Source organism: Oncorhynchus nerka, linkage group LG7 (assembly GCF_034236695.1).
Source record: "Oncorhynchus nerka isolate Pitt River linkage group LG7, Oner_Uvic_2.0, whole genome shotgun sequence".
Lineage (NCBI taxonomy): Eukaryota > Metazoa > Chordata > Actinopteri > Salmoniformes > Salmonidae > Oncorhynchus > Oncorhynchus nerka.
The window spans coordinates 27865488-27929065 of NC_088402.1; the positions used below are offsets into that span (position 1 = coordinate 27865488).

Sequence of the window (63578 nt, forward strand, 5' to 3'; positions counted from 1 at the left end):
CAGGCTTCAAATGACTGGTAATAGTGATAGAAATACCATAATACAGAGATTATTCTGGTAATACCTGTCCATCTCCTCAACCACAGGAAGCCATCAGATCAGACTCATCTGTTGGTGGACTACACAAAAAGCCTATCTGTTAACTTGAACATAAAAGTGCTAATTTTGAGTGAGTGGACTATTCTGGTTAAATAAATACAAATGCCATGAAATGAAATGAGGAAGTAAAGGGTGGACATGGTGACTGGGACTTCATGGGGGTGTGAGTTTGGTACAGTACAGTAAAACATCTGGTGCAGATGAAAGCATTTACAGTCCAGATCTGGCTCGCCATTACATTCCTCCACGGAAACACTTAATGACCATGTGCAGAGTGTTTTTTTATGGCTTCGAGCTGCTCTTTTATGACCATAGTGTAGGCCTTGTTCAGTGTCACGCAGGAGGACTGGAGGGTGTGGGGGGAGTGGGTCAGGGAGGGGGTGTGACTGGAACAGGGTTTGACATATAGCTTCTGAATCAGCTTGTTCTGAGGGCAGGAAGAAAGCCCATGACGCAGGGACCTGGTCAGCAGGTGCGCTTGATTTATCTCAGAGTCTGCACTTTTAGGACTAATCCATTGGTTCCGACCACAAGGCACTACAGATGGTAGTGCGTACGGCCCTGTACGCACTACCATCTGCCATCCACAACCTCTATATCAGGCGGGGTCAGAGGAAGGCCCTAAAAATTGTCAAAGACTCCAGCCACCCTGTCATAGATTGTTCTCTCTGCTACCACACGACAAGCAGTACCAGAGCGCCAAGTCCAGGTCCAGGGCTTCATAACAGCTTCTAACCCCACCCCTCTTTTATGCTGCTGCTACTCTCTGTTTATTATCTATGCTAGTAACTTTACCTACATGTACATATTACTTCACTACAACGATAGACAGCTGCCTCTGATTGGGAACCACACACACGGCCAAACACAAAGAAATAGAAAACATAGACTTTCCCATCCGAGTCACACCCTGACCTAACCAAACATAGAGAATAATAAGGATCTCTACGGTCAGGGCGTGACACCACCTGCCTTGCCCCACCTCTGGATTTGTCACGCCCTGATCTGTTTCACCTGTCCCTGTGATTGTCTCCACCTTCTTCAGGTGTCCCTGTGTTTCCTGTCTCTCTGTGCCAGTTCATCTTGTATGTTTAGTCAAGTCAACTAGTGTATTTTTCCCCGTACTCCTTTTTCTATTGTCTTTTGCTAGTCTTCTCGGTTTTGACCACTGCCTGACTCTGGACTACTTTCCCACCTGCCTGATCATCCTGCTTGCCCTGACCTTGAATCTACCTGCCTGTAAAGGATTTCCTCCTCTTCTTCTGAAGAGGAGAGGCGAGAAGGATCGGAGGACCAAAATGCAGCGTGGTTATTTATAAACATCTTTAATGAAAGATGAAAATATACAAAATAAGAAACCGTGGAAAAACCGAAACAGTCCTAACTGGTGCAAAACACAGAGACAGGAACAATCACCCACAAGATACCTAAAGAATATGGCTGCCTAAATATGGTTCCCAATCAGAGACGACGATAAACACCTGCCTCTGATTGAGAACCACTCCAGGCAACCATAGACTTACCTAGAACACTCAACTGAACAGAACCCCATAGACTACAAAACCCCTAGACAAAACAAGACACATAAATCACCCATGTCACACCCTGGCCTAACCAACATAATAAAGAAAACACAGAATACTAAGACCAGGGCGTGACACTGCCCTTCGGTACTTATTGGACTGGTTTTGACCTTTTGCCTGTACACGACCATTCTCTTGCCTACGCCTTTTTGGAATAATAAACATTGTATGACTCCAACCACCTGCCTCCTGTGTCTGCATCTGGGTCTCGCCTTGTGCCTTGATAGGATTGTTGATCTCTGCCTATCCTGAGCCTGCCTGCAGTCCGGTACCGTTGCCCCACCTCTGGTTTACTGACCCCTGCCTGCCTTGACCTGTCTATTGCCTGCCACTGACCCTGAGCCTGCCTGCAGTCCGGTACCGTTGCCCCACCTCTGGTTTACTGACCCATGCCTGCCTTGACCTGTCTATTGCCTGCCACTGACCCTGAGCCTGCCTGCAGTCCGGTACCGTTGCCCCACCTCTGGTTTACTGACCCATGCCTGCCTTGACCTGTCTATTGCCTGCCACTGACCCTGAGCCTGCCTGCAGTCCGGTACCGTTGCCCCACCTCTGGTTTACTGACCCCTGCCTGCCTTGACCTGTCTATTGCCTGCCACTGTTGGAATATGAAACCATTGTCAATTCGACATATTCGACGCATCTGGGTCTTACCTTGATTCCTGATAGACCCAATACACCGCCAGGCTGTGTAAGGGCTATTTTACCAAGAAGGAGAGTGATGGAGTGGAGCATCGGATGACTTGGCCTCCACAATCACCCCACCTTGACCAAATTGCGATGGTTTGGGATGAGTCGGGCCGCAGGGAGAAGGAAAAGCAGACAACAAGTGCTCAGCATATGTGGGAATTCCTCCAAGACTGTTAGAAAAGCATTCCAGATGAAGCTGGATGAGAGAATGCCAAGAGTGTACAAAGCTGTCATCAAGGCAAAGGGTGGATATTTGAATAATCTGAAATAGAAAATATACTTAGATTTGTTTAACACATTTCTGGTTACTACATGATTCCACGTGTTATTTCGTGGTTTTGATGTCTTTAATATCATTCTACAATGTAAAAAATAGTACAAATAAAGAAAAACCCTTGAATGAGTATGCAGTCTAAAACTTTTGACCGGTAGTGTAAGGGATTACAAAAAACGATAACTGTAATCCATTATGTTACCAGCAAAAATATTGTCATCGGATGTATTTTTGAAAAAATATCTGATTACTTCAGATAGCGTGTTTGCGGAAAAAAATCTTTGACACTTTGATGACATTGAAATCAGAATTGAAAAAAGGCGCAAGTTTAAGTTTGTTCCAGCTGAGCGAGTCTGACAACATGTCAGAGACCGCTAAAATGACACACCAAATGTGTTTGATCGATCGCGGAAAAAACGCAGGAAGAAACTTTTGTAGGCTACAGTCCAATGTATGTCTTCCAGTGGTTCGACTGCTGTCGGCATCCAAAGATTATACAATTTGAATAAAGGCTTGGAGGTAAGGATGACAGCAGGGGTGTAGTCTACGGCGATACGGATATCACTTATTGATATCTACATGGCGCATTGATATTAATCACACTGCTGCTCTATCATTTGTCTGTTTGCGATTTACGGATTGTAGTTGTTGTGGATGGCTGTTCACACATCCAAATGTGTATTTGAACCCAATAATGGTTGAATTCAATAAGTGTTTATGCTGCCTATCAAACATTGTTTTTGAAACCAGTGAACAGGCAGTGAAAAATGTGCTCTTGCAACAGCTGCATACTGCGGATCCCGGTTTATGGAATACAAATTGGGCTTTTATTTCTCAATCTAATTCATGCTGATAAAAAAATAAAATCTATATGCCTAATGGACATATGCTCAATAACTCGCACAGGTTTGATACACTTAAAGGGGTAATCTGTAGTTGCTACATCTATTTTTTTTTAACTTAAAAATGATATACATATATATACACTACCATTCAAAGGTTTGGGGTCACTTCGAAATGTTCTTGTTTTTGAAAGAAAAGCACATATTTTGTCCACTAAAAGAAATACAGTGTAGATATTGTTGATGTTGTAAATGACTATTGTAGCAGGAAATGGCTGATTTTTAATGGAATATCTACATAGGCAAACAGAGGCCCATTATCAGCAACCATCACTCCTGTGTTCCAATGGCACATAGGGTTAGCTCATCCAAGTTTATCATTTTAAAAGGCTAATTGATTATTAGAAACATTGTTGAAATTATGTTAGCACCACTGAAAACAAGCAATAAAATTGGCCAGAATGCCAGCATCCCGGAGACGCCTCTTCACTGTTGACCTTGAGACTGGTGTTTCGCGGATACTATTTAATGAAGTTGCCAGTTGAGGACTTGAGAGGTGTCTGTTTCTCAAACCAGACACTCTAATGTACTTGTCCTCTTGCTCAGTTGTGCACTGGGGCCTCCCACTCCTCTTTCTATTCTGGTTAGAGCTAGTTTACGCTGTTCTGTGAGGGGAATAGTACAAAGCGTTGTACGAGATCTTTAGTTTCTTGGCAATTTCTTGCATGGAATAGCCTTCATTTCTCAGAAAAAGATTAGACTGATGAGTTTCAGAAGAAAGGTCTTTGTTTTGGCCATTTTGAGCCTGCAATCGAACCCACAAATGCTGATGCTCCAGATACTCAACTAGTGTAAAGAAGGCCAGTTTTATTGATTCTTTAATCAGAACAATAGTTTTCAGCTGTGCTAACATAATTGCAAAAGGGTTTTCTAATGATAAATTAGCTTTTTAAAATGATAAACTTGGATTAGCTAACACAATGTGTCATTGGAACACAGGAGTGATGGTTGCTGATAACGGGTCTCTGTAGATATTCCATTAAAAATCTGCCGTTTCCAGCTACAATAGTCATTACAACATTAACAATGTCTACACTGTATTTCTGATCAATTTGATGTTATTTTAGTGGACAAAAAAAATGTGTTTTTCTTTCAAAAGCAAGGACCTTTCTAAGTGACCCCAAACTTTTGAATGGTAGTGTATATACAGTGGATGTCAGAAATTTACATACACTTAGGTTGGAGTCATTAAAACTAGTTTTTCAACCACTCCACAAATTTCTTGTTAACAAACTATAGTTTTGGCAAGTCGGTTAGGACATCTACTTTGTGCATGACACAAGTCATTTTTCCAGCAATTGTTAACAGACAGATTATTTCACTTATAATTCACTGTATCACAATTCCAGTGGGTCAGAGGTTGTCATACACTTTGTTGACTGTGCCTTTAAACAGCTTGGAAAATTCCAGAAAAGTATTTCATGGCTTTAGAAGCTTCTGATGGGCTAATTGAAATCATTTGAGTCCATAGGAGGTGTACTTGTGGATGTATTTCAAGCCTACCTTCAAACTCAGTGCCTCTTTGCTTGACATCATGGGAAAATCAAAATAAATCTGTCTGATTCACTGCTGAACAATGAATCAACACACACACTGCTGCTAATCAGCACACACACTTGTTTGTTTATTTAACAATGAATCAAATATTTTCAATTAACTCTTTGCTTGAACTGCATTGTTGGTTAAGGTTTATTTAGCTATTTTCTTCACTCTTTCTTGAACTCATTGTTGGTTAAGGGCTAAAGCATTTGACGGTAAGGTCTACTACACCTGTTGTATTCGGAGCATGTGATAAATCAAACTGGATTTGTTTTGCTTTGAGTAGGGCAGCTAACAGTGGTGGAAGAAGTAACCAATTGTCGTACTTGAGTAAAAGTAAAGATACCTTAATAGAAAATCAGCCAAGACCACAGAAACAAAATTGGTGACCTCCACAAGTCTGGCTCATCCTTGGGAGCAATTTACAAATGCCTGAAGGTACAACGGTCATCTGTACAAACAATAGTATGCAAGTATAAACACCATGGGACCATGCAGCCGTCATACTGCTCAGGAAGGAGATGCATTCTGTCTCCTGGAGGTGAACGTACTTTGGTGCGAAAGGTGCAAATCAATCCCAGAAAAACAGACCTTGTGAAGATGCTCGAGGAAACAGGTATAAAAGTATCTATATCCACAGTAAAACGAGTCCTATATCGACATAACCTGAAAGGCCGCTCAGCAAGGAAGAAGCCACTGCTCCAAAACCGCCATAAAAAAGCCAGATTACGGTTTGCAACTGCACATGGGGACAACAAAGATCGTATTTTTTGAGAAATGTCCTCTGGTCTGATGAAACAAAAATAGAACTGTTTGGCCATAATGACCATCGTTATGTTTGGAGGAAAAAGGGGGAGGCTTGCAAGCCAAAGAACACCATCCCAACCGTAAAGCACGGGGGTGGCAGCATCATGTTGTGGGGGTGCTTTGCTGCAGGAGGGACTTCACAAAATAGATTGCATCATGAGTATGGAAAATGATGTGGATATATTGAAGCAACATCTCAAGGCATCAGTCAGGAAGTTAAAGCTTGGTCGCAAATGGGTCTTCCAAAGGGACAATGACCCCAAGCATACTTCCAAAGGGACAATGACCCCAAGCATACTTCCAAAGGGACAATGACCCCAAGCATACTTCCAAAGTTGTGGCAAAATGGCTTAAGGACAACACAAAGCCCTGACCTCAAACCTTAGAAAATTTGTGGGCAGAACTGTAAAAGCGTGTGCGAGCAAGGAGGCCTACAAACCTGACTCAGTTACACCAGCTCTGTCAGGATGATTTTGCCATAATACACCCAATATATTGTGGGAAGCTTGTGGAAGGCTACCCAAAAAGTTTGACCCAGGTTAAACAATTTATTAAAGGCAATGCTACCAAATACTAATTGAGTGTATGTAAACTTCTGACCCACTGGGAATGTGATGAAAGAAATGAAATTTAAATAAATCATTCTCTCTACTCTTATTCTGACATTTCACATTCTTAAAATAAAGTGGTGATCCTAACTGACCTAAAACAGGGACTTTTTCCTAAGATTAAATGTCAGGGATTGTGAAAAACTGAGTTTAAATTAATTTGGCTAAGGTGTATGTAAACTTCCGACTTCAACTGTATGCATATCCATTAATTCTGAAAGAATATAACTTATAAATGTTCAACTGTCACACTCCATGAGAACCCAAAATATAAGCTTGTTTTTCTCCAATGTTTGTAAACATTGTAAATGTAAACAAACACTGTATAGCCTCATAACATGGTTAAAACAATACTTTTGATATCATGGACGGTCAGTCCTTACATCTATAGCTCCGTCTATTCATCTGAGAGTGGTTACATTTCTCAAGGCCCATCCCTCAGCTTTTTACCAAAATAGAGGCGGGTGACCATTTTGTTATTGTTTCATCTGTGGATTTGCCCTTTAAGTAGCTGCATATTATCAAGATATCTAAATGTCACCAACAAAAAGGTAAACAATAGGCCTACAGCAAATGCAGCATATGGCATTCATTTTTCACATGTAAATAGCCCTTTTCAGTAGTGCTCAAAGCATGCCATTCCATGAGCTTAGCATTTCTTTTTCAACTCAAATCATTGAGCCCAATCAGTCCACCATGATGACAAAATCATAAACATTAGAGTAAGGTGCTACAGAGGGGAGTGCGTACTGCCCAGTACATCACTATCCCAAGCTTCCTGACATCAAGGACCTATATACTAGGCGGTGTCAGAGGAATGCCCCAAAAATTGTCAAAGACTCCAGTCACTCAGTCACTCTCTGCTACCGCATGGCAAGCGGTACCGGAGCTCCAAGTCTAGGACCAAAAGGCTCCTAAACAGCTTCTATCCCCAAGCCATAAGACTGCTGAACAATGAATCAAATGGCCACCGTACTATTTACATTGACCCCTCGCCCCCTCCCCCCACACACACACACTGCTGCTACTTACTTTTGTTTATTTAGCAAATATTTTCTTAACTCTTTCTTGAACTGCATTGTTGGTTAAGGGCTTGTAAGTAAGCATTTGACGGTAAGGTCTACTACACCTGTTGTATTCGGAGCATGTGATAAATCAAACTGGATTTGTTTTGCTTTGAGTAGGGCAGCTAACAGTGGTGGAAAAAGTAACCAATTGTCGTACTTGAGTAAAAGTAAAGATACCTTAATAGAAAATTACTCAAGTAAAGGTGAAAGTCACCCAGTAAAGTATTACTTGAGCAAAAGTATATTTGTTTTATATACTTTAGTATCAAAAGTAAATGTAATTGCTAAAATATACTTAAGTATTGAAAGTAAAAGTATAAATCATTTCAAATTCCCTATATTAAACAAACCTTTTCTAGTTTTTATCTATTTACGGATAGCCAGGGGCACACTCCAACACATCATTTACAAACTAAGCATTTGTGTTTAGTGAGTGTGCCAGATCAGAGGCAGTAGCGGTGTCCAGGGGTGTTCTCTTGATAAGTGCGTGAATTGGACCATTTTCCTGTCCTGCTTGCCATGCAAAATGTACTTTTGCATGTCAGGGAAAATGTATGGAGTAAAAAGTACATTAGTTTCTTTAGGAAAGTAGTGAAGTAAAAGTAAAAGTTGTCAAATATATAAATAGTAAAGTAAAGTACAGATACCCCAAAAAACGACATAAGTAGTACTTTAAAGTATACTTTACACCACAGCTGGCTATTAAGTCCTATGTTTTGGGTTATGTTCAGGTAAAACAATTTGGTTAATCTATACTTCCATATTTCCAAGTACTATTCTTGAAGATCAAGGGGTAAAACATTTATTGGAATGACTGGAATTCTGATAGACTTTGGTTTTTAATGTAAAGATATAATTTCATCTTATTATTACATGTAGTAGAAAGCGATGGGTTAGAAGAAGCCTACATAACCAACCCATAAAGTAAAATTGAACATCCATATATGGCCAGCTATGTAAACTTTAACATTGATTTATCCTGCAATAGATGTCGTTCAATTGGTAACATGCGTTTTTGTCTTCTTCTAACACCCCTTAAAGGGAAAGTAATCTAAAAAGTAACTGAATGTAATCAGATTACTTTACTGCGTTTGGGTAATCCAAAAGATACATTACTGATTACAATTCTGGACAGGTAACTAGTAACTGTAACGGATTACTTTTAGAAAGTAACCTACCCAACCCTGTGTGTGTGTGTGTGTATGTGTGTACCCCTGTCCATGGGAACAGAGAGGCCTTAACCTCTGGTGCCACACAGACCTGTCTGACGTCACTATGATGGAAACATTGACATGGGCACTGGGCAAACGGCCATTTCGCCTGGAGAAGGGATGTCACAGAAAGTGTGTACCACCATTGGCATGGCAAGGCCCTAGCCGGTCGTTCAGTCATTTACACATGTATTAGGAAGTAAAACTTGGTTAGTTGTAGTATTGAAATGTTTCATCCCAACGTTTACAGCAGAGTAGTATGGAGCTTTACAAAGCCAAATCAATATTATTTATGTTCCCTGCTGCTTATTTAGTTGCAAAAATGTTCATGTTGCTCCTCCATTAAATGAATACTAAATTCTTTAAAATGTTGGTGCAGGACCAGGTTTTCTGTAGACAAACATGCAGTGAGAGAACATGCATACAGAGAGAATTTGTTTGCATATTTCATTACAGTGCGGCGCACAATTGGCCCAGCGTCGTCCGGATTTGGCCGGTGTAGGCCGTCATTGTAAATAAGAATTTGTTCTTAAACTGACTTGCCTAGTAAAATAAAAGTTACTTTTTTTTTTATCTCTGAAACAATTAACTGTGAGCCATTTTCAGTTTCACCTCCATTATCCATACCTGTCAGATAGATACCTGGGTGAGCTGGAGTCGCTGTTTGTGTGTGTGTACCTGTGGGCGTGCCTGCGCATGTGTGTGTGCCCTCCCCTCATATGACTGTGCCCTCACCTCCATCCATCCAATAACCAGGAAAGGGCTTAACAGGGGAAACCCTTCCAGAGAGATCACTCCTTACTGGGTCATCTCAGACCAATGCCCCCTCTATTAGTCTGTTTTTGTTCTGAGGAGGTCAGGTTCTCCTGGGCTAGAACTGTCCGCTTGTCTCTTCTCCAAACACAGTCACCAACACCATGGAAACCAGCCCCAGATAAGACAAGACATTTCAACAGCTGGTAATGAGAACGTGTTATACTGTTTCTTCTGTTCTGTAAGTAGCCACGATCCCAAGACCACCTAATCCAGTTTTGTGCCCAGCTTAAAATCCCACCACTAGGACCCTGTCCATTATGTATATCAGGCTTTTCCTTGTGTTTCTCAGGAATATTCATGAGCCTTAGAACACCAGCCTCAATTCTAGCTAACAGTGAGGCTGTTGAACCTGAATTTGATTCACCACTGAATTCAGGGGGTTTGGGGCGTAGGCAGTGAGATCAGGTTGGTGAAAAGTGAAATAGTGTGTCTGAACAGTAAAGTAGATGGTGTAATGAACAGACTTGATTCTGATTGCAGTGCAGCCGCTCTAGTTTGTTATTCTCCGTTTCTACACTGAACATGAGGGCAGGAACCTATTGCATGAGGAAATAGTGAGTGGACATGTTATTTGCCCCCAACATCTGATGCAGTGTAAATGCCATATAACTGCTGAGAAGCTAGGACAGAAACGCAACGTAAATATTCGTCCTCTGAAAATAGTATTCAAACCTGTTACCCAATGTCTGATGCCATCTAGGAAATTAATTTACCACTTTTGATGAGAAAAAAAAAACAGTTCAATATCATGTTAGTGTTTAATTGTTGCTTTATTCAAGGTGAACACATTTATACAAACAAATACATAAATATGAGCACCCCTCACACACAGTAAACAGGGGGACAACTGACATTCCAATGTGATAACAGCATAACAATATATTTTTTTAACGCTTCCTTCGAAGCAATATCAACAATTCACTTCTTTAAGTATCATAATAAACCTCATACAAAAATCTGATGCAAGTTCTAAGGTCAGAAAACAGACCAATAAAGTGCCTTTATTTGACTGTCTATCAACATGGAAGTCCATGGGTGCGTTCCAGGTACACAAACTCTGCACAAGTCTGAGATCTGATCAGATCTTTACATCTGCGGAACTATTTCATGTCTTAGGAACCACATCAACATGATATAACAATCCTATAAACTGCAAGGACCTAAGTAGAATGAGTATCTGGAACGCACCCAAAGTTTTAGGTAGATAGCCAATAAGGGCTAAATCTATAGATCCAGCCCTACTTCGCCATCTATCTAAAATTTTGGGTGCGTTCCAGATACCCTCATTCTACTTAGGTCCTTGCACCCAGTCTTAGGCTGGTACTAGGACTGGATCTGACAGATGCCTGACACTTGGAGTACAGGGTCCAGATCAGACAGCTAGCCAAGCCAGGAAAGAATATTCAGGGTATGCTGAGCCAACCAGCATGTCAAATCAACAGAATTACACAAGACAACCACACTGCCTGACAGCTGTTTTTTTTACCCCTACCTCCCACCTAACCCAAATGATAGTCACATTAAATAGCCCAACTGCTGTAGATTCTTATCATTTATCACTGATGAAACAATAAGGTTGTTACATATCGTTTAAAAACATCCATCTCTGTATTCTCTTCTCAGTGAATCATCAAGCTTATGCTAAACTCGTCTATCTAGACCCTCTGGACTTCCATTGAGCAACATGGAGACAGAATACTGACTGATTGTAAGACTAACTTTGAGGTCACACTAACAAGTGACTGACTGCAACTTGATTGTCCTTTGTGTTTTCCACATGTCATCTCATTGTCAACACAGGCTTTGGTAAACCGATCATTTCAATGTGTTTTCATGCTTCAAACTGATTGAAAAGCAGGCTACATACATTTGTAACACTTAAGAGTGTAGACAGAACACAATACATTTGACTTCTGACACTTCAACAGTGTTTTGATTGTTTTGTCTCTGAGAACCCCTGTGTGCCTCATGGTATAGAATAACACTTCCTTTAAACATACATTAGTGTCCACTGTCCTGTGATGCTGTGCCAGCCAGGATAGTTGCCATCCAAAGTCCATGAAAATCTATTCCATCAGTTCCAGTGAGGACAGTGACAACGGCCCTGAACAGACTTAGTCCCATTCCATATGACTAATACAACTCAGCCAACAGACAGGCAGGCAAGCAGCGGACCCATCACTGAGGGCTCCACGGACACTGAGCATTGTGGGTACTGTAGTACATCATGCTACAGTCAACACCACATGTCCTGCTCATGGTTAACACCACAACAGGTGAGTCCCCATCCACCACCATTGGTAGCTTAAGTCCTTGTGTTGCTCCAACAAGATGGCAGTTGTGTGTGTGTGTGCGCGACTATTCAGATCATCTCTTCTTCTGTTGAGCTTTCTGTGTCTTCTTCCGTTTGTTGATCATGGCGTGGAGCTTCTCCAAACCTTCCTGTAGCCCTCCCCTATGATAGCGCAGGCGGGCTGCAGGTGCCAGGGTGTTCCATTACCCAGCTCCCCTAGCGCCAGAGAGCGCTCCATCTCGTGAAGCGGCAGAGAGTTCCTCAGGTCCTGCTTGTTGGCCACCACTAGAACCGGCACCCCCTGGTTCTCCGCTAACCTCGTGATCTTATGGAGCTCCGTCTTGGCTTCCTCTAGGCGCTCGATGTCGACGGAATCCACCACGAACACAATGCCGTCAGCACACCGCGTGTAAGAGCGCCACAGGGGGCGGAGCTTCTCCTGACCGCCCACGTCCCAGAAGTGGAACGCCGCTTTCCGCCAGGACTTCCCGCCCGCGCTCAGGGACACTTTGATCTTCTCCGTGTTGAATCCCTTAGTGGGGACCGTGTTCACAAACTCATTGAAACGAAGGCGGTAGAGGACAGTGGTCTTCCCGGCGCAGTCCAGACCCAGGATGACAATATGGAGGGCCTGGAAGGAAGGAAGGCTGGGGAAGAACTGGTCTGATAATCCATTCCCCATCTTGTTATTCACGTTGAGGGAGACAGGGGAGTGTCGAGCTGGTGCTGCGTCAACAAATAATCACAAGGCTTCTCATTCCCTTCAGAGGGGACTGTGCTGCAGCATTCACCTGGAAATAAAGGAGAGAGGATACAATGTAAGCAGCTGTGAAAAGCACTCAACAACCAAAAGAACAGCAGTCTAGTGCTTTATAATTGGAGGGGCTTTAAACTGTAAGTGAATATAGCCTAGGCCTATACAGTCTCTTAATTATTTTTCTCATTGTAAGTGAATATACTCTCTCCCCCTCTTTCTTACGGCTTTACATCTAATATTTCAGGACGTAGGAGATGAATAAGAGGAGACTATTTGCACATGTAGCGTATTGATTAGCGCTCGGAGCTCGGTGGATTTCATACGCTAATTCTCATTCATAGGCAGTAGGCTATCGACATTGAATGACAAGTACTCCGGCGCGCTCCCAACCAAAATCCTATTTGAACTGTCTTCGGGGTTGATGATCATTGCCGTTAGCACAAGAGCATGGAATGGCATTATTCTGCCAAATCCTAAATTGAGAGAATTATCTAGGCTACACAAGACTGACTTGCTGGCCATCAAGAAGCTGTTACACGGCAACATCAGCCTACTACCACTAATGGTAAAACAAATGACTTGACAAGCAGACAGGTGTTATGCCAACAAGTGCTATGAGAGAAAAAAAATATGAATCGAATGCTCTGATATATTAGTAGGCTATTGCTAGTTTGCTACTCAATCATCTTGCACTCAATAACAGGCAGTCTAGGTAGACAAGCCGTCATGAAAAACTGCCGACGATGGGTTGGGTATAGGCTAATTTATTCCACATATTGTACTGTGCATAATCTCCATGCATGGAAAAAATATATATATAATTTGTAGACTGCACACCTACCTTTATGATGTAGGCATATGGACTTTCCAAAACATGAAAGCGAAATCGTTGCAGTGTTTCCTGTATGATCTCCTCTCTCTTGCTCACTATCACGATCACACGACTACTGAAAGATAAAAGTAGACGGAGTCCCTCTCTATTCCATTCCCGCACCCCAGGTTCAACCCAGAATGTTTCTAGCGCGAGCTCGGGGTGGTTAACGTCCCAGCGCGCTCCGTTTTCTCCTTGTCCGATTGGTGGAACATTTTCTCCTTGTACGATTGGTGGAGAGCCGTGCCTGTCTCTTATCTGGAACTCATCTATAGGCTACACGTGTGGCTGGTGATAGATTTAGCTCATTTTTTCACTTTCAAAGATTCTTTGATTGCAACAAACGTCACGAATATGAAGAATATGAAGATCTAGATATATATTTTTTAAAGAAGTGTTCTGCCTAACTTTATATTTTAAAATAAAGATAGGGCCAATGTATGACGATTTTTTAGAAATAATTGTATAATTAGATCCGAATATCTGTGCAATGTGAGAAAAAAAGCAATCATGCAAGATCATAGAGCAGGGTGATTTCCTTTATTTAAGGAGGCGAGGACCATCAATAACACCTTTACTCTGGTTTGGGTGGTCTCTCAGATCTGGTCTGATCTCTTAGCGGTTTCAATATTTCTATCTGATGGCCTGAAATTGACCTTTGAAATGAGAACGCAGTGAAATCCCACAGGTCACACACTGGTTGAGTCAACATTGTTTCCACGTAATTTGACATTGAACCAACGTGGAATAGATGTTGAATTGACGTATGTGTCCAGTAGGATGGTGCACTCAATTTACTAGTGAAACTGATATCCCCCATTGGAAAGCCTATGTCCCTCTTTCAATATCGTAAAGTGATCAAAAGGGACTTTTTCAAGTTCTAGAATATTGTCAGATATGAATTACAAGTTCATTTGACAGGCTATCCACACTAGGGGTCGCCTGATATGAAAATGGGGTCATAGGATAATTTTAAAAATCTGGAGAAAAAAAAGACATATATTATAATATTGTCCTTATATCTCAAAATCATTGTAATGTGGTTAACCTTAAAAATCTTTATTAAAATGATTAAAATCTAAAATCTAAAATTCAGCTAGAGTGCACCCACAGATCATGGAAAAAAGGTCGCACTTGACCAAGGCACTTAGCCATTCCCATGGTGAATGTCTAGGTCCGCTCCGCTACGAAACCATACACTATTACAGAGACTGATATTACCTCCTGCAACTGACATGGTGAAAACAATTGACAAAGTCAGATAACGCTGTTAAACAAATAATTTATGCAATCAAGAGGAAACTCCCCAGCTTACAGTGCATTCGGAAAGTAATGAGACCCCTTCAATTTTTCCACATTTTGTTACGTTACAGCCTTATTCTAAAATTGATTACATTGTTTTCTCCCCTCATCAGTCTACACACAATACCCCATAATGTCAAAGCAAAAACAGTTTTTTTTAAAATTCATGCAAATTCAAATAAATAAACTGAAATATCATATTTACATAAGTATTCAGACCCTTTACACAGTACTTTGTTGAAGCACATTTGGCAGCGATTACAGCCTTGAGTCTTCTTGGTTACGACCCTACAAGCTTGGCACACCTGTATTTGGGGAGTTTCTCCCGTTCTTCTCTGCAGATCCTCTCAAGCTCTGTCAAGTTGAATGGGGAGCGTCACTGCACAGCTATTTCCAGGTCTCTCCAGAGAAGTTCAAGTCGGGGCTCTGGTTGGGCCACTCAATGGCATTCAGAGACTTGTCCAGAAGCCACTCCTGCATTGTCTTTGCTTTGTGCTTAGGGTCATTGTCCTGCTGGAAGGTCAACCTTTGCCCCAGTCTGAGGTCCTGAGTGCTCTGGAGCAGGTTTTCATCAAGGATCTCTCTGTACTTTGCTCTGTTCATCTTTGCCTCGATCCTGACTAGTCTCCTTGTCCCTGCTGCTGAAAATCATCCCCACAGCATGATGCTTCCACCACCATGCTTCACCGTAGGGATGGTGACAGGTTTCCTCCAGACGTGATGCTTGGCATTCAGGCCAAAGAGTTCAAATCATGTCCAATCAATTGAATTTACCACAGGCGGATTCCAATCCAGGTATAGAAACATCTCAAGGATGATCAATGGAAACAGGATGCATCTGAGCTCAATATATAGGTTCATAGCATAGCGTCTGAATACTTATGTAAATGAGGTTTTTCTGTTTTCTGTTTTTAATACATTTCCAAACATTTCTAAAAACCTGTTTTCACTTATGTCATTATGGGGTATTGTGTGTAGATTGCTGAGGAAATTGTTTTATTGAATCAATTTTAGAAGAAGGCTGAAGGCACTGCGGAAGGCACTGCGGCAAACTACATCAAACCACATCCATGGCGATCACGCCTGTTCACAAAACTATGTGGAGATATGGGATCTGAGCATGACAATGTCTTATTTCACACAGAGGCTTGGTGGTTATCGAAGGGGGTTTTCGCATTGAGAGAGGAAATGTTGTCATTCACAATGGATTTAATGTGTGTCCTTGCCTATTTAAGAGACATTACATTTAACATTTAAGTCATTTAGCAGACGCTCTTATCCAGAGCGACTTACAAATTGGTGCGTTCACCTTAAGACATCCAGTGGAACAGCCACTTTACAATAGTGCATCTAAATCTTTTAAGGGGGGTGAGAAGGATTACTTTATCCTATCCTAGGTATTCCTGAAAGAGGTGGGGTTTCAGGTGTCTCCGGAAGGTGGTGATTGACTCCGCTGTCCTGGCGTCGTGAGGGAGTTTGTTCCACCATTGGGGGGCCAGAGCAGCGAACAGTTTTGACTGGGCTGCGCGGGAACTGTACTTCCTCAGTGGTAGGGAGGCGAGCAGGCCAGAGGTGGATGAACGCAGTGCCCTTGTTTGGGTGTAGGGCCTGATCAGAGCCTGGAGGTACTGAGGTGCCGTTTTGACATTTTGGTAAACTGAACGCAAGCATACAGGGGAAATAGAAAAACCTTCTACAGATGAGTGACGAAATCAGTGGATTCAGAGGAAAGAACTCTTTAGAGCAACGAACCGGAGCAGCTCCTTTTTGGGGAGTTTTTCCTAGCCACCGTGCTTCTATACCTGCATTGTTTGCTGTTTGGGGTTTTAGGCTGGGTTTCTGTACAGTACTTTGTGACATCAGTTGATGTAAGAAGGGCTTTATAAATACATTTAATTGATTGATTTAAATCAAATCAAATGGTGGCCAGTCCTCTTCTGGCTGTGCCGGGTGGAGATTATGGCCAAGATGTTCAAATGTTCATAAATGACCAGCATGGTCAAATAATAATCATCACAGGCAGAACAGTTGAAACTGGAGCAGCAGCACGGTCAGATGGACTGGGGACAGCAAGGAGTCATCATGTCAGGTAGTCCTGACATGATAGTCCTTTAGAGTCTTTCAAAAGCAAACCATGCTCTCATCTGCATTAAAACCAAATATCCACCCAGGTTGGATGCGTCAGCGGGGATGAGCACAGTCTGAGCTTGACCACTGTTGACCAAGCCCCCTGACTATGAGATGCTCCGACGAGACATTCATCTAGCACACCCATCTCATTAGTGATGGTGATGTTAGAGACATTATATGTCAGACTAATTTGCAATTGACTGTCATAGCCTCCCATTAAAAGTATGTTATGGTGAGTTGAGTAGACAATCAGAAATACTGTTAGAATGTTTTTCAATTGTCTGCCACAGAGTCAAATAAGAAAAGTTAACATTGGCTGTTTTTTTCACACGGTTGGGGTCACAAGAATATTCAGATATCAAAACGGTGTTGTGGGCCAAAAAATGTCGGGATCCCCTGGGTTAGACTTTTAGCCTCGTAATTACCAGACTGATGATCAAATCCTTCACATAAGCTCGTGAGGCTAGGCTAGATTTGAGAACAACTTCAGAAACTCTCAGCAGGCTTTATGCATTTTCTATCATAAAAAAAAGCAAATAGCAACATTCATTTCCAGACAGTTACAGAAGTCCAAATGTAAAGACCTGCATTCAAATCAACATAATATATCAGATATTTTCGCGTTTCATCTTCATCTCAACAATTCATGTAACGAGAAAAATAAAAAATAAACAACAAAGATGTCCAAGCGGTGCACATCAGACGATGTCCCGTGTGCTCAGCTGGTAGAGCATGGTGCTTGCAACGCCAGGGTTGTGGGTTTGATTCCCACGGGGGACCAGCAAGAAAAAAGAAAAGAAGGTATTCACTCGCTACAGGATGTTGCTTTGGATAAGAGCATCTGCTAAATGACTCAAATGTCAAATAAAATGACACATAGCAGGCCTAAAAGTAAAGCAAACAAATACAAATAAAAGTAAAGTACTTTGCGCTTCCTTAGCCCAACACTAGTCCATGAATGGCTAGTTAACCCTCATTTCACAATAGTATCTGGAAACCCTTGGCTGAATACAGAGTGGATGTTATAAATGTCTAAACTGTGTTATTACAGTGTTATAACTGTTGGGATTCATTTATGCTAAATCTGCAGTGTCTTCATGGTCCTGGCCACGGTGTGTGAGTCCCAGCGTGCCGTGTCCCAGCCCAGGAACCACCCTGTGAAGGTGGGGGGTTCATGACCCTGCTTCACCACCACTATGGCGGTCCTCTTATCCCGAACCCCCGGATCCGTCTCTATGTATGTCTTGGCTGTAAGGAAGGGAGCACATAGACACTGTCAATCAATGGGATAAACCATTGTGTATTTGAAGTGGGAACACACTCTTTTCTGAGTGTACAAAACAGACAGGAACACCTTCCTAATATTGAGTTGCGCTCCCCTTTGCCCTCAGAACAGCCTCGGTTCGTAGGGGCATGGACTGTACAAGGAGTCAAAAGCTTTCCACAGGGATGCTGGCTCTTGTTGACTCCAATGCTTCCCACAGTTGTATCAAGTTGGCTGGATGTCCTTTGGGTGGTGGACCTTTCTCGATACACACAGGAAACTGTTGAGTGTGAAAAACCCAGCAGCATTGCAGTTCTCGACACAAACCAATGTGTGTGCCGCCTACTACTATATCAAGTTCAAAGGCACTTAAATCTTATGCCTTGCCACTCTGAATGGCACACATACACAATCCATATCTCAATGCTCATCTCCACTGATTGAAGAAGATTTAACAAGTGATATCAATAAGGGATCATAGCTTTCACCTGGATTTACTTGATCAGTCTTTGTCATGGAAAGAGCATTAATGTTTTGTACACTCAGTGTATATTAAAAGGGAAATACTGATATATATATATATATACACTACCGTTAAAAAGTTTGGGGTCACTTAGAAATATCCTTGCTTTTGAAAGAAAAACACGTTTTTTTTGTCCATTAAAATAACATCAAATTGATCAGAAATACAGTGTAGACATTGTTAATGTTGTAAATGACTATTGTAGCTGGAAACCGCTGATTTTTAATGGAATATCTACATAGGCAAACAGAGGCCCATTATCAGCAACCATCACTCCTGTGTTCCAATGACACGTGGTGTTAGCTAATCCAAGTTTATCATTTGAAAAGGCTAATTTATCATTAGAAAACCCTTTTGCAATTATGTTAGCACAGCTGAAAACTATTGTTCTGATTAAAGAAGCAATAAAACTGGCCTTCTTTAGACTAGTTGAGTATCTGGAGCATCAGCATTTGTGGGTTCGATTGCAGGCTCAAAATGGCCAGAAACAAATAACTTTCCTCTGAAACTCGTCAGTCTATTTTTGTTCTGAGAAATGAAGGCTATTCCATGTGAGAAATTGCCAAGAAACTGAAGATCTCGTACAACGCTGTGTACTACTCCCTTCACAGAACAGAACTGGCTCTAACCAGAATAGAAAGAGGAGCAGGAAGCCCCGGTTCACAACTGAGCAAGAGGACAAGTACATTAGAGTGTCTAGTTTGAGAAACAGATGCCTCACAAGTCCTCAACTGGCAGCTTCATTAAATAGTACCGGCAAAACACCAGTCTCAACGTCAACAGTGAAGAGGCGACATATTAAACTACACATTAAACTTACTATACGAAAAATTAACTACTATATACACACATAAGACAAAGACCAAAACTCACCAGATTTTACAGATTCAGTTTTCTCAACTTCATTGGCATCTTTGCCAATCCAGATAAACACCTATCACAAAACATTAACATCAATATAATTCAACCTTCATAGAGGTAAAAATGGGCTGAACATTTTAATTTGGGGAAGGGTAACAAGCTCCATACCTGATCCCAGACGTCCAACAGCATCACGTCATCCTCTGCCAGGTCCTCCTGACTGAACTCTCCTGGAACCTCCTCAATCTGTAGACAGCATTTATAATCTATCTAGCTAGCTATCTATTTGCGTGTTTGTGTGTTTGTGTGTGTGTGTGTGTGTGTGTGGGTGAGTATGTGTGTGTGGTACTCACTATGAACCTGCCAGTCTTGTTGGAGCAGGCGAACAGGCGAGGTTGTTGAGTGCGGCTACTCTCCAGTCTCTCTGATGTCTGGTAGTCCTTCTTCCCCCCTAACGCTGCCCAGAGGTCCGCTACAACCAAACATAACACATCTGCTTGAGTTTCTGTGCATCTTGAACGGGTGATATTCATTTTAGGACTAAAATCCTCAATCTGCCTCAAAACTTTCCTTGTCTCAGTGTTCCCCCTGGTGACTCTCCTGAGTACTACATCACACATCATTATCATGGTGCCATATCAGGGCCCATATTCATAAAGCTTCTCAGAGCAGCAGTTCTGATCCAATAGCAGGACCCTGTCCATATACTCTTACTTATTATGAGTTAAAAGGAAAACTGGTACTGGATTAGTACTCCTCCCCTGAGACGCTTTCTGAATATGGGCCCAGGCCAAGGAATCTGTGTTCTCACCTGGTTCCTGTCCCTCTACGATGCGTTGTGTCAGACACTTCAGCACCTGACTCAGGTACCGGGCTCCCCGCTCCTCATTCTCGATGGCGCCCTTACCCACCCACAGGTAGCTCTGCCCCGCGGGCATCTTCAGCAGGTAGGCATCGTTAGAGTTCAGGCTGCCAGCCTCCGCCTCCACCTACCACAACACACAACAGACAAGGCAACTGGGATCTAGTGGCGAGAATAAAAGCTGAGGAAATGCTGACCTCCATCTAGATGACAGGAAACCACAAACGAGCAGCATAAATGTCATTTAGCATGATCGGTGCATAAACCCAGAAACATGTGTGTAAACTCCATGTATGTGTGTTTACCTTCCATCACTGCCAATGAAACAACCAGAGGTGTGTGTCTGTGTGGGAGAACATTCTAACCTCTGCGATGCGTGTGATGGTGCCCAGGTTACGTCGGACCTGGAACAGGCGTGTGGGGGCCGCAGGTGCCTGGCCTCCGATGCGTGAGGTACCACTCTTGTACACGATGAGGGGCTTGTCTTTGAACAGACTCAGGAGATGGGCAGGCTCTTTACCTTGGGACACTCTCACCTAGGGAACCAAAATAGATTATTAACGCATATGCAATTTGGTACAGGAGGTCATGGATAGCGAAGCCATAGCTGGAGGGCAAGGTAGAGACCTATGTTGTACAGACAGTCATTAGGGGGCACTATAACACATATACAGTGGGAGATTCTCATTTGGCCAAAAAGAACGTCCTCTCCTGGACTCCTCCGTCCTCTCTCCTCCATGACCCAGAAACCGATAAGTGGTCAATTCGTTAGTAGGCAAACAAAGGCGTCTGCTCCACTCCTCAATTACCTTCTTTGACAGAGGATGCACAAGAGCATCCTCACGGCATCTAGCACATTGTTTTACAATATGCCACACAAGAGCATCCTCACGGCATCTAGCACAGTGTTTTACAATATGCCACACAAGAGCATCCTCACGGCATCTAGCACAGTGTTTTACAATATGCCACACAAGAGCATCCTCACGGCATCTAGCACAGTGTTTTACAATATGCCACACAAGAGCATCCTCACGGCATCTAGCACAGTGTTTTACAATATGCCGCACAAGAGCATCCTCACGGCATCTAGCACAGTGTTTTACAATATGCCGCACAAGAGCATCCTCACGGCCTCTAGCACAGTGTTTTACGATATGCCCCACAAGAGCATCCTCACGGCCTCTAGCACAGTGTTTTACGATATGCCACACAAGAGCATCCTCACGGCCTCTAGCACAGTGTTTTACAATATGCCACACAAGAGCATCCTCACGGCATCTAGCACAGTGTTTTACAATATGCCACACAAGAGCATCCTCACGGCATCTAGCACAGTGTTTTACAATATGCCACACAAGAGCATCCTCACGGCATCTAGCACAGTGTTTTACAATATGCCACACAAGAGCATCTTCATGGCCTCTAGCACAGTGTTTTACAATATGCCGCACAAGAGCATCCTCACGGCATCTAGCACAGTGTTTTACAATATGCCGCACAAGAGCATCCTCACGGCCTCTAGCACAGTGTTTTACAATATGCCACACAAGAGCATCCTCACGGCATCTAGCACAGTGTTTTACAATATGCCACACAAGAGCATCCTCACGGCATCTAGCACAGTGTTTTACAATATGCCACACAAGAGCATCCTCACGGCATCTAGCACAGTGTTTTACAATATGCCACACAAGAGCATCCTCACGGCATCTAGCACAGTGTTTTACAATATGCCACACAAGAGCATCCTCACGGCATCTAGCACAGTGTTTTACAATATGCCACACAAGAGCATCCTCACGGCATCTAGCACAGTGTTTTACAATATGCCACACAAGAGCATCCTCACGGCATCTAGCACAGTGTTTTACAATATGCCACACAAGAGCATCTTCATGGCCTCTAGCACAGTGTTTTACAATATGCCACACAAGAGCATCTTCACGGCATCTAGCACAGTGTTTTACAATATGCCACACAAGAGCATCCTCACGGCATCTAGCACAGTGTTTTACAATATGCCACACAAGAGCATCCTCACGGCCTCTAGCACAGTGTTTTACAATATGCCACACCCCTTTGAATCAGCTGTTTTCTTGGTGGAGAAAAGCATGCAGACATTTAAAAACAATACTCTACTTAATGTTTATCTATACAATGTCTGCCACAACTAGCTACATTTGTTGTATCACTTTACACATTTATTTTGGGAATCCTCCCCTGTAAACATAATTTTGAAAGTTTGGGCTAAAAGGTTCCATCTGTATTTTTGTCCAAATTCAGCTATTGACATAGCCTTATTCTGTTCAATGTTTATCTACAGAATATACAGTTGAAGTCGGAAGTTTACATACACTTAGGTTGGAGTCACTAGAACTCGTTTTTCAACCACTCAACAAATGTCTTGTTAACAAACTATAGTTTTGGCAAATCTACTTTGTGCATGACACAAGTCATTTTTCCGACAATTGTTTGCAGACAGATTATTTCACTTATAATCTACTGTGTATCACAATTCCAGTTTACATACACTAAGTTGACATACACTAAGTTGACTGTGCCTTTAAACAGCTTGGAAAATTCCAGAATATGATGTCATGGCTTTAGAAGCTTCTGATAGGCTAATTGATATCATTTGAGTCAATAGGAGGTGTACCTGTGGATGTATTTCAAGCACAACCTTCAAACTCAGTGCCTCTTTGCTTGACATCATGGGAAAATCAAAAGAAATCAGCCAAGACCACAGAAAAATTATTGTAGACCTCTGCAAGTCTGGTTCATCCTTGGGAGCAATTTCCAAACACTTGAAGGTACCACGTTCATCTGTACAAACAATAGTATGCAAGTATAAACACCATGGGACCACGCAGCCGTCATACTGCTCAGGAAGGAGATGTATTCTGTCTCCTAGAGGTGAACGTACTTTGGTGTGAAAAGTGCAAATCAATCCCAGAAAAACAGCAAAGGACCTTGTGAAGATGTTAGAGGAAACAGGTACAAAAGCATCTATATCCACAGTAAAACGAGTCCTATATCGACATAACCTGAAAGGCTGCTTAGCAAGGAAGAAGCCACTGCTCCAAAACCGCCATAAAAAAGCCAGACTACAGTTTGCAACTGCACATGTGGACAAAGATCGTACTTTTTGGGGAAATGTCCTCTGGTCTGATGAAACAAAAATAGAACTGTTTGGCCATAATGACCATCGTTATGTTTGGAGGAAAAAGGGGGAGGCTTGCAAGCCAAAGAACACCATCCCAACCGTAAAGCACGGGGGTGTCAGCATCATGTTGTGGTGGTGCTTTGCTGCAGGAGGGACTGCAGGAGGCACTTCACAAAATAGATGGCATCATAAGGTAGGAAAATGGAAGTGGATATATTGAAGCAACATCTCAAGACATCAGTCAGGAAGTTAAAGCTTGGTCGCAAATGGGTCTTCCAAATGGACCCCAAGCATACTTGCAAGCAAAGTTGTGGCAAAATGGCTTAAGGACAACAAATTCAAGGTATTGGAGTGACAATCACAAATCCCTGACCTCAATCCTATAGAAAATTTGTGGGCAGAACTGAAAAAGCGTGTGCGAGCAGGGAGGCCTACAAACCTGACTCAGTTACACCAACTCTGTCAGGAGGAAGGGGGCAAAATTCACCAACTTATTGTGGAAGGCTACCCGAAATGTTTGACCCAAGTTAAACAATTTAAAGGCAATGCTACCAAATATGAATTGAGTGTATGTAAACTTCTGATCCACTGGGAATGTGATGAAAGAAATAAAAGCTGAAATAAATCATTCTCTCTACTATTATTCTGGCATTTCACATTCTTAAAATAAAGTTGTGATCTTAACTGACCTAAGACGGAATTTTTACTCTGATTAAATGTAAGCAATTGTGAAAAACTGAGTTTAAATGTATTTGGCTAAGGTGTATGTAAACTTCCGACTTCAACAGTAGCACTGTAAATTCCCCCAATTCATGTAATTAAGTTTAAAATAATAGAAGATAAAAAATAGCTGATACCATGCAAACCAATGAGTGGTTGAAACTTTAAAACCAAACATCTCAGAATCATATTTTTGCAGATAGAACCTTACAGTCCTACTCTCTTGGTTTGCTTGATGATGCATGAGTGGAGAAGGAGAGTCTCATTTCATACAAGTGAATTTGTTTCCACATTTCCTTTCCTCCCCTCCTCTTGATTACCTTTCAACTTTTTCAAAAAATGGAGGGGACAAGGGAGTTAGTAAAAACCAATTGAGAATCTCCCAGTGTCTCTCTACAAGCAGCACCCTGTGCTACCTGTTGGTCATAAATCATTGAATCAGATTAAGGGATGCCAATTTCACATACAGAGAAAAGATTCCGTTCTGCCCCGAAGGCATGGAAAGTAAACCCTGATACGGCAGTCAAATTAGGGGATTTAATACACAGTAGACTGCAGAGAATAACATCCTCTAGTATCACACTTTACTACTGTGATATAAAAAACATCCATTTATAAACTTTATACAGTTTTGACACATTTCCAACAAGGCGATCTGCTCCAACCTCTTCAGCCTCAGTGTGTGTGTGGGTGTCTTTCAGAGGGGTTGGGATAAAGCAGAACACACATTTCCATTGGACATTCATAGACATTGAACAATAAGAGATGCTCATCTTAATTTGGGTTAGTCCTACCTGAACTGCGTTCCCTCCCAGAGAGCGATCCAGCTCCACAGTTAGGAAGGCTGAAGCTGTGAGCTCATCTAGAGTGCTGCTAGCCCCCTGCCTGCCACAGGAAGTATTGGGATCAATCCATCCATTCACCCACCCATCCAACCAATCAACCAACCAACCAACCAATCAATCTAATTGAAAATATAAGTACAGGTCTACCAGACTCACCAGGTGTAGATGATCTGTCCTCTCTTATATGTATAGAGGATGATGTAACAGTCTCCTCCATAGAACTGACCATACGTCTTTGGGTCAACTGGGACTCGACCACTGCTCTCCACTCTGAAGATCTGGAACATGAAACATGCATCTGGCTGGTTATTCTACTATAATTTGTTTAACAATCTATGTGATTGGGATTGTCAGTGGAATAAAACACCTGACTCATTTGTACATTAGCATGTATTAGGATATATGCTTATTCACTCCTTGTAACACATGCGTAATGAGGAAGCTTGCCTGATACCTGAAGGCCTGTGTTAGTGTCCCAACCTATAGCTTAGACCTTAGCTCAGTGGGCTAACCACGTCTTGGGGTGGTAACACTTGGTCCTGTACCTGAGTGTCCCCTGTGCCGTCGTCCACCATGTTATGCTGGGCTGCCATGCTTTGGGACTCATGGAGCTTGGAGGCATCGAACTCCACCTGTTGTATCTTAGCAATCCTCTCGGTCACAAATACTTTTCCGAACCCCTCGCTCTGGTTCTTATCCCTCCACCCCTGGAAGAACTGTTTGAAGATAGGAGTCTCCCCACCCTCTGGAAGTACCTGGATCTGGAGATAAAGAGTTGTTCCTATGAACGTCAGGGTTGGGGATCAACTCGCCTTCAGTCCCGATCAGTTTAGCAGGACGTGAACTGACATGATATTTGAGTCACGAGTTGATTCAACCAAATGATTCAAACATAGCAATTATGACTGATGCTAGATGGATGATAACGAGCATGAACCTGTGTGTTAGGTGGGTAGCCCATCTGCTTGATGAAGCCCTCAGCAGTCTTCATGGCAGTCTTCCTCTCGCTGGGGTTGGCGTTACGGCCTTTATGGGTGATGTTGGATGATTCATGCAGAAGAAGAGGTACATAAAAGGTGGGAGGTATAAAAGGATGAGGGATGAATTTAGTCAAGATAAAGATGTTCAGCAGTTTAAATACGTACCTTTCCAGATGAAGATCATCCTGCTCTTCCCGTGGTCCAGGATGAAGCACTCGTCAGACAGCAGATGGCTCTGAGAGAACGGGTTCTCCTCTGAGATCAGGGTCACCTGCATCGCTCCGGATGCATCAGATACCTGGAAGGAACAACAACGAGATGAGTTTGAATGTGTGTGTGTGTGTGTGTGTGTGTGTGTGTGTGTGTGTGTGTGTGACCATACCATGTAGAGTTTGGCCATCTTCCTGTTGGAGATATCTGCCACCATATCGTCATTGTCATCACCTTCTGGTAGATTTGGCTTGTTGCCGAGTACCTGTTAGGGTTGACAGGTAAAAACACAAAGACAAAAACCACGAAGATAACATTGACAAAGGAGATAGCGAAATGATGGCACACAAAAGTAGATTACTTAACTGTCATACAGTTTTGCAGCTAATTTCAATTCAAGAGTACAAACACTAGACTAGGGAATGAAAGTTAAATGTTGTGTTGAATGAACATCTGTCACCTCAGTTAACGTAGACGGCTCTCTCCCTTCCTCCACGACAACCAGTTTTGCTCGGCCATTCCTCTCATTGTCACGGATACCGGCAGCCACCTGTGCTGCCTTCAGGAGCTCAAACTTGTTGCACTCTGAACCGCACCACTGGTAGATAACCTAGAGACAGGTAACAGATATGGTTCAGTTGGAAAGAGGGCTGTTGCACACTTTATGAAGTTCCAGGTGCATAAAGGCTTTAGCTTCGAGGGCTAACTAACACAATCTTGTGGCAATAAGACAACCCCGGTTCAAAACCAGTGGGTCACCACAGGGTCACCACAGGGTCACTGCTTCTGGCAATATTCAAACAGAAGAGAATAGCTTTCGAATTGAATTAGGTAAACATTAGAATACCTTGTATATCAAATGATCTTGATACCCACCTTAAGTCAACATAACACAGGCCTTCATATGTTTGGGATTTAATAAGAACTCAAGCCGAACGGACAATGTTTGTGTTTCAGCAGAATTTGAAGTTTGCTTACACAGTGAAGTCTAGGCAATGAATCAGGTTTCTCAGGATAGTGACAGTCAAACAAATGAACTGTTGTTACAGGGCCACTGAGGGCACTACCATATGTGCCATGAAAGTCTGGACCTCTTGGCAGAGGCAGTGTTACTACCATAGACACTATATCATTGATACATGTTCTATATCTATATGGTAAACTCTCACATAGAGGGAGGCCAGAGTACAATCTACCGATCCATCAATGACTTAATCAGTCAATCGGTAGATCAATCAATCAAAACATACTGCTCCCAGGTCCACGATGAAGCAGTCCCCTCTGTTGAAGCTGGACCAGTTGAGGGTGACCTCGGTTGCCCTGACGACACGGCGACCTTTGATGTGGAATAGTCTCAGAGCTGACAGGTCGTTGGTGACCACGTGATGGAACCCAGAGGCCACGCCTCCGGCCTAGAATAGAACAGGATAGAATAGAATAGAATAAAATAGAGTAGAATAGAAAAGAGTAGATTAGGATAGAATCATTTATTGCCCTCAAGAGGGAATTTGTCTTGCTCAGTTTAAAAGCAAGCAGTTCAAGACGCAGATGTACATACGTATTATACATCACATACAAAACAAGGTACACAGTTACGTAGTACCCAACACAAACATCCCTGAAACAACATACAAAAGGAAATGTCAGGGCCTATAAGTACCCTATGAGGTTGAACAAGGGTAGTGTGTCAAGTATTTTCCTTCTAGCGATTAGGCAATATTACGGAAAACCACGAAATGTTCAGGACCAAGAAAACAAACAACGTGTGGAACACAGAACTGTTTTCCCTTTCCCTCTACACCAAGCTCCTTTTCCCTCTACACCAAGCTCCTTTTCCCTCTACACCAAGCTCCTTTTCCCTCTACACCAAGCTCCTTTTCCCTCTACACCAAGCTCCCTTTCCCTCTACACCAAGCTCCTTTTCCCTCTACACCAAGATCCTTTTCCCTCTACACCAAGCTCCCTTTCCCTCTACACCAAGCTCCTTTTCCCTCTATACCAAGCTCCTTTTCCCTCTACACCAAGCTCCTTTTCCCTCTACTCCAAGCTCCTTTTCCCTCTACACCAAGCTCCTTTTCCCTCTACACCAAGCTCCTTTTCCCTCTACACCAAGCTCCTTTTCCCTCTATACCAAGCTCCTTTTCCCTCTATACCAAGCTCCTTTTCCCTCTACACCAAGCTCCTTTTCCCTCTACACCAAGCTCCTTTTCCCTCTACACCAAGCTCCTTTTCCCTCTACACCAAGCTCCTTTTCCCTCTACACCAAGCTCCTTTTCCCTCTACACCAAGCTCCTTTTCCCTCTATACCAAGCTCCTTTTCCCTCTACCTCTATTTCCCTCTATACAAGCTCCTTTTCCCCAAGCTACACCAAGCTCCTTTTCCCTCTACACCAAGCTCCTTTTCCCTCTAACCAAGCTCCTTTTCCCTCTACACCAAGCTCCTTTTCCCTCTACACCAAGCTCCTTTTCCCTCTACACCAAGCTCCTTTTCCCTCTACACCAAGCTCCTTTTCCCTCTACACCAAGCTCCTTTTCCCTCTACACCAAGCTCCCTTTCCCTCTACACCAAGCTCCCTTTCCCTCTACACCAAGCTCCTTTTCCCTCTACACCAAGCTCCTTTTCCCTCTACACCAAGCTCCTTTTCCCTCTACACCAAGCTCCCTTTCCCTCTACACCAAGCTCCTTTTCCCTCTATACCAAGCTCCTTTTCCCTCTACACCAAGCTCCTTTTCCCTCTACACCAAGCTCCTTTTCCCTCTACACCAAGCTCCTTTTCCATCCCATGAGTCACTGTTGCTGCCCATGGTCAGGGTCAAACAAAACGTTGTAACAAGTGATTATTTAATAGCACACCTTCAGCATATGATGCCCAGGGTCTGTAAAATGTGGCAAATGGAATGAATGTTCACTGCTAAAAAATAAGTGTGCGTTCTGGTTCAGTATAACACCATATATTCTCGTAGTAAATAGCAGTAACACAGATAAAGGAACAAATCTAATATTAGTGAAATAAAATGCATCAGTAAAACAATATTGTACTTTGTATGTGATGCCTCCCTTGAAGTATCGTGTGAAGGCAGTGGACTCGAACCCCTGCAGTTCTCGGTACTGGACAGGCTTCCCTCCTAGGAAATCATCCAGCTGAACAGTAAAGATGGCCGCCGCCGTGCTCTCGTCCTGGCTGCACTCCTTACCTGAGGAGAGAGCATGAGTGGTACAGCACTTAAATACAATGTGATAAATGTTAGTATGAAATGAGAGACTATTCAAGTTTAGACAGAGGAAATTTAGCACAACTTCAGCACAAACTGCCTGGTTGATGTTATGACTCTAATGCTCATAGTATGCTCTATTTTAGTACTTTAATGCATTTTCACTCTGAAACAGAGTCTACCAGCTTTGCATGTTGCCATTGTAAATGTATGGGTGGCTGCACACCACCCATACATTACAACAACATACTGTAGTTCAGGCAGTAGGATGCTCTCTCATCCATTTATATGCAGACGATACAGTATTATACTCAAAAACATATCAAAGCTGCAGGCTAAAGTTAAATCTAGACTTGGTTTCCTCTATCATAATTGCTCCTCTTTCACCCCAGCTGTCAAACTAACCCTGATTCATATGACCATCCTACCCATGCTCGATTACGGAGATGTAATTTATAGATTGCAGGTAAGGTTACTCTCGAGCGGCTAGATGTTCTTTACCATTCGTCCATCAGATTTGCCACCAATGCTCCTTATAGGACACATCACTGCACTGTACACTCCTCTGTAAACTGGTCATCTCTGTAAACCCGTTGTAAGACCCACTGGTTGATGCGCATTTCTAAAACCCTCTTAGGCCTCACTCCCCCCTATCTGAGATATCTACTTCAGCCCTCATCCTCCACATTCAAAACCCACACACATCCTTGGGTCGCTCCTCTTTTCAGTTCACTGCAGCTAGCGACTGGAACGAGCTGCAACAAACACTTTCTTCATTCAAAGACTCAATCATGGACACTCTTACTGACAGTTGTATCTGCTTCGTGTTATGTATTATTGTCTCTACCTTCTTGACCTTTGTGCTGTTGTCTGTGCCCAATAATGTTTGTACCATATTTTGTGCTGCTACTGTACCATGTTGTGTTGCTACCAAGTTGTTGTCATGTGGTGTTGCTACTGTACCATGTTGTGTTGTCATGTATAGCATGCGCTGTCAGGTCTCTATGTAGTGTTGTGGTGTCTCTCTTGTCGTGATGTGTGTTTAGTCTTATATTTTTATTATGAATCCCAGCCCCGTCCCTGCAGGAGGCCTTTTGCCTTTTGGTAGCCCGTCATTGTAAATAAGAAATTGTTCTTAACTGACTAGTTAAATAAAGGTTAAATACAAAATAAACACCACTACAGAGGTTTAATCCCAGGATCTGGCATCCTGTTCGGGTTACCTTGAAGGCCTCATGGTTAACAGTCCATGTCATACCAAGTCATAATGAGGAAGAAATTAAAGCCCATAGCAGCAAGTAAAATGGCAAGGAAACCTATCGGAGGCCCATTAGTGTCGTTACTGGTTAATGATTCATGATGAGGAGAGGAAGGACAACCTAACATCTTAGTGGTGCTATTGATGTTCGTATTCAGATGGGAGTTGGTGAGTGGGGAAAGAGAGAGGAGGAGAGAGAGAGAAAGAGAGAGAGATGTGTCAAGGAAGGAAGCTAGTGTTACAGTTCAGTAGACTTGACTTGCATGGTTCCATAGCTCCACCACAACAGCTGTACAACACCATGTTTCTACAATAATCTACCTTAATCTGACAGTACTTTCAGGTAGTGTGTACTCTGAGACAGCTGAACAGAGTACTTACTCAAAGGTTCATGAAACGCCTTGATTGTTTTCCAGAGTGGCTATAGTCCTGATAGGAAGGGAAAACATCACCGTCCCATGATGTGTGCAAAGATGACTGATATAGTTTACGACCTCTACCTTGAATGTCCTTATCTCAGAATCTTAAAATCTGAGAATTGTCCAGGAAGCGTTAGGATATGGCAACTCGCCTGGCCTTTAACCAGATAATCACTTTTGTTTCCTACTTCAGGCTAAACTTTTTTTTTGTTTTAACTCAGCTGATGACAAAATTGGTTGACTTTCTTCTGTCTACAGTAACAGACAACAGCACCTTGAGGGCTCACACAGTTGTGAAATGACAGTGGAACCACTATGGGGGACAATAACACATACAACACATACACTGAGTGTATGAAACATTAGGAACACCTCTTCTTCCTTGACATAGACAGGCCAGGTGAATCCAAATGAAAGCTATGATCCCTTATTGATGTCACTTGTTAAATCCACTTCAATCAGTGTAGATGAAGGGGAGGAGACAGGTTAAAAAAGGATATTTTAGCCTCGAGACAATTGAGATATGGATTACGTATGTGTGCCATTCAGAGTGTGAATGGGCACGGAGTATTAACTGAAACATTTAACTGAAAACCACATAATAGTGATTATTGTATCCATTTCTCAACCATCTTTCTCAACATCGTTAGCATCCTATATCTGAATTTGTGGTGTCACCATTCCTTCTCCAATACAAGCCAAACCATCTCTCTTGTTCTGTCTTGTATGTGCAACCTGTTCTTCTCCTATATGAATACATCTACACAGATATGATCCTATGACGAACTGAATGTGTTATAACACTGTTAGAACCGTATGGCCTTTGATGCTAAGTGTTTTTTTGCCAATGTATTTATTAATGTTAATGACAATATTATGATAAAATGATGCTGTTGATTTCAGCCTGTAGATTTAAAACGTTAACATCTATGAGGCACTCCCTAAAATATGTTCACATTCATCTCCAATGTTTGATAAGCCTCCGTCAATAAACAAATCATCCAGCATGTGACATCCTGCTGAACAGCCTGAGGAAACACGCACTAAAGCACACACACACACACACACACACACACTCTCTCACCCAGCCAGTAGTGCAGATCGTAGAAGCAGCTATCCCGCTGTTTGACAGTGTGGAGGACCACATACGCGTCCCCAACATAGAAGTTCCCGTGCAGGTTATCAGGCACAGGGACCAGCTCCAGCTTCTCTATCCTCCATATCTGGAGACCGGCTGCCTTGCCTGCCTTGTCAAACTCCCTGTGGTAGAGCACCATGGTTCCTTTGGTTGTCTGATAGCAGGAGGGGGACGGCTGGATGTGGATCCCAGGTGTGGTGAGATGAGCGTAGGGTGAGAGAGGAGCTCGGAGTGCTGCTCTGTTCTCTGTTCGGTCATGGGGAGGAGTGAGTCAATAGCAGCAGTGTGCAGGGCTATAAGTTGGAGGCTGAGAAGGGGTGGGTGTGTCTTAGATGCTGCCAAAGTACACACACACACAAACACAGTATGTGTGTGGTTTTTACACTTGTTTTTACTATACATGCATATTACTGTCTCTATTCATACTCAGTGTTTCCAGTTAAGGTGCTGCTCTAATAAATGTATCACATCATAATATTAGGCTTTAAATAACTTGCATTCAGATCGATAGAGATGTGTCACGATCGTCGTAAGGAGCGGACCAAAATGCAGCGTGGTGTGTTTCATGATGATTTTTTAATTAAAGAAAGCACTGAACACTGAATACAAAACAATAAACGAATAACAACCGTGAAGCTATAATGAGAACTGTGCTGACACAAGCAACTAACATAGACAATCACCCACAACTCACAATGACCCACAACCCACAACCCACAATGACAAAACAGGCTACCTAAATATGGCTCCCAAGCAGAGACAATGACTAACACCTGCCTCTGAGAACCATATCAGGCCAAACATAGAAACAGACAAACTAGACATCCAACATAGAATGCCCACTCAGATCACACCCTGACAAAATAAAACATAGAAACATACAAAGCAAACTATGGTCAGGGCGTGACAGTACCCCCCCCCGCAAAACCTGAACCTATTGGGGAGGGTCTGGGTGGGCATCTGTCCACGGTGGTGGCTCTGGCGCTGGACGAGGCCCCCACTTCACCATAGTCTTAGTCCACTTTAGTAGCGTCCTTTGAGCGGCGACCCTCGCCGCCGACCTAGGACTGGCAACCCTACTAAAGAACCCCACTGGACTGAGAGGCAGCTCCGGACTGAGGGGCGGAGGCTCTGGCGCCTCTGGACTGGGAGACTCCGGCGGCCAGCTCAGGTGGCGCCGGGCAGACTGGAGACTCCGGCGGCCAGCTCAGGCGGCGCCGCCGGAGTCTCCAGTCAGACGGCCAGCTCAGGCGGCGCCGGGCAGACTGGAGACTCCGGCGGCGCTGGAGAGCAAGGCTCTGGCAGCGCTGGACGGAGGAGCTCTGGTGCCTCTGGACTGAGGGGCGGAAGCTCTGGCAGCGCCGGACAGGCGGGAGCACCTGTAGGGATGAGACGGAGAGACAGCCTGGTGCGGGGGGCTGCCCCTGGTGGCTGGTGCGTGGAGGTGGTACTGGATAGACCGGACCGGGCAGGCGCACCGGAGCTCTTGAGCACCGAGCCTGCCCAACCTTACCTGGTTGAATGCTCCCGGTCGCCCTGGCAGTGCGGCGAGGTGGAATAGCTCGCACTGGGCTGCGCTGGCGTTCCGGGGACACCATGCGTAAGGCTGGTGCCATGTACGCCGGCCCAAGGAGACGCACTGGAGACCAGATGCGTAGAGCCGGCTTCATGGCACCTGGCTCGATGCCCGCACTGGGAACACCGTGCGCTCCACAGCATAACATGGTGCCTGCCCGGTCTCTCTCGCCCTCCGGTAAGCACAGGAAGTTGGCGCAGGTCTCCTACCTGGCTTCACCACACTTCCTGTGTGCCCCCCCAATACATTTTTGGGGCTGACTCTCGGGCTTCCATCCGCGCCGCCGTGCTGCCTCCTCATACCAGCGCCTCTCCGCCTTCGCTGCCTCCAGCTCTTCTTTGGGGCGGCGATATTCTCCTGGCTGTGCCCAGGGTCCTTTACCGTCCAACTCGTCCTCCCATGTCCAGTCCTCCGTGCGCTGCTCCTGCCTGTCACCACACCGCTTGGTCCTGTTGTGGTGGGTGATTCTGTCACGATCGTCGTAAGGAGTGGACCAAAATGCGGCGTGGTATGTGTTCATTATGATTTTTTAATTAAAGAAAGCACTGAACACTGAATACAAACTATACAACACAATAAACAACTAACGACCGTGAAGCTATAATGAGACCTGCGCTAACACAAGCAACTAACATAGACAATCACCCACAACCCACAATGACAAAACAGGCTACCTAAATATGGCTCCCAATCAGAGACAATGACTAACACCTGCCTCTGATTGAGAACCATATCAGACCAAACACAGAAACAGACAAACTAGACATCCAACATAGAATGCCCACTCAGATCACAAGATGTGTATCTTGTAGTTTCAACACAGCTCAGCAGTGTGTGGTTATTTGTCGCTGCACTTATGAATATAGAGAACCAGAAAAAAAATCCCCACAATTGGATCAGTTGTTTAATATTAGACTGGTCTCTGAAGGTTATGGCTTAGGGGAGTTCAAGGTGTTTGCAATGGTATTCATATAGATTTACCAGCCATACCTGCTCCATTCCAACACATTTCGCAAGCATTTTCCTCACAAGTCTTGAAATACTATGATAGTGTGTAGTACAACTACTCACTACTAACTACTACGTAAGTGTTCAATTACAAGACCGATCTGTTAATGTTGTGTAACAAATCTGTTTCGAGTATTGTTTTTTTCCCCTAAAAGTAATTTTATTTTCATGTCGGTGAAGCTTGTGACCAGTTTCCACTTAGTGTCTATTAATGTGAGCGATAGAAGAGGAGGAGACAGTCAAGAGATGGTGAGCGATAGAAGAGGAGACAGTCAAGAGATGGTGAGCGATAGAAGAGGAGGAGACAGTCAAGAGATGGTGAGCGATAGAAGAGGAGGAGACAGTCAAGAGATGGTGAGCGATAGAAGAGGAGGAGACAGTCAAGAGATGGTGAGCGATAGAGGAGGAGACAGTCAAGAGATGGTGAGCGATAGAAGAGGAGGAGACAGTCAAGAGATGGTGAGCGATAGAAGAGGAGGAGACAGTCAAGAGATGGTGAGCGATAGAAGAGGAGGAGACAGTCAAGAGATGGTGAGCGATAGAAGAGGAGGAGACAGTCAAGAGATGGTGAGCGATAGAAGAGGAGGAGACAGTCAAGAGATGGATCCTTTATCATGGATTTATTTAGATGTTTTATTTTATTTAACCTTTTTTTTAAATAAATTACCAAAATAAACTACCAAAAGGCAAAAAAGCCTCCTGCGGGGATGGGGGCTGGGATTAAAAATAAAATATATATATAAATATAGGACAAAACACATCACGACAAGAGAGACAACACAACACTACATAAAGAGAGACCTAAGACAACAACATAGCAAGTCAGCAACACATGACAACACGGCATGGTAGCAACACAACATGACAACAACATGGTAGTACCACAACATGGTAGCAGCACAAAACATGGTACAAACATTATTGGGCACAGACAACAACACAAAGGGCAAGAAGCTAGAGACAACAATACATCACGCAAAGCAGATACAACTGTCAGTAAGAGTGTCCATGATTGAGTCATTGATCGCAAAGATTGAGATAAAACTGTCCAGTTTGAGTGTTTGTTGCAGCTCGTTCCTGTCGCTAGCTTTAGCGAACTGAAAAGAGGAGCAACCCAGGGATGTGTGTGCTTTGGGGACCATTAACAGAATGCGACTGGCAGAACGGGTACTTCCGGCACCGACAGAGATGGCCGCCTCGCTTCGCGTTCCTAGGAAACTATGCAGTTTTTTTGTTTTTTTTTACGTGTTATTTCTTACATTAGTACCCCAGGTCATCTTAGGTTTCATTACATACAGTCGAGAAGAACTACTGAATATAAGATCAGCGTCAACTCACCATCAGTACGACCAAGAATATGTTTTTCGCGACGCGGATCCTGTGTTCTGCCTTACAAACAGGACAACGGAATGGATCGCATGCAGCGACCCAAAAAAACGACTCCGAAAAAGAGGGAAACGAGGCAGACTCCGGAGACGGGCACACCGACCACTCCTAGCATTCTTCTTGCCAATGTCCAGTCTCTTGACAACAAGGTTGATGAAATCCGAGGAAGGGTAGCATTCCAGAGGGACATCAGAGACTGTAACGTTCTGTGCTTCACGGAAACATGGCTCACTGGAGAGACGCTATCCGAGAGCCAACGGGTTTCTCCACGCATCGCGCCGACAGAAACAAACACCTTTCTGGTAAGAAGAGGGGCGGGGCGTATGCCTTATCGCTAACGAGACATGGTGTGATGAAAGAAACATACAGGAACTCAAATCCTTCTGTTCACCTGATTTAGAATTCCTCACAATCAAATGTAGACCGCATTATCTACCAAGAGAATTCTCTTCGATTATAATCACAGCCATATATATCCCCCAAGCAGACACATCGATGGCTCTGAACGAACTTTATTTAACTCTTTGCAAACTGGAAACCATTTATCCGGAGGCTGCATTCATTGTAGCTGGGGATTTTAACAAGGCTAATCTGAAAACAAGACTCCCTAAATTTTATCAGCATATCGATTGCGCAACCAGGGGTGGAAAAACCTTGGATCATTGTTACTCTAACTTCCGCGACGCATATAAGGCCCTGCCCCGCCCCCTTCGGAAAAGCTGACCACGACTCCATTTTGTTGATCCCTGCCTACAGACAGAAACTAAAACAAGAGGCTCCCACGCTGAGGTCTGTCCAACGCTGGTCCGACCAAGCTGACTCCACACTCCAAGACTGCTTCCATCACGTGGACTGGGATATGTTTTGTATTGCGTCAGATAACAACATTGACGAATACGCTGATTCGGTGTGCGAGTTCATTAGAACGTGCGTTGAAGATGTCGTTCCCAAAGCAACGATTAAAACATTCCCTAACCAGAAACCGTGGATTGATGGCAGCATTCGCGTGAAACTGAAAGCGCGAACCACTGCTTTTAATCAGGGCAAGGTGTCTGGTAACATGACCGAATACAAACAGTGCAGATATTCCCTCCGCAAGGCTATCAAACAAGCTAAGCGTCAGTACAGAGACAAAGTAGAATCTCAATTCAACGGCTCAGACACAAGAGGCATGTGGCAGGGTCTACAGTCAATCACGGACTACAAGAAGAAATCCAGCCCAGTCACGGACCAGGATGTCTTGCTCCCAGGCAGACTAAATAACTTTTTTGCCCGCTTTGAGGACAATACAGTGCCACTGACACGGCCTGCAACGAAAACATGCGGTTTCTCCTTCACTGCAGCCGAGGTGAGTAAGACATTTAAACGTGTTAACCCTCGCAAGGCTGCAGGCCCAGACGGCATCCCCAGCCGCGCCCTCAGAGCATGCGCAGACCAGCTGGCCGGTGTGTTTACGGACATATTCAATCAATCCCTATACCAGTCTGCTGTTCCCACATGCTTCAAGAGGGCCACCATTGTTCCTGTTCCCAAGAAAGCTAAGGTAACTGAGCTAAACGACTACCGCCCCGTAGCACTCACTTCCGTCATCATGAAGTGCTTTGAGAGACTAGTCAAGGACCATATCACCTCCACCCTACCTGACACCCTAGACCCACTCCAATTTGCTTACCGCCCAAATAGGTCCACAGACGATGCAATCTCAACCACACTGCACACTGCCCTAACCCATCTGGACAAGAGGAATACCTATGTGAGAATGCTGTTCATCGACTACAGCTCGGCATTCAACACCATAGTACCCTCCAAGCTCGTCATCACCCGCCCTGTGCAACTGGGTACTGGACTTCCTGACGGGCCGCCCCCAGGTGGTGAGGGTAGGCAACAACATCTCCTCCCCGCTGATCCTCAACACTGGGGCCCCACAAGGGTGCGTTCTGAGCCCTCTCCTGTACTCCCTGTTCACCCACGACTGCGTGGCCACGCACGCCTCCAACTCAATCATCAAGTTTGCGGACGACACAACAGTGGTAGGCTTGATTACCAACAACAACGAGACGGCCTACAGGGAGGAGGTGAGGGCCCTCGGAGTGTGGTGTCAGGAAAATAACCTCACACTCAACGTCAACAAAACTAAGGAGATGATTGTGGACTTCAGGAAACAGCAGAGGGAACACCCCCCTATCCACATCGATGGAACAGTAGTGGAGAGGGTAGCAAGTTTTAAGTTCCTCGGCATACACATCACAGACAAACTGAATTGGTCCACTCACACAGACAGCATCGTGAAGAAGGCGCAGCAGCGCCTCTTCAACCTCAGGAGGCTGAAGAAATTCGGCTTGTCACCAAAAGCACTCACAAACTTCTACAGATGCACAATCGAGAGCATCCTGGCGGGCTGTATCACGGCCTGGTACGGCAACTGCTCCGCCCTCAACCGTAAGGCTCTCCAGAGGGTAGTGAGGTCTGCACAACGCATCGCCGGGGGCAAACTACCTGCCCTCCAGGACACCTACACCACCCGATGTTACAGGAAGGCCATAAAGATCATCAAGGACATCAACCACCCGAGCCACTGCCTGTTCACCCCGCTATCATCCAGAAGGCGAGGTCAGTACAGGTGCATCAAAGCTGGGACCGAGAGACTGAAAAACAGCTTCTATCTCAAGGCCATCAGACTGTTAAACAGCCACCACTAACATTGAGTGGCTGCTGCCAACACACTGACACTGACTCAACTCCAGCCACTTTAATAATGGGAATTGATGGGAAATGATGTAAATATATCACTAGCCACTTTAAACAATTCTACCTTATATAATGTTACTTACCCTACATTATTCATCTCATATGCATACGTATATACTGTACTCTATATCATCGACTGCATCCTTATGTAATACATGTATCACTAGCCACTTTAACTATGCCACTTTGTTTACATACTCATCTCATATGTATATACTGTACTCGATACCATCTACTGTATCTTGCCTATGCTGCTCTGTACCATCACTCATTCATATATCCTTATGTACATATTCTTTATCCCCTTACACTGTGTATAAGACAGTAGTTTAGGAATTGTTAGTTAGATTACTTGTTGGTTATTACTGCATTGTCGGAACTAGAAGCACAAGCATTTCGCTACACTCGCATTAACATCTGCTAACCATGTGTATGTGACAAATAAAGTTTGATTTGATTTGATTTGACATGTATACAGAGAGTTTACAGAGGAGTATAGAGTGCAGTGATGTGTCCTATAAGGAGCATTGGTGGCAAATCTGATGGACGAATGGTAAAGAACATCTAGCCACTAGAGAGTAACCTTACCTGCAATCTATAAATTACGTAATCTAGCATGGGTAGGATGGTCATATGAATCAGGGTTTGTTTTGCAGCTGGGGTGAAAGAGGAGCAATTACGATAGAGGAAACCAAGTCTAGATTTTACTTTAGCCTGCAGCTTTGATATGTGCTGTGAGAAGTGTACTGTCTAGCCATACTCCCAAGTACTTGTATAAGGTGACTACCTCAAGCTTTAAACCTTCGGATGTAGTAATCACACCTGTGGGGAGAAGGGCATTCTTCTTACCAAACCACATAACCTTTGTTTTGGAGTGTTCAGAACAAGGTTAAGGGTCGAGAAAGCTTTTTGGACACGAAGAAAGCTTTGTTGTAGAGCATTTAACACAAAATCTGGGGAGGGACCAGCTGAGTATAAGACTGTATCATCTGCATATAAAGGAATGAGAGAGCTTCCTACTGCCTGAGCTATGTTGTTCATGTAAATTGAGAGGAGCGTGGGGCCTAGGGCCGAGCCTTGGGGTACTCCCTTGGTGATTGGCAGTGGCAGAGACAGTATATTTTCTGACATTATACACTGCACTCTTTGAGAGAGGTGGTTAGCAGGCCAAGCAGGCTCAGAGACACCAATACTCCTTAAGCCCATCACAAGAATGGAATGGTCTACCGTGTCAAAAGCTTTGGCCAAGTCAATAAAAATAGCAGCACAACATTGCTTACAATCAAAGACAATGGTGACATAATTGAGGACCTTTAAGGTTGCAGTGACACATCCATAACCTGAGCGGAAACCAGATTGAATACCAGCGAGAATACTATAGACATCAAGAAAGCCAGTCAGTTGATTATTGACACGTTTTTCCAACACTTTTGATAAACAGGGAAAAACAGAAATAGGCCTATAACATTTAGGATCAGCTTGAAATGTTGGATGGGCAAGGAGGCATGGCTGAGTCAAATAGAAATCCTGACTTAATGAAGTGGTGATTAAAGAGCTCAGCCATGTGCTTCTTGTCAGTAACAACCACATCATCAACCAAGGGACATGGCCAGCTGTGAGGGTGGATGCAGTAGTGTGATTGCTCACAAAACCAGGATTTAAAAAATGATGATTTGGGGGAGTTTGGAACACTTAATAAATACATTATACAAAAGTATGTGGACACCCCTTCAAATGAGTGGATTTGGCTATTTCAGCCACACCCGTTGATAACAGGTTTATTAAATCGAACACACAGCCATATAATCTCCATAGACATACATTGGCAGTAGAGCGGCCTTACTGAAGAACTCAGTGACTTTCAACGTGGCACCGTCATAGGATGCCACCTTTCCAACAAGGCTGTTTGTCAACTTCTTGCCGAGTGCTGAAGCGCGTCAAAATCCTCTGTCCTCAGCTGCAACACTCACTACTGAGTTCCAAACTGCCTCTGGAAGCAACATCAGCACAATAACTGTTCGTTGGAAGCTCTATAAAATGGGTTTCCATGGCCAAGCAGCCACACACAAGCCCAAGATCACAATGCGCAATGCCAAGCGTCAGCTGAGGTGGTGTAAAGCTCGGCGCCATTGGACTTTGGAGCAGTGGAAACGTGTTCTCTGGAGTGATGGATCACGTCTCACTATCTGGCAGTCCAAAAGACAAACCTGGATTTGGACGATGACAGGAAATCACTACCTGCCCGAATCGATTGAGCCAACTATAAAGTTTGGTGGAGGAGGAATAATGGTCTGGGGCTGATTTTCATGGTTCAGGCTAGGCCCTTGAAGGGAAATCTTAACGCTACAGCATACAATGACATTCTAGACGATTCTGTGCTTCCAACTTTGTGGCAACAGTTTGGGGACGGCCCTTTCCTGTTTCAGCATGACAATGCCCCGGTGCACAAAGCAAGGTCCATACAGAAATGATTTGTCGAGATAGGTGTGGAAGAACTTGAATGGCCTGCACAGAGCACTGACCTCAACCCCATTAGACATCTTTGGGATGAATTGGAACGCCGACTGTGAGCCAGGCCTCATCGCCGAACATCAGTGCCCGACCTCATTAATGGTCTTGTGGCTGAATGGAAGCAAGTGCCCGCAGCAATGTTCCAACATCTAGTGGAAAGCCTTCCCAGAAACATGGAGGCTGTTTCAACAGCAAAGGGGGGACCAATGCCCATTATTTTGGAATGAGATATTCGACGATCAGTTGTCCACATACTTTTGGTCATGTGTAGAATGGTCCTTTGGAGGAAGGATTGTTGACATATAGTTGATATTTGTATCTAAAAGCATAGTTGAGAAATAATCAAAGTTGGCATATTTATGACATTTTGGCCTCCTTTAAGTCTCCATAATATTTGATATGTAAGTGCTACAAATCAAAATTTGGTGTCATATGAAGATTTATCGCTTGCTCTAAGAGTAGCATTTTGATTTCAATAACAATGTTCATACATTAATGTATGAATATTGAAAAATATAAACATGAACATATGTTATTTGGCCAATTTTTCTATGTATTGTTGAACATAATATTCTCTACGGGCATATCAAAGATGGACAGGGAAAATATACTAGCTATCTCAGAAAATAAATAGAGCAAACAGTGCTGTTGCTTAGGACCATAAACAATATTTCAAACCACAGTGTCATGTGCTATCCTGTTTTTGGTGTGGATCCGATATCAAAGTGCAAGCTATGGGTGTCAATTATCTTGTTACCCTATCTGCATTATACACCAAAACATCAGTGTCACTTAACAATTCGCTCTTCAGCTTTACATTGTTATTTTCTCATAGCATGTTCTTTACAATGGTGGGGTAGGCTACAATGTTTATGTCAAGGTAGGCCATTTAGGGGAAGTTTACAAGAAGTAGTACCTTCAAATGTAGCGCAGTGTCACGCCCTGACCTTAGAGATCCTTTAAATTCTCTATTTGGTCGGTCAGGGTGTGACTAGGGTGGGAAATCTATGTTTATATTTCTTTGTTGGCCGAGTATGGTTCCCAATCAGAGGCAGCTGTCTATCGTTGACTCTGATTGGGGATCATACTTAGGCAGCTCTTTTTTCCCACCTTCAGATGTGGGATCTTGTCTTTGGTTGTTGCATGTGTTTGCACTCCATAGCTTTATGTTCGTTGAGTTGTTTATTGTTTTTATTGGAACATTTATAATTAAAAGGAAAATGTACGCCTACCACGCTGCACCTTGGTCTTCATTTAACGACGGATATTACAGAAGATCCCACCAAAAACGGACCAAGCAATGTGACCAGGATGAATGGACATGGGAGGAAATCCTGAATGGAAAAGGACCCTGGACGCGGGTTGGAGAGTACGCTGTTCAAGGGAGCATATGGTGGAAGCTAGAGAGGAACGGTGACGATACGAGGAATTAGAACAACAATGGAAGCTCGAGAGGCAGCTCCAAAATATTTTTGGGGGGAGGCACACAGGGAAATTGGCGGAGGTAGGGTTTAGACCTGAGCCAACTCTTGGTGCTTACCGTGGAGAGCGTGTGACTGGTCAGGCACCGTGTTATGCGGTGATGCGCACGGTGTCTCCTGTGAGCATTCACAGGCCGTTGCGCTCTGTGCCAGCGCCCTGCATTTGCCAGGCGGAAGTGGGCATCCAGCCAGTACGGGTTGTGCCAGCTCCATGCTCGAGACCTCCAGTGCGCCTCCACGGCCCAGCGTATTCGGTGTCTGCTCCACGCACCAGGCTTCCAGTGCATCTCACCAGTCTGGTGAGACCTGTTCCGGTTCCACGTACCAGGCCTCCAGTATGTCTCCCCAGCCTGGTAAGACCTGTGGCAGCTCCACATACCAGGTTTCCAGTACGTCTCCTCAGTCCGGTGAGACCTATTCCGGCTCCACGTACGAAGCCTCCAGTGATGAACCATGGCCCGAAGCCTCCAGTGATAATCCATGGCCCGGAGCCTCCAGTGATAATCCATGGCCCGGAGCTTGCAGTGAAAATCAAGGTCACGGAGCCTCCGGCGACAGTCCCCAGTCCAGAGCCTCCGGTTCCCGGTTCTGAACCTCCGGCGGCGATTCACGGTCCGGTTCCTCCAGCGACGATTCACGGTCCGGTTCCTCCAGTGACGATCCACGGTCCGGTTCCACAGAAGCAGAGGGATCAGCATAGGGAGCGGGGGCTAGGTCCTGAACCGGAGCCACCACTGAGGGAAGATGCCCACCCGGACCCTCCCCTATAGGTTCAGGTTTGCGGCCGGGAGTTGTGGGATCTTGTCTTTGGTTGTTGCATGTTTTTGCACTCCTAGCTTTACGTTCGTTGAGTTGTTTATCGTTTTTGGTGGAACATTTATAATTTAAAGGAAAATGTACGCCTACCACGCTGCACCTTGGTCTTCATTTAACGATAGATATTACACGCAGTAAAAGTCTGTGTTAGAGACAGACAGGCTGTGACCACTCCACCAGTTAGTGATTACGTGCAGTTAAACAAACAAGTTCTCAGTCGTGTCATCTATTACAAGTATTTTAGATGGCTCATTATTAATCAATCATTTACTGGAATTCAATAACTTCTTACTGGCACTGTTTCAACGTAGAGAGGAACATCAACATCTGCTGGGAATTGGATCTTTGACAGGTTTAATTCCTTCTTTTGTAAAGAACAGCTACGACATCATAAATACCAGCTAAATTCCAAACATCACCATACTGAATCTTACCCATTGAATAGGCATAACACTCGGTGCTCGACTTGGGTAGGAGCTTCCCGGAATTCCTACACCTCACATTTTCTAATGCTTGAGCCCCTATTCCTCCTCTAGAATATTAGTTAAAAAGTATTGTGGAGCTCCTGCACCTAAATATAAACAGTACCAGCAAGCAAAATGAGTACCGGCACCTATTTCAGTCCATGTCAAGCACTGAATATCTTATCTTGATATGTTATCATCATTGCTGCCTGATATCAATGGTAAATCCACCAACTACATTTCATCTCCCTGAGACATGGAGATATCAAAATGACTACCAGTGTGACGGTATGTACACTAGCTAATCTATTATGATGATATTCTATTATATTCTCTACCACAGATTATATAAAGTGCAAACAAATGTACGTTAGATTAGAATTAACAACAGCAGAGCGTTGCCTTTATTCAAAATGTTTATTGGTGAAAAATCCCAATACAATTTCCTGGGGTTATTGTTCCGTAGTCACAGTCACTGTGTTTCCGTCAGTGAACATGTCCAGGTAGCGCTCCAGTGTGAAGTCCTCTCTGTCGGCCAGTGGGTTGTGCTCCAGGCAATATAACGTCATCCTGGCTGTCTGCTGCCTCAGTCTCTGGGCCTCTCTCTTCATTGGCTCCCTCTCTACACTCAGCACTAAAGGCTGAAGCTCTGGCTCTGGGGAGGAGGCAGGCTCAGGGGAAATATAGTCAGACTCCAAAAATTGGCTAACCACATTGTCAGGCAAGGCAATGTATTGGTCTTCCAAATGGTTGCCTGTATTGGTGTAGTCACCTGGCTGCAGGGGTTCTGGAGTTATAGCTAAAGGGTTGCCAAAACGGCTGTAGGTATTGGTGTAGTCGGAATCACCTGGCTGCTGAGGTTCTGGAGAGGCAGGATGGTGGGCCTCAAAATGGCCAACTGTACTGGTGTAGCTGGCATCACTGGGGTTGCCATGGGTGACCCAGTCGCAGTGGGTAGATGGTGTGAGTAACTCTGGAGTCTCTCTATAGACTGGGCCGACGTCAGGTCGCAGAAGGAGGAAGGAGGGTACGGGTAAGGGCGGAAGCTGCGGATGGGGGAACATGTTCATGAGAGTGGCATATTCTGAAAGGGTCATGTTGCTCAAAGCTTCCTCTGAGAGGTCTGGGTATCTTGGAACCCCTGAGAGCTCTTCCAACACTTCGGCGAGCAGGTCTTCCTCATCATTGCCCTCTGCTGGTAGGTAAAATAACCGCTCCAGTGCAGGCCCAACGGCATGTGTCTCCAGCAGAGATGAAAATATGTCAGATTGCTGAAAATCGCCATTGTCTCGGTTTAGTCGGTTAGCCTGGTTTTGGCTCCTACTTTTCACTGTTGCTTTTTTCACTTTGATGCTCTGTTTTTTTACTTTACTCACTGCTCTCTTTCTCCTCATTTGATGCACATGTTGGTCAGACTCACTGTCAGTGTCTGTTAGTCCCTTAGTCCCTGTCTCATCCACCACCTCTACCCCGTCTTTCCTCAGCAGTGACATTATCCTCTTGTACTTCTCTGTAGTGCTGTGTTCTTGGCTGGTCCAATCAAAGCTGCCATGTGGGTTCCTCTGTTTAGGTGCAGCATGCTTCTTCTTCTTCTTTCTCTTCCTCTTGAGTGGCTCAGGAGACTCTGAACTCTGGCTCAAGTCTAAAACATCCTGATGCTGGCTTGTCTCAGGTGTTTCAACAGGACCCATAGGAATAGTCTCCCTGTGTGTCTCTGAAGTGATCAAGGCCAGCTGGTGAGGTGGGGAACCTTGGTACACAGGAAGACCGTGCCAGGAGGCCGATGGTGCTGCGTGGTACATCTGGTATACCCCACCTGCACTGTAAGGGGCAGCATTGTTCACAAGTAATGTCACTGCTGAACCTGCATACACAAAATGCAAAAATAAACTACAATATGTGTAATATACAATACTATTTGCAGAAACATTCTTTTCATATTCGCTGTCAAAGCAAAGGACCCAACCTGACACACGCACCACAGGCTGGGAGCAGCATAGGGTCAGCTGGCGGTAAGTGCTTTGCCCCAGGGCACAATAGTCCTGGGTATAGAACATATTAAATTGAAGCCAGCTACTCTCTAGATGCAAATTCCTCCAGATTTCCCTGTTTGCCCGGTGATTCAAACCCTGGTTACTAGCCTGGTCCAGGATCTGTTGGTACTCTTGCTCCATTGCTGTCAAGCCAAACAACCTTGAGGCTACAGCCATGTTACAGCTCATCTGACAGTGTACAAGTCATTTACAATACAAGTTTGCATCAACATGTCATCAGTAATATCAACTTACCATGATCTAGCTGTAAGGTAAAAGAAAGATCCTCTTCCAAATTGGGCTGAAAGTGCATGGTTACCAACGTACCTTCAGCCACCTAGGGAAATTAAATGTACCAAATGCTGCCGAAACAGGCTATTTATGCAGACAGGTGTTTGACGTCACATATGGTGTTTATGATGTAAAAACTGTCCCCACTGGCTGTCAACTGTCCCCATGGTAACATTGTGTGAGTTCACTCAGGAGACAAGTTTTTCAAACATGCAGTCAGAATTCCAGTATTACTACAAATCTATGGGTTCATGAGTGCATTGTGATGTCACACTGATTCATGTGCTAATTTGCATGTGAGTGTTCCATTTCTTACCAGTTCCTCTGAGGTTGGTTAAATAAAAAGGCATGAACAAAGACAGAAGAAAATACAAGACAGACAAATGAGATGTCGAAAACTTTATTCACGCTTTCAGAAAGGGTAACCACGCAATTAAACTAGGTAGGACAAATCGTGATCACCCATTTTGAATGTATCATGATGAAAAGCAAATAATAAAAACATCAACTACATTAAAAAAAATGCTTGTATTTACATTTAATCTAAATAAATGTCAGTACCCCACAGCAGAAGTAGACATTAGGAAAGAACAACTAAATCAGATAAACCACTTTTCTAGTTGATGTGTCAGTAGTACTGCAAGTCTTCACTCAATCTTACCATTCATTCAAAAGCTGATCCACTCTTCCATACAAGATTAATTGATTAGGAACAAACGACTGTACACATGTTAAATGTTGTGCTCTACGTTAACCCAGGAAACTGCAAATTAGATAACGGCAAACTACTAAGTATGATAATTCATAAAGAAATTCAAGGTATATTTCTATGACAGAGGGTCGTTTCTATTTGAGTTGTACATTTCAAAAAGGTTTTCCGCAATGTGGGTAGGAATCATATTACAAACGTGGTATTAAATCTAGGTAGTTCTAAACTCTCCAACTGAGTTTGATATACAGGAAAGTCATTTATCAAAATGTACAAAGTCCCTTGCAGGTTATACTCTTCATGCGTGTAAAAACTAAGTTGGTCAAATTCAAGTCAGCAGTAGGTTGGTATCACAAAACATTATGAGAGTCCCTCGTAGGCACGAACTCAGAAGGAAGAGGTCAATTACTGATAATGAATCACTATCAATCAATCTTGTTATTGTAATTGGGAACAGAGTGGTAGAAGGAACTTTTAACATCTTAATTTCTTTAAATGACTCCATTTTAGGGACATAAGCCTTTTAATTCAATCAATGGATCACACATTAACACAGTTGGATCACCCAACAGAGGGTAATATTAGTAAACAACTGGTCCAAATCAAGATTGTACAGAGAGCCCTCTAGAGGAGAGCCCGGTCATTACAATATTATACATATGAGAAATGCCACATTCTGACATCAACCCAAACAGCACCCTATCCCCTATACCAGGGGTATTCAACTCTCTCTACGAGGTCCGGAGCCTGCTACTTTTCTGTTCTACCTGATAATTAAATTGCACACACCTGGTGTTCCAGGTCTAAAATCAGTTCCAGATTAGAAGGGAACCATGAGCAAAGCGCAGTGGAACTGGCTTCGAGGTCCAGAGTTTAGTTTGAGAAACTTATATCGCGCACTACCTTTGGCTAGAGGCCTAGTAGTGTGTTCTATAGTCATAGGTGTCATTTCAGACTTGGCTCACTGTGCCTCTGACTTTTCAGCAGAATTAAATAATACACTAGATTCACCTGTCATAATAATACACATTATTAATGTGTTACGTGAGGTCCGGCTTTGAGAATAGTCGACTGGTCTCAGATCTGTTGGTTCAACTCCTTCGACTATCATAGAGATACAGATTTGAGACCAGCTTACTGACAGAAGTCTGAGGTCATCCTCATCCATAGATTGGGGATTATTAGTTCAGACATCTACAGTTCAAGTGGTTTGGAGGAGTGTGGAGTGGCTTTGTAACATTTTCCATGAACACAATGAGAAGTTGAATGTTAAATGCATTAATAAAGTGCATAATGGTTTGGTACTGAAATAGTATGGTACTTAGTGTTTAGACATTAAAAACAAATATTTTTGTCAGTAGACACATTCCCCCCCACCGCACACCTGGCATATACTCCCAACACAATGGTGAGCGAACACAGAATTACATGACATCTACAGTGGGGTCTTCATCGGTAGAGGAGAAACACAGTGATCCATCTATGGCTGGGGTGGCCAACTCTCCTCCTGGAGAACTCCTGGGTGCAAACACGTATCCCTGCTCGAACATACCACCTTCAATTGACCAGCTGTGTTAGAGAAGGGTTGGAGCACAAGCCTAAACAACCAGTAGTTCTGCAAGATCGCTGATGTTAGACTAGCTTCCAAGGAACTTCTCCAGGTCAGGTAGGGCAAGGGGGTTACTCTGGGGGTATTGGGGCATTAGACACCTTGGGCTGCGCCCCCCTCAGAGTGGTGGTGTTACCTCCACAGTCTACATACTGGTACATCTCCTGCGTGACCTGCTCCATGTGGCCAAAGTACATCGTCGTCACCGTCACCCTGAAAACAACAAGAGGATTTAATTTAATTCAAATGGCTTTTTTTGTACCCTTTAGGACAATAACAAGCAGGGATGTGATCACATCCAGTCAATATAGAAAATACAAAAGAGGATATTGGTTGGATATGGGATTAGGTCAATTTCCATTCTGTATGAATAGAGGACGGTATCAGAAAAGTTCCTTATTAATAAAGGGAGGTCATTAACCACAGAGAACAAGGTTGACTAACTGTTCTGAGTACATTAATACGTATGACATGGGAGCCAGTCTTCGTGGTCCTGTGAGAATGATAAAAGGGAGATACTTACTGCATCATGACAACGATGTTGTGCACCTTTATGGTCTGCAGGCTACAGTAATCACTAGGACACAGAGGAACAGACACATCAGTCAGTTTCATGTGATGAGAAAAAAGTTACATTTGTCCACCAGCCGGCTTTTACTCTGTCGAACCGTCTGGTTTCATTGGGTTTCAGAAATGGACTTGAATGGAGCCTATGGCAAGAGCGGGAAAAGGTCCCGCTGGATTTTCATTGGCTGATGTCTCAGTCCATCACCATCTAGCGTAATCGGGGCGGCAGGGTAGCCTAGTGGTTAGAGCGTTGGACTAGTAACCGGAAGGTTGCGAGTTCAAACCCCTGAGCTGACAAGGTACAAATCTGTCGTTCTGCCCCTGAACAGGCAGTTAACCCACTGTTCCCAGGCCGTCATTGAAAATAAGAATGTGTTCTTAACTGACTTGCCTGGTTAAATAAAGGTAAAATTAAAAAATTAAATTAAAAAATCCTTGAACCTCCCCTCCATGTTGTGGCTTTTAAAGCAGGAGCAGCACAAGTTATAGGCTAAACAATGAACGAAGGGAGTTGGGGAAAATCAGAAAGTATGCATCTAAGAATTTGTTTTCACATATACAGTTTATATGCTCAAATTCATCTAATCCAGCTATGGCAGGCTGTCCCTCTCCCGCCTCAACTTCAAGTCTGACTTTGTTCCACACTGTTCAGGCTCAATGAGCCTAGGGACAAGGTTAAGCAAAAACTAAAAGCAGGCTGCAATCTGTACTCACATAGGATTTATTGAAACAAAGTCTCGACCATGAGGTCTTTATCAGGTTCCGTGTTCTCAAAAAGCTATGTGCTGTGCTGGGGTGTGCTGTACTTACTACATGTAGCTCATATCATCTGCTAGAATGGTGGGAACCATGTAGTCAACCTGGGAACAACACACAGGGTTATGATCAAAAAGGTCTAGGAGAAAGTATTTGAAGTGCGAAAATACATAATGTGACAAGTTGAGCAACTTAGAACCAGGAATAGGGGTCTGAGTCCACTAAAAACAGCTATGGCTTGTTGGCTCTTGAATTTAGTGAAACAGGACTTTCTGCTGCATGTCCAATAATGATGACAGAGTTGTTACCACAACTTTTACATTGTTGCTAGTGCGCTGTTAACGCCCTGTTGCCATGCTATTACAGAGTTGTTACCACAACTTTTACATTGTTGCTAGTGCGCTGTTAACGCCCTGTTGCCATGCTATTACAGAGTTGTTACCACAACTTTTACATTGTTGCTAGTGCGCTGTTAACGCCCTGTTGCCATGCTATTACAGAGTTGTTACCACAACTTTTACATTGTTGCTAGTGTGCCGATAACGCCCTGTTGCCATGCTATTACAGAGTTTTTACCACAACTTTTACATTGTTGCTAGTGTGCCGATAACGCCCTGTTGCCATGCTATTACAGAGTTGTTACCACAACTTTTACATTGTTGCTAGTGTGCCGATAACGCCCTGTTGCCATGCTATTACAGAGTTGTTACCACAACTTTTACATTGTTGCTAGTGCGCTGTTAACGCCCTGTTGCCATGCTATTACAGAGTTTTTACCACAACTTTTACATTGTTGCTAGTGTGCCGATAACGCCCTGTTGCCATGCTATTACAGAGTTGTTACCACAACTTTTACATTGTTGCTAGTGCGCCGATAACGCCCTGTTGCCATGCTATTACAGAGTTGTGTACCTGCTCCATGCCCAGAGGACTGATAGCAGTGATGTTATTGATGCGGGACTTCCCAATCACTGTCTTGGAGAACTGGACCTGGGCTGTGACGTTGGACACCTCTACACTGTAGTAGTTGTTATTGGTGATGTTCAGAGTGTTCTGGAAGGAAGAAGAAAGAATACCTTATAATTTTACCCTCAGAGCAACACACACACTGAGCAGTTTGAAGCCAGAGTTAGCCAGTGCGGCAAACCAGGAACAGTTTAGGAGTTAATACAAAATGACAGGGGATGGCAGAATACCTAGAGTCCTGCAACATTTGTGACCAAACTCATTTGCCCAAACATGGCCAACTTTAGGATAGTACAGGTTGATAAGGAAAAGCCGTCTCCTCCTGTGACTGTCCACAATGTGACCCAAATCATGTGGTTAGACCAGAGGAGAGGCTCACCGTCACATTGAGATAGACAATCCTCTTGTCCTCGTCATAGGTGACGAAGATCGACTTGACGCCCACGTAGGAGACGTCTATGGTACGAGGGAACAGGAAGAAGACAGCCAGGCCGGACAGCAGCAGACACACAACCACCGAGGACATCACATACAGCTTTCTGTGGAGAGGCAGGAGAACAAAAGGCAGGGTCAGAAGTTAAATAGCAGTTTGACAATGGCAGGGTACGACGAACATTATAACAAGAACGGAACAGCTACGTTTAGCCTAGAGATATCAACCCAACCACGACATTCCACTTACGTTCTCCTGGGCCTGAGTCTCTGGTCACTGTATGGGATCAATGCTACAAGCTGGTTCTCTTGGCCTGCATAATGCAAGGAAACATTTACAACACTTAGGCTAATCATCGGACACAACTACAGCACAACATAACAGCAACACTAGGGATGTAACAATTCACTGATAAACCATTGAACCAGGGACCGATGCCTAAGATACGAGTGCATCGGTTCGCAGGACCCTAAACTGATCCAAATGTGGCGTGAATCAGTCAGAAAATCGCTTAAAAATGTTATGAGTAAAAAACAGTGAACCGGCAATTCATAACATATTATTTCCCTATACGAAATTACCTAAATCTTTTGTGCCTGAATTGATGCGGCCTCTCCTTCAGTAGCTATTTAAATAAGCATGTCAGTCATTGACCTCCAAGTCAGATAACTGTACAGAGCTCAGCTGCTCGCACCAACGAGAGCCTCTAATATCTGCGCAGCACCTTCAGCATTCAAAATATTGTAAAATGGCTTTGGCAATGTAAAATCATAGGCTTTATTAGTTGGGTGACTTTTTCAATTGCCAGGTTCACCATTACATTGTTTTGCTTTTAAGTCAGTGTATTTGGTCATTTTTACATGAAGTTGTAATTTCATAACAAGGACACCAACCATTTTTGTGAGCTGTACTGTAGGCCTATAGTCAGAGCGGGAGAAGAGCAGCTCTCTGTAAAGTTCTAATGAAATCTGAAGCTGTGCTATATTCATTCATAGCAAGAACCCGACTGATAAATCATTTCACCGATATTATTGGCAAATTAAGGCTATTTTACCAATTGTTCGAAACCGGCCTATAATTCCACCGATATTCGATAAATAAATTAAAAAACGTTTACTTGATAATTAAGGTTGGGAGGCTTAAAGAAGAGGTAATTACAGGACAGCAGGAAAACACACAGCAAAACCTCAGAGCTAGCCTGGTTCCAACTATGCATGTGCTTCAGGGAGGAGAACAGAGCTGTGAAGTAGCACAGTCAAGTTATTCGTCATGCAGACATGAAGGCATGACTTCACAGCTGCAGTGTTTTTCCTATAAAACCCAGGGGTTATTAATAATTGTGCGTGTTTGTGTTCATGTTGTGCCAGAATCTGTGTGTGGGTTTTGGTCTGTGTTTCATCATGTGGTGTTCCTAGGTGTTGGTTGATTTTTCTCCTATGCTATTGGCACCCGTGTCGCCTTGGGAGGGAAAATAAAATCTCAAATAGTTTATTATCCATAATATTGGTTTCATTAAATTGTGAAATAATTTATGACTGTTGTGAATATAGTTATATAATGATTCTTGGCATTATGACAGTCAAAGGGAGAGGGAGTACAAGTTCCAACAGCCTTACTGCCCTGACAGTTTCTCCATAGGCTACAAAACCCCACGCGGTACCCATAGTTGTGTCACACAAAACAGAAAAGTATTTGAACTTTGGAACAAGATATTCATACACTTGTTTGAGGATATTACGGCATGTCACATCACACCCACCAGTGGAGACAAGCCTGTTCTAGCAGTTGGTTTGAACCACCAAATGATAGACTATAAACTTAGGGCTCGACCGATATGTAGTTTCACCGATATCGTCGGTTGATATTGGCCTTTTACTGAAAGATAGATATATCGGCCCGAAAATTGCACCGAAATACTTGCAGCCCATCTAATGATCTCAATATTGTCACAATGTCACAAATTAAACATTTGGAGCACAATGGCAATTTATGAGAACTTAGTGTGGGAAAATTTCACTTTTTCCTCACTGTAAAAACAATAGGCTATAATCGGCAGATATATATTGATATCGGGACGTTTTGTCCTACCAAAAAAATTGTAGCTAGTCATAGCTAAGTTCTACACATAAATATAAACATATTACTTTCTCAACACATTTTTGATCTGATAAAATGACAAGTTAATCAGTCGATGGGGATTTCAGATACAAAGTGGAGGACAAAAGGCCTAAATGCTCAGTCTGCCCTATGGCTCAGCTCAACTCCCTGCACACCATATAACTCATTCTCTCTCACACACACACACACACACACACACCTCAGAGAAGTAATCTCAGACAGATCCAGCTCAAGGAGGTCCAACTTGATCAGGATCAGATTTTAATTTGACTGAATCGATTCGTTCCACGTATCAAACCGAATCGTTTCAGACTAAAAGTGTCGTTCCTGTATTGTGAAAGAGCTAATGTATTTATCTAGATACTTATTGAGTCGTGCTTGAACGAAGAGATTCACATCCCTAGGCAATACTGTACAACATTATCCCTCAAAGGGGAAATTCACCAGGCTCCGGGAATAAAAATCATGAACCACAAACAACACAGCTTGATTACAGTGAGTTTACAGGCCAAATTCAGTCATTGGTTCCCTCAAGCTCACAGTGCGATTCAGTCACACTATCCATTATCCACAAGAGAGCACCTTTGTGGTTTTATCACACACATCATCAACTGCAGTCTGACTATGACACTGAACAGAACAAAACTCTTACCCAGTCATATTCATTCAAATGGTATAGCATCTTAAATCCTGTTTACCTCCAGGTATCCGGTCTGTACCCTGACAGCTGGGACATGTGATGCTGTCCCTGCCAGTGAACTCTACATAGGTGTGTGTTACTCACCTCTAGGTATCCTCCCAGTGCCCTGGCAGCTGGGACATGTGACGCTGTCGCGGCCTGTGAACTCTACGTAGGGGAACTGGGACACATCCTCTCTCTTCCCATCGTCCTCCTGGGTGGTGGTCAGGCTGTCCTGGGAGTCTTCATGGCATGTCTGCTTGGGCAGGAGGGAGAGGGCTTTCCCCATGGTGACAGCTGGAGGGTCAGAGGTTACCGGTTGGCATTTGTTTGTCATGTTTGAGACAAACACACACAGCAAAAAAAAGAAAAGTCCTCTCACTGTCAACAGTGGTATTTTCAGAAAACTTAACATGTAAATATTTGTATGAACATAACAAAATTCAACTACTGAGACAAACTGAACAAGTTCCACAGACATGTGACCAACAGAAATGGAATAATGTGTCCCTGAACAAAGGGGGAGTAAAAATCAAAAGTAACAGTCAGTATCTGGTGTGGCCACCAGCTGCATTAAGTACTGCAGTGCATCTCCTCCTCATGGACTGCACCAGATTTGCCAGTTTTTGCTGTGAGATGTTACCCCACTCTTCTACCAAGGTACCTGCAAGTTCCCAGACATTTCTGGGGGGGGGGGGGGGGGGGGGGCCTGCAGGAAGGATACCACAAGGGAGGATGTCGTCCTCCCTGTAACGCACAGTGTTGAGATGGCCTGCAATGACAACAAGCTCAGTCCGATGATGCTGTGACACACCGCCACAGACGATGACGGACACTCCACCTCGATCCAGCTCCAGAGTACAGGCCTCGGTGTAACGCTCATTCCTTCGATGATAAACGTTAATCTGACAATTCACTCGTTAGTGAAGAACACTTTTTGCCAGTCCGGTCTGATCCAGCGACGGTTGGTTTGTGCCGGTGATGTCTGGTGAGGACATGCCTTAACCTCATAGTCCGACCAAACCCGTATGCGGTAGCGTAACTACAGCCTCAAGCTCATTAGCATAACGCAACGTTAGCGATTTCTAAAAATCGCAAATGAAATGAAATAAATATGCCTGTTCTCAAGCTTATCCTTTTCTTAACAATCCTGTCGTCTCAGATTTTCAAAATATGCTTTAGAACCAGAGAAAATCACTAATTTGTGTAAGAGTGGTGATAGCTAGCTTAGCATTAGCGTTTAGCACGCAACATATTCACAAAAACCAGCCAAGGAATCAAATAAAATAATTTACCTTTGAAGAACTTCAGATGTTTCAATGAGGAGACTCTCAGTTACATAGCAGATGTCCAGTTTTTCCTGAAAGATTCTTGTGTAGGACACATCGTTCCGTTACTATGCATTTGGCTACCGAAACTAACCGAAAATTCAGTCACCTACATGTCGAACTTTTTTCCGAATTAACTCCATAATATCGACTGAAACATGGAAAACGTTGTTTGAATCAATCCTGAAGGTGGTTTGTCATATTTCTCTCCATTGAAAGCACCGTCCTTGTAGCCTGGTTTGTTCTGAGATTTGAATGGAAAAATACCGGGACCTGACTTTTGCGCACCGATTGCCACGCAGACACCAAGCGGGACACCTGGTAAATGTAGTCCCTTATGGTCAATCTTCCAATGATATCCCTACAAATACGTCACAATGCTGCAAAGACCTTGGGGAAACAAGAGAAAGAGTCCGTTCATTCCTGTCGCATTCACAGCCATATAAGGCGATCATGGAAAACGTAGCCTCAGAAATCCTGTGCATTTCCTGGTCGGTCATACATCTTGGTTTTGCCCGAAGCATTTGTTCTAAGGGACTCACAGTGAAAATCTTTGCATTTCTGGAAACGAAAGACTGTCTTCTTTCCAAAACTATCAATTCCAAGCATATTCGAGCATCTTTTCGTGACAAAATATTGCGCTTAAAACGGGCACGTCTTTTTATCCAAAAATGAAATACTGCCCCTAGAGTCTTAACAGGTTTTAACAGACCTACAAGCCCTCAGTCCAGCCTCTCTCAACCTATTCCGGACAGTCTGAGCACTGATGGAGGGATTGTGCGTTCCTGGTGTAACTCAGGCAGTTGTTGCCATCCTGTACCTGTCCCACAGGTGTGATGTTTGGATGTACCGATCCTGTGCAGGTGTTGTTACACATGGTCTGCCACTGCGAGGAAGCTCAGCTGTCCGTCTTGTCTCAGGCGTTTCACAGTACAGCCGTTGCAATTTATTGCCCTGGCCACATCTGCAGTCCTCATGCCTCCTTGCAGCATGCCTAAGGCACATTCAGACAGATGAGCAGGGACCCTGGGTATCTTTTGGTGTTTTTCCAGAGTCAGTAGAAAGGCCTCTTTAGTGTCCTAATTTTTCATAACTGTGACTTGAATTGCCTACCTTCTGTAAGCCATTAGTGTCTTAACGACCGTTCCACAGGTGCATGTTCATGAATTGTTTATGGTTCTTTGAACAAGCATGGGAAACAGTGTTTAAACCCTTTACAATTAAGATCTGTGAAGTTATTGGATTTTTACGAATTATCTTTGAAACAGGGTCCTGAAAATGGGACGTTTCTTTTTTTGCTGCGTTTATATACACACATACAGTTGAAGTCGGAAGTTTACATACACCTTAGCCAAATACATTTAAACTCAGTTTCACAATTCCTGACATTTAATCCTAGTAAAAAATCCCTGTTTAGGTCAGTTAGGTCACCACACATTCCGTTTTAGGTCACCACTTTATTTTAAGAATGTGAAATGCCAGAATAATAGTAGAGAGCGATTTATTTATTTGATATATTTCTTTCATCAAATTCCCACTGGGTCAGAAGTTTACATACTAATTGAGTGTATTTGGTAGCATTGCCTTTAAAAATGGTTTAACTTGGGTCAAACGTTTTGGGTAGCCTTCCACAAGCTTCCCACAATAAATTGGGTGACTTTTGGCCCATTCCACCTGACAGAGCTGGTGTAACTCAGTCAGGCACACGCTTTTTCAGTTCTGCCCACAAATGTTCTATAGAATTGAGGTCAGTGCTTTGTTATGGTAACTCCAATACCTTGACTTTATTGTCCTTAAGCCATTTTGCCACAACTTTGCTTGGGAGTCATTGTTCATTTGGAAGACCCATTTGCAACCAAGCTTTAACTTTCTGACTGATGTCTTGAGGTGTTGCTTCAATATAATCACATAATTTTCCTTCCTTGATGCCATCCATTTTGTGATGTGCCGCCTGCAGTCCCTCCTGCTGCAAAGCACCCCTGTGCTTCACAGTTGGGATGGTATTCTTCAGCTTGCAAGACTCCCCCTTTTTCCTCCAACCATAACGATGGTCATTATGGCCAAACAGTTCTATTTTTGTTCCATCAGACCAGGGGACTATTGTTTGTACCGATGAACATGGTACCTTCAGGCATTTGGAAATTGCTCCCAAGGATGAACCAGACTTGTGAAGGTGTGCAATTTTTTTCTGAGGTCTTGGCTGATTTCTTTTGATTTTCCCATGATGTCAAGTAAAAGGCACTGAATTTGAAGGTAGATCTTGAAATACATCCACAGGTACACCCCCAATTGACTCAAATTATCTCAATTAGCCTCTCAGAAGCTTCTAAAGCCATGACATCATTTTCTGGAATTTACCAAGCTGTTTAAAGGCACAGTCTGTTTAAAGGCACAACTTAGTGTATGTAAACGTCTGACCCACTGGAATTGTGATAGAGTGAATTATAAGTGAAATAATCTGTCTGTAAACAATTGTTGGAAAAATGATTGTGCCATGCACAATGTAGATGTACTAACCGACTTGCCAAAACTATAGTTTAACAAGAAAGTTGTGGAGTGGTTGAAAAACGAGTTTTAATGACTCCAACATAAGTGTATGTAAACTTCCAACTTCAACTGTACATACACATACCGAAATGCCACGATAATAAAAGCATTTTAAATCATATACTTTACCTTTGTTTTCTTCAAGAGTACCTTGTTGGGAAAGGTAAGTCCCACAATAAATGTTTTCAAAAGTGTTCGTTAACTAAGTGACGGCCTTCATCCCTATATGTTGTCTTACTGGATGCGTATTAGAACAGGGCTAGATAAAAGAAAGCCTTTACTGTACAGCCAGCAGTAGCTCTCCAGGAGGAGGGTTAGCCAACCAATGCTGTGCTCGTAGCTAACTGCTACACATCAATCGGCATTTGACAAACTGAGACAGAAATAGAAGTTAGTTAGCTATCTAGACATTGATTGGGTAACATTGGCAGGCTGGCTTCTTCAAATCAACAAGAAATCGCCAAATAACAAGGTCTATAGCTAGCTACAGGTTCTATAGCTAGATAAGCTAGCTAACATGATTTGGTTAACAAACGGGCAAGTTAATCTTTATTTAATTCACTGGTCCACTCATCGTGCCAATTATGCTAACTAGCTAGTTATATGGCATTGCCATTAATTAAAATTACTCATCAGTTAGCAAGAATGTCAGTTGACTGTGGACTGGTTTGTAAACTAAGTTAGCTAGTAAATGAACTATCATAACAAACTGGCTAACTAGCTAGCAAAAAAGGAAGCAAAAGGATAACGTTAGGAGGCTAGCCAACGATAGCAGCTGTTAGCGGGTGGGTATAATGTGTGGAACGTTCCAACAGGAATCTGTTCCCAAAACTTGGTAAAGTACAAGGTTGCCAGCAAAAAACGCATAACGTTATATAAAGTAGCATGCTCAATTCGCATGCGCCTAACTAACTAGCTGCCGAATAGGCATCAACGTAGCCTATTCTTAATGTTTGTCCATAGACTACCAAAGTAATGACAGACATTTTTTCGGAATAAACGTGGTGAGTGAAAAACGTAATGAAATAGCCCACTTCCTACCCGGTATCTTATTCTGCCGCTATACAACCTTGTTATTTAATATTTGGAACAGATTCCTGTTGGAACGTCCAACCCGCTGCTAGCTAGCATCAGCAAAGCAGGTCAGTCTTGTTTGCTATATGCGCTGGAATAAAATATATTTAACAGCATACTAACTATTTATTCTACGGTGAAGTGAAATTATTATTGTCTGTCTTACCAGAAAACGAGTTGTTTTTCCTAGCAATCCTTTCAGGTCATGCAGTTCTTGTTGTCAACCAACCTGACATGCGCAGTACGTTTCAGATGATGACGTCTTTGTCAGCTGATGAGTAGTCAGAAAATAAATAAAAGTTGTAGTCACCTCGGACAACGGGATGTAAGCTAGAAGGGATCCCGTTTTTGTCAAGTTAATGCGTTGTAGCTAACCCTAACCAGCAACGTTAATTATCCTAACCTGCTACGAAAAGTCAAATCTGACGTTATTTGACAAAAGCTGGATCCCTTCTAGCCATGATCCGGTCAACGCCTACAACAAACAATACAAATCCATAACTTCGCGTTGCAAAGTAGTTTTTTTTTTAACCGCGACTAATTTGACATGTCGATTGGTCCTCGCACTAAATTTAAAAATATATAAAGTAGAAGAAAGTACTTCTACATGTCCTTGTTACGTTTTGAGGTAATAATGTTAAAAAGCAGTACTATGCTATTTCAGGCATTCCTATGACTAATACATGGCCTCCAAAATCAGCTAATTCTTTTCAATTGTCGCTACAATTGTAGACCTACTGATTTGAAATGTTCATAACCAGGCAAACCGTCAGTATAGAGGCAAAGTGGAGTCGCAATTCATAGGCTCAGACACCAGACATGTATGGCAGGGTCTACAGACCACGGACTACAAAGGGAATACCAGCCACCTCTCGGACACTGACGTCATGCTTGTTAACCCTTGCAAGGCTGCTGGCCCTGACGGCTGGATGGAGTGTTTACGGACATATTCACTCCCCCTATCCCATTCCATTGTCCCCCATGCTTCAAGATGTCCACCATTGTTCCTGTACCCAAGAAAGCAAAGGTAACTGAACTACATGACCATCAACCCTGTACCACTCACTTCTGTCATCATGAATTGCTTTGAAAGACTAGTCAAGGATCATATCACCTCCACCTTACCTGCCACCCTAGACCCACTTCAATATGCTTACCGCCCCAATAGATCCACAGACTATGCAATCGCCATCGAACTGCACACTGCCCTAGCTCATCTGGACAAGAGGAATACCTATGTAAGAATGCTGTTCATTGACTATAGCACAGCATTCAACACCATAGTGCCCTCCAAGCTCATCATTAAGCTTGAGGCTTTTACCGATGCACAATTGAGAGCATCCTGTCAGGCTGTATCACTGCCTAGTACTGCAACTGCACACCCGCAACCGCAGGACTCTCCAGAGGGTGGTGCGGTTTGCTCAATGCATCACAGGGGGCAAACTACCTGCCCTCCAGGACACCTAGAGCAGCCGATGTCACAGGAAGGCTAAAAAAAAGATCATCAAGGACAACAACCGCGTGAGCCACTGCCTGTTCACCCCGCTATCATCCAGATGGTGAGGTCAGTACAGTTGCATCTAAGCTGGGCCGAGAGACTGAAAAACAGCTTCTCTTTCAAGGCTAGAAGACTGTTAAGTAGCCATCACTAGCACATTTTTTAATTGTATTTTTTAATTTTACAAGGCAAGTCAGTTAAGAACAAATTCTTATTTTCAATGACGGCCTAGGAACAGTGGGTTAACTGCCTGTTCAGGGGCAGGATGACAGATTTGTACCTTGTCAGCTCAGGGATTCAAACTTGCAACCTTTCAGTTACTAGTCCAACACTCGAACCACTAGGCTACCCTGCCACCCCAGGACATTAGCGGCTGCTGCACTGCCTTGCAAAAGTATTCATGCCCCTTGCCGTTTTTCCTATTTTGTTGCATTACAACCTATAATATAAATATATTTTTATTTGGATTTCATGTAATGGACATACACAAAATAGTCCAAATTGGTGAAGTGAAATGAAAAAAATAACTTGTTTAAAAAAAGTCCAAACGGAAAACAGCTGTGTGCATATGTATTCACCCTCTTTGCTATGAAGCCCCTAAATATGATCTGGTGCAACCAATTACCTCCAGAAGTCACATAATTAGTTAAATAAAGTCCACCTGTGTGCAATCTAAGTGTCACATGATCTCTCACATGATCTCAGTATATATACACCTGTTCTGAAAGGCCCAGAGTCTGCAACACTACTAAGCAAGGGGCACCATAAAGCAAGCGGCACCATGAAGACCAAGGAGCTCTCCAAACAGTTCAGGGACAAAGTTGTGGAGAAGTATAGATCAGGGTCGGGTTATATAAAAGAACCCACCAAAACTCACGGACCAGGCAAGGAGGGCATTAATCAGAGAGGCAACAAAGAGACCAAAGATAACCTAGCAGTACACTCCACGGAGCTGGTCTTTATGGAAGAGTGGCCAGAAAAAAGCCATTGCTTAAAGAAATAAATTAACAAATGAGTTTGGTGTTCGCCAAAAACCATGTGGGAGACTCCCCAAACATATGGAAGTAGGTACTCTGGTCGGATGAGACTAAAATTGAGCTTTTTGGCCAAGGAAAACGCTATCTCTGGCGCAAACCCAACACCTCCCATCACCCCGAGAACACCATCCCCACCGTGAAGCATGGTGGTGGCAGCATCATGATGTGGGGATGTTTTTCATCGGCAGGGACTGGTCAGAATTGAAGGAATGATGGATGGCGCTAAATACAAGGATATTCTTTAGGGAATCTTTTTTAAGTCTTCCAGAGATTTGAGACTGAGACGGAGGTTGACCTTCCACCAGGAAACATTTAAATGTCTTGGAATGGCCTAAGACCCCAATCCAATTGAGAATCTGTGGAATTACTTAAAGATTGCTGTACACCAGTGGAACCCATCCAATTTGAAGGAGCTGGAGCAGTTTTTCCTTGAAGAATGGGCAAAAATCCCATTGGCTAGATGTGCCAAGCTTACAGAGACATACCCCAGAGACTTGCAGCTGTACTTGCTGCAAAAGGTGGCTCTACAAAGTACTGACTTTGAGGCGGTGAATAGTCATGCACGCTCAAGTAATTTTTTGGGGGTCTTATTTCTTGTTTGTTTCACAATAAAAAATATTTTTCATCTTCGAAGTGGTAGGCATGTTGTGTAAATTTTATGATACAACCCCCAAAATATATTTTAATTCCAGGTTGTAAGGCAACAAAATAGGAAAATTGCAAATAGGGGTGAATACCTTTGCAAGCCACTGTATATACATAAACTTGGAATCACTGTTCCCTTTAATAGAACACTAGTCACTTTAATAATGTTTAAATTTTTGGGATTAATTATCTCATATGTATATACTGTATTCTATCCTATTCTACTGTATCTTAACTCTGTGCCGCTCTGATATAGCTCGCCCAAATATTTATATATTCTTAATTCCTTTACTTTCTTTTTAAATATGACGCCACCAGTCCTATTTATTATTTAATTGACAAGAATTATACCTCTTTTAAAAATGTTATCAAAAAAGAAATAATAAATTAGTATGTTTGAGTTTAACCACAATATTTGTTGAGAGAGTTGAATATCTTTTCAGGTGGATTAAACTGAAAATCCAACCAACTTTCTATGGCTTGTTAAAAAATAACGATATTTTGGAGATGATTTAAAGGGAAAAAGGCCATTCTTGAACATGTGGTGAGACATTCTTACTGATTTACTACAAAACCATTTCGGATTTAAGTATAACTGATGCCTTTAGTGAGAGGGCTAATGCTTTAATATTTAATCATTTCTGTCCATCTGAATTCATATTCATTATTTAAACAGGCCCTTCTAATTTTGTCTGGCTTGCCGTTCCAAATAAAATTGAATATTTTTTGCCCATATAATTTAAAAAAAACAGGTCGCTAGGTGTAGGCAAAACCATAAGAAAATAGGTCAACTGGGATATGACTAAAGAGTTAATCAGGGTGATTTTTCCACAAATAGACAGGTATTTTCCATTCCATGGTAGCAAGATCTTATCTATTTTTTTCCTAAC

The 63578-nt window shown here is 43.4% G+C and overlaps 2 protein-coding genes and 1 pseudogene across 5 annotated transcripts; all 3 read right to left on the reverse strand.

Moving 5' to 3' along the window:
* Positions 1-10347: 10347 nt before the first annotated feature.
* Positions 10348-13872, reverse strand: LOC115131413 (ADP-ribosylation factor-like protein 4A; annotated as a pseudogene).
* A 166-nt stretch (positions 13873-14038) lies between these two features.
* Positions 14039-32666, reverse strand: LOC115131414 (scinderin-like). The gene is made up of 16 exons (XM_029663126.2): positions 32355-32666; positions 29421-29575; positions 27631-27792; positions 26841-26990; positions 26553-26645; positions 26336-26468; positions 26128-26216; positions 25736-25951; positions 25347-25468; positions 25140-25230; positions 20825-20995; positions 20409-20586; positions 19951-20069; positions 19766-19843; positions 19610-19670; positions 14039-18197 (listed from the first exon to the last, which is right to left on the reverse strand). The coding sequence occupies exons 1-16, from the start codon at positions 32545-32547 to the stop codon at positions 18028-18030; spliced, it is 2181 nt and encodes a 726-aa protein (XP_029518986.2). The 5' UTR covers positions 32548-32666; the 3' UTR covers positions 14039-18027.
* A 14440-nt stretch (positions 32667-47106) lies between these two features.
* LOC115131416 (transmembrane protein 106B-like) lies at positions 47107-60292 on the reverse strand. Of its 4 annotated transcripts, none has more exons than XM_029663129.2 (8): positions 59675-60292; positions 54665-54856; positions 52012-52075; positions 51709-51868; positions 51276-51416; positions 50418-50467; positions 49564-49617; positions 47107-49253 (listed from the first exon to the last, which is right to left on the reverse strand). In XM_029663129.2, the coding sequence occupies exons 2-8, from the start codon at positions 54846-54848 to the stop codon at positions 49112-49114; spliced, it is 795 nt and encodes a 264-aa protein (XP_029518989.1). In that variant the 5' UTR covers positions 54849-54856; positions 59675-60292; the 3' UTR covers positions 47107-49111. The 4 variants fall into 4 exon arrangements, with proteins under 4 accessions (XP_029518989.1, XP_029518990.1, XP_029518988.2 ...); XM_029663130.2 differs by lacking the exon at positions 59675-60292 and adding an exon at positions 58564-59665; XM_029663128.2 differs by lacking the exon at positions 59675-60292 and having other exon boundaries at positions 47107-49000; positions 49142-49253; positions 54665-58557.
* Positions 60293-63578: the final 3286 nt, after the last annotated feature.

What these genes read in the sequence shown, in the direction of transcription:
- LOC115131414 (XM_029663126.2), bottom strand. Translation starts at nt 32,547, where the DNA reads ATGGTGCTCTACCACAGGGAGTTTGACAAGGCAGGCAAGGCAGCCGGT. An exon ending in AGGGAGGCATCACATACAAA is followed by an intron (nt 27,793 to 29,420) that starts GTACAATATTGT and finishes GTTCTATTCTAG; the next exon opens with GCCGGAGGCGTGGCCTCTGG. An exon ending in TGGGAGGGAACGCAGTTCAG is followed by an intron (nt 20,996 to 25,139) that starts GTAGGACTAACC and finishes TTGGTTCCCTAG; the next exon opens with GTGAGAGTGTCCCAAGGTAA.
- LOC115131416 (XM_029663127.2), bottom strand. Translation starts at nt 55,040, where the DNA reads ATGTCTGTGGAACTTGTTCAGTTTGTCTCAGTAGTTGAATTTTGTTAT. An exon ending in AGACTCAGGCCCAGGAGAAC is followed by an intron (nt 51,869 to 52,011) that starts GTAAGTGGAATG and finishes GCCTCTCCACAG; the next exon opens with AAAGCTGTATGTGATGTCCT. An exon ending in AACATCGTTGTCATGATGCA is followed by an intron (nt 49,254 to 49,563) that starts GTAAGTATCTCC and finishes TGTTGTTTTCAG; the next exon opens with GGTGACGGTGACGACGATGT.